General features: G+C 30.9%; 4 protein-coding genes across 7 annotated transcripts; 2 read left to right on the top strand and 2 right to left on the bottom strand.

Annotated features, from left to right (window-relative positions):
* The first annotated feature begins 18,770 nt into the window (after nt 1–18,770).
* LOC113858661 (mitogen-activated protein kinase kinase kinase 17-like) lies at nt 18,771–20,960 on the top strand. The gene has a single exon (XM_027491384.1). It carries the CDS (start codon nt 18,888–18,890, stop codon nt 19,941–19,943), a length of 1,056 nt encoding a protein of 351 aa, XP_027347185.1. The 5' UTR covers nt 18,771–18,887; the 3' UTR covers nt 19,944–20,960.
* Nucleotides 20,961–29,497: 8,537 nt separating this feature from the next.
* On the bottom strand, nt 29,498–30,780 carry LOC113859118. Its single transcript, XM_027491935.1, has 3 exons — nt 30,174–30,780; nt 29,881–30,066; nt 29,498–29,803 (listed from the first exon to the last, which is right to left on the bottom strand). The coding sequence occupies exons 1-3, from the start codon at nt 30,669–30,671 to the stop codon at nt 29,519–29,521; spliced, it is 969 nt and encodes a 322-aa protein (XP_027347736.1). The 5' UTR covers nt 30,672–30,780; the 3' UTR covers nt 29,498–29,518.
* Nucleotides 30,781–38,265: 7,485 nt separating this feature from the next.
* On the top strand, nt 38,266–45,839 carry LOC113858183 (PI-PLC X domain-containing protein At5g67130-like). The gene is made up of 9 exons (XM_027490694.1): nt 38,266–38,316; nt 38,401–38,472; nt 38,550–38,672; nt 38,772–38,909; nt 42,661–42,759; nt 42,862–43,165; nt 44,291–44,514; nt 44,794–44,880; nt 45,645–45,839. The coding sequence occupies exons 1-9, from the start codon at nt 38,266–38,268 to the stop codon at nt 45,837–45,839; spliced, it is 1,293 nt and encodes a 430-aa protein (XP_027346495.1).
* A 12,329-nt stretch (nt 45,840–58,168) lies between these two features.
* Nucleotides 58,169–68,139, bottom strand: LOC113857421 (nicotinate phosphoribosyltransferase 2-like). 4 transcript variants are annotated; one of them, XM_027489282.1, is made up of 16 exons: nt 67,657–68,000; nt 67,169–67,316; nt 66,823–66,942; nt 66,592–66,726; nt 66,437–66,498; nt 65,316–65,391; nt 64,583–64,684; nt 63,243–63,350; nt 62,333–62,391; nt 61,593–61,767; nt 60,131–60,265; nt 59,946–60,044; nt 59,266–59,374; nt 58,725–58,837; nt 58,520–58,639; nt 58,292–58,417 (listed from the first exon to the last, which is right to left on the bottom strand). In XM_027489282.1, exons 1-15 carry the CDS (start codon nt 67,809–67,811, stop codon nt 58,562–58,564), a joined length of 1,674 nt encoding a protein of 557 aa, XP_027345083.1. In that variant the 5' UTR covers nt 67,812–68,000; the 3' UTR covers nt 58,292–58,417; nt 58,520–58,561. The 4 variants fall into 4 exon arrangements, with proteins under 4 accessions (XP_027345085.1, XP_027345082.1, XP_027345083.1 ...); XM_027489281.1 differs by having other exon boundaries at nt 58,170–58,639; nt 61,593–61,824; nt 67,657–68,139; XM_027489284.1 differs by having other exon boundaries at nt 58,169–58,825; nt 67,657–68,001.
* Between the last annotated feature and the right edge of the window lie 3,950 nt (nt 68,140–72,089).

Here is a 72,089-nt window from a genome sequence, read left to right as displayed (position 1 = left end):
TATCTAATATTTAAATAACCGTGTCTAAATCTTTGATGCAGTATTTGTGTTTCTTATATAAATTTATGTCTCTGATGTACTAATTCAAATTTATGTTAGCTAACTTGTCTTCATCCAAGATTTTATAGAAGTTAAATTATAGTTATCCACTATTTAGCATTTTCTGTATGGGTGACTTGATTCAATCCATTCTTAAGTATTGTTTAGTTATCGCCCCTTATTAATTAAAAAATATATTGCTAATAATATTTTATTTAATGTATAATATTTAAATAGTTCAAGAATTAAAAGAAGATATATCAATAAAAATTAAATTAATAAATTTAATAATTATTTCTAATAAAATATTAAATTTCTTAGCATATATAATTTTTTCTCTAAATAAATAAATAATAACCGGAGTAGTACTTTCTAAATCAACCTCCTTAAAATTTTTATTTTTATTTTTTACACATCACCCCTAAAACCTGAAAGTATAAATTTTGGGGACGGGCAGAGAAATTTAGACAATTGTAATAGTTAATTAAAAGGTTATTAATTATTATTAACTTGAACTAAGATTAAAGAGGGTTGAATGATTAAAATATAAATTGAGATAAGTTACTTGAAAAGGTTTGGCTATATTTTTAAATTATTTAATTTTGTCTTGATATAAAATATTATCTCATAAGATAAATTTTTTTAAACTTTTATAAAATTCTTTTAATCATATCTACCAATCAAAGTGAGACCAATATAAATGTTATAAATATAGCTTTATTTTATCGTGATTTTAATTTGCTTCTTGATTATTTTTTAACTTTTGTTCATGCTAAATAGTACTGTAGCATATAAATAGCAATGCTACCTCAATGTTTGTTGACGTGACAATGTTATCCACATGTCACATTTGATAGAGATTTAATTAATCAGTATAAAGATTTTTTACATGAAATAAAAAGTTTAATTATTAGAGAAAAATTAAGAGAATATAATAAGCTTTGTGATGTTTAATTATGGAGTTCAAGGAAAATAAAGAGACAATCTTGATTCAAGAGAATAAAAATTAGAAATAAATAAATAAAATTATAATTTTACATGTTCAAGTTCAAATAAATGAAGACACAAAATAAGAGTGTTATATAAAGAATTAACTTGATCAAATTATTAATTTTATTTTTTATATTTTAATTTTCTTTTGTAAATCTATTTTAAGATTTGAGAATGTTTTGTGAGAATTTTTCGTTAATTAGAATATTTTTAACTTAAATATTAGGTTAAATGTTATATTACAGAAATTTCATAAATTATATTAGAATAAAATTTTGATTGTTTTTATAGTTTAGTTCTTAAGTTAATAATTAAATTTATAATAATGATTTATGGCAGATAGCGATTAGATTTAAGTTTCTACTTTTATTTTTATTTTTTTTTACCGATTTTCAAGATGTGTTTTCGTGTTTGTAACACATTACCACTTAATGGCGATATGTACCATTTAAATAGTAAAAAACAATTAAGAAAAAGAAAAGTAATAATAAAATTATTGAAGGATTAAAATTGTATAAAATTATATTAAAAGTAAACAAAAGTATATTTTATAATTTTGATAAATTTAATATTATAATTAGATTATCATAATTTTTATAATGAATGAATTTAACTTGTTCCACTTTTGTGGTGAGATAAAACAAAGTCAACCTATCTCAACTATCTTTTCAGTGAGTAGTCTCATTAAATATAAAAGAAATTATTTTTAAAAATTTAAAAATTAAAAACAAATGTCTCATACAATTTTATCATTATCATTTATTATTGATATTATCAATTAAATAATAAGTATTAAATAATTAATAAGTAACAAATTCAACATTAAAATAATTAAAAAATTATAAATGAAACCTAACTCGCTGCAAGTTAATTAAATATAACTCAAATATCGAATGAATTAGAACATAATATTTAAAGATCCCTGTGCATTTCGTTTTACAATCTAACTTGCTTGATTGGGTTATGGTCAAAACTTATTTTAACAGCTATAATTACAACGGAAAGTTAAGTTTGCTTTAATTCAAAAGATTTTTTTTCTAAAAAAATAAAATATAGATAAAATATTATAAATACTGTTAATATTAATTTTCAATTAAAATTGAAGTTTCATTTCAATGTGTACAAATTTCTAATATTAGTGTGCCAAACTTTAATGTTAATTTTTACTATTAAAAAAATCATTAAAATAAGACTCTACTTTAATCACTACGCTAGAAATTGATTTTTAAAGCACCTACTTAGATAGCGGTTAGTAATAACCGCTTTGTATAAAATACTAAGAGAGTGGTTCTGCTTCAATCTCTCTAATATATACTTCTTAGAGCGGTTCAAATGGAACCACTCTCTTATATGGAATAATCGCTCTCTAATATGGACTTCTGAGAGCGGTTCCAAATGAACCGCTCTCAGAAGTCCATATTAGAGAGTGATTATTTCATAATTGTTCTCAGATGTTGTATTTTTAAAACCCTAATCTGGTTATCCCTATCGCCTCGCCAAGTCTGTACTTCAAAATTCTCTTTGTTCAATGTTCTTTGAGAAATTTTTGCAGAGGAACAAACACACTTGACATCGTAATAAAAAATTGAAGGTATATTCATAATCGTTTCTTTGTTTTGTGGCCATGTTTAGACATTCGCACTCTCATTCTCTCTGTTCATTGATACGTACCTCTGTTTTTGACGTTGAACAGTGACAACATCTCCTCCATTTCTGGTCTTAGCTGAACTACAACAAATTTGCACTCCTTTCTTAATACGTACCTCTGTTTATAATTTGTATGAACTGAATATTGTTAACATGTTGACCATTGCTGTCGCGTGAACAAAAAGCATGAAATTACTTTTTATTTTGTAAAAGTTGATATGGGCAGGTTTAATCTTAGTTTGTTAACCTCTGAAATGTTGTTTGAATGATTTTTTTGGATTTGTTGAACATGATATTGGGACAATGGTTAGTTATAATGGAAGAGCATGTTGTTGTGTTTGTTAACCTATGATATTAGGATTTTTAAAATTTTTATATTCTTGTTTGTTTTGCCCCCAAAATGTATATTTCCTCTGTGTATGAATGAATTTGATGTATTGTAGAATGTGATGAATGCATGATTATTGTTAGTGATTAAACTTTGTAGGTTATGACTTCAAATGTAAAATTGAGTGAAACCATAGTCTCCTATTTGAGATTGAAAATAATGTTTAATAAATCATTATTTTCAATCTCAAATTGTCCAAGTTGGACAGCTTATAAACAAACTTATTCGTTAATTTGTTAGCATTTACTTCTCATAATGTTGTATTTAATACTTAACAAAATTTGAGCTTGAAGCATTTCTCATTGTCTCTTGATACATGCTTGATTAAGGTAAATCATCTCATATATTTCAAGTTGTGTACTAGGAGACTAATGCGAAATGCTGCCCAAATTTTGTCAAGTAAAAAATACAACATTTAAGTAGCATTTGTTAATTAAGGTTAGAAAAAAAATTGTTCTTACATAGGATAGGGCCCTACCATGTGAGAGTTAATAAGACATTCACATTTATAATGATTGTAACTGTAGTTAGAGCAAATATGGATCGAAGTTGGATGGTAAATGATCGTTTAAGTGAAGAATACGAAGACGGGGTCAAAGAGTTTATTAGATTTGCGATTAAGAATGCAACTAATGTCAACCTTATTCCCTGTCCTTGTTGGTGTTGTTTGAATATGTTACAAGTAAATGCAGAAGAATTAGAAGAAAATCTAATGTGCAATGGGATAGATGAAAAACATGCTTGTTGGACAAAGCACGGTGAGATATAAGGTAGAAGTACATCAACTAACATGGAATCAAGTGTCAATTACTCAGAGACATTTAGAACAAATTCCAAATATTGTTGAAGAAGATCTTAGAGATTGTCCAAAGATGTTTGAGAGGCTGAAAGATGATGCAGAAACACCATTGTGTAATGGATGTACAAGGTTCACAATATTGAGTTCTATTTTAAAGCTTTATAACTTAAAAGCCTCGAATGGATGGACTGATAAGAGCTTCACAGAGCTACTAAGTTTATTACATGAGATGCTGCCGGAGGATAATGTGCTACCGAAGAGAACATATGAGGCTAAACAAGTACTTGCTTCTATTGGATTGACCCATGAAAAGATACAAGTTTGTCCTAATGACTGCATTTTGTTCTGAAATGAGTATGCATTACTAAGGAAATGTCCAAAGTGTAATGTATCATGATACCTAACGAAAGACACAACACCTGCGAAGGTTGTGTGGTATTTTTCACTAATATCGAAGTTAAGACATCTTTTTCGCAGTGCAGAAAATACAAAGCAGATGACTTGGCATGTTGAAGGCCGAATTAGAGATGGAAAGCTTAGGCATCCAGCAGATTCTCCGCAGTGAAAAAAATTTGACGATGACCATGAAGAGTTTGCAACTGAAACAAGGAATATACGTTTTGCATTAGTAACCGATTGAATGAATCCACATGGCATGCAAAGTAGCACCCATAGTACATGGCCCGTGATCTTAATAATGTATAACCTACCTCAATGGCTTTGCATGAAGCGAAAATATATGATGCTTTCTTTGTTAATCTCTAGTTCTAAACAACATGGAAATGACATTGATGTGTACTTGTCTCCTTTAATTGAAGATTTAAAGTTATTGTGGGATAATGGCATAGAAGTATATGACGGATTTAGAGATGAAAATTTCACGGTGAAGGCAATGTTGTATGGAACAATTAATGACTTTTTTGCATATAAATTTTTTTTTATTACAGCATCAAAGGTCAATGTGCATATCCAATATGTCAAGAAAAAACAGATTATGTAAAGACTAGACCATTGTCACAAAAATGTTTTCATGGGGCATCGTAGGTGGTTGTCCAAAAATCATCCTTTCAGAAAAATGAAAAAAGTTTTTAATGTAAGTTATGAAAAATGACGATGTCCTTATTTGAAGAGTGGAGAAGAAATATTTGATGAGGTTAAACATATAAGAACAACATTTGATAAACCTTTTGCCAAACAAATTCCAACAGCAGGTTGGAAGAAGATGTCAATTTTCTTTCAGTTACCGTACTGGAAATCTTTATACATAAGACACTTTGTTGATATTATGCATGTTAAAAAAATATTTGTGAAAATGTGATTGGTAAATTATTAAACATTGTGAGAATAAAGAAAGATGGCATCAATGCAAGACTTGACTTGGTGAAGTTGGGAATACGATCTGATTTGTCTCCAGTGAAGAAGGAAAATCAGACCTTTTTACCGCCAACATCATGTACCCTGTCTAGATATGAGAAACGTGCTTTATGTGAGACTTTTTATTCAGTTAAGGTTATAGAAGGGTATTCATCAAACATTAAAAGTCTTGTATCACTTAAGGACCTAAAGTTAAAAGGATTGAAGTCTCATGATTGCCATATATTAATAGAGAATTTAATTCCTGTTGCTATACGGTCTATTCTACCGAAGAAGGTTTGCATGGAAATCACGAAGTTGTGTTTCTTTTTCAAGGCAATATGTAGCAAAGTGATTGATCCTAGGAGATTACAATGTTTGCAAAATCAAATAGCTGAAACTTTATGTGAGCTAAAAATGTATTTTTTACCATCATTCTTTGATATCATGATTCATTTGACTATTCACTTAGAGGAAGAGACAAAATTGTGTGGCCCTGCATATATTCGATGGATGTATCCTGTTGAAAGATATATGAAGATTTTAAAAGGGTATGTTAAGAATAGAAGCAGACCAAAGGGTTTTATTGTTGAACGATATTTAGTGGAAGAAGCAGTGAAATTTTGCAATGAATACCTGTCAAATGTTAAATCATGTGGCATTTCAAAATCACGTCACACAGGAAGGACTTTAGGGGAAGGTAGCAGTGGTTGTTAACAAATAGAGGTTCCTAGACTGCAATGGGAACAAGTGCACTTGTATGTATTACAAAACACTCCTGAAATTGAACCATATATAAGCTTGCACAAAGAGACACTGAAGCGTAGAAATCCTTCTAGAGGTGAGAATTGGATAACAAAAGAACATAACCAGCGATTCATTGAATAGCTACAAGAATATGTTGGTGAACAGTTGAAATAGAAAAACAATTCGGTGTCAGAAATGATTCGATGGTTGTTAAAAGGTCCTTGTATTGATGCCTTTTCATACACTTCGTACTTAGTCAATGGTTTCACATTTTACACAAAACAGCATGACGACCAAAGCACAATGCAGAATAGTGGGGTCACTCTGGTTGCTGAATCATTGCATATCTCCAGTGCAAAGGATAAAAATCCAATATATGCAAACATGTCATACTTTGGAGTCATTGAACATATATGGGAGTTGGATTACACCAACTTTCGTGTAGCAATCTTTGGATGCAAGTGAGTAGACAACAACAATGGTATTCAAATTGACGATATAGGCTTTATAAGGGTTGATTTTGAAAAGGTTGGTTACCAAGATGATTCGTTTATCCTTGCATCACAGGCTCGACAGGTGTTCTACATCGTAGATCTTGTTGACAAGTCATGGTCAATTATCCTAATGTTTAATAAAATAAATGCTTTCACCGATGGAGAATTAACAAAAGAAGAAGTTAATGTGGAGGATGATCCTGTTGAACACATGTCAATTGCTGATACATTAACAGATGACGAGAATATTTATGCAATACATGATTATGAAGAGGGCATTTGGTTGAATTTGTCATTTCATTCAATAAAAGGTCATCAGAAACTTAGTAAGGCTCCTAAAAAAATAAAAAGGTGCATTTCATATTAAATTTGAATTGATTATAATTTGTTTTTATAATTTTACTTTATCCCTGAATGTAATTATTTAATGTTAACCTTTACCTTTTGTCTTACAAAGATGACTTCTTCAGATAACATGGACAGGAGTCCCCTTCATCACTCCACTGAGGCAAATAAGAAGAAGGGTAGAGGGATTACCAAACTTAAATCTATTAGCAAATCAAGAAAGTTAGGACAAAAGTTACAGGTAAATTGTCATCATCAATGAATTTTGCAATGATATTCAATGATCTTTTATGCTAATATTAGTAACACTAAAATGTCTTTATGATTTATATTGCATATAGGTTAGCTAGAATGGAAAAGGTCAACCGATAGACCCTAACAAATCAAAATTTGCACATTTTATTGGCTTTGTTACTAGGAATACAGTGTCAATCAGTTATTCTGATTGGACAAATGTCCCTACTAATGATAAAAAACACATTTGGGAGCAAGTTAAGGTATACAATCATAATCGTTTCAGTTATTTTATGTTGGTTTACCCAAGAGGGTTTATCTGATATGTTTTTTGTTTCCAATGTAGGAAACTTTTGAAGTGGATGCTGTTCACAAAGATTTTGTTCTTTTTTTAACTGGACGGGACCTTCGTGCATTCCGGACACGTTTGAGGAAACATATCTATGACAAAGATGGAAATTGTGTTCCCTATCCTCCGGAGAAGTATCAGAGATTCATCACAGTCACTGATCACTGGATGGACTTTGTCAACCAAAGCTGCACAAAAACTTTCAAGGTACCATGTCACACATTATTATATCAAATTACTGTCACCATCACAAATAGGTATTGATTTGGTACGTTTTTGAATGTCTTATTTTAGAAAGAAAGTGAGACTAATGCACAAAGGGCAAAAGTAATGTCGTACAGATACAGGAGGTCAGCTAAGGGATATGCTCAGTTGGAGCAAGAGTTGGTATGTAAATTTGTGACTTATGTAACAATGTGATGCTAATGTTTTGTCTTATGTTAAATCTATTAACGAGGGCATTTAACTATTAAATTTGTGTAGATTGCTACATCTGCGTCTAATTTGACCTCAGTACCTCGACATGTCCTTTGGAAAGCTGCTAGGGTAAATAAACAAGGTAGCATTGATGACGAAGGAGTTAAAAAAATGGTTAATGAATTTGTAAGTACTTAATACTAATGTGTTAGTATTGGACAAATATGTTAACTTTTATTTTGAATTCTCCTTCCTAATGGTTTTTTGTTATGTTTATTGTAGGAAACCCTTTCACACGTCACTCCAGATGCTGAGATTGAATCAACAGCCCGAAATAACATACTCTTTCAAGCACTTGGTGTAGGTTTTGGGGTGACCCAAAAATCTGCATTTGGGCCAGCTACATGTCCACATTCTTCATCTACCGAGTGGCAAAACATGAAGCATTGGATAGCGCATTTGACCAATGTAGTGACACAGTTGACAGGGGGTCAGGGACTATCGCATTCATGTCAGGTCAGATGTCATTCAACCCCACTCATTCTCCACCACCATGTATGTCACCCCCTTTCAATATTACTCCTCAAATGCAACTTATGGAGGATATTAGTCCCCAAACACCTGTAGATGCATCTTCTACCAGCCATAGAGGCAGTTGCACACCAATTGCATTTGTTGAGATTCCAAAGGTATTTAAACTATAGTAAATCATCATTTACCTTTTAATGTTTAATACTTTTGATTTAATTTTTGCATAATATAACAAACTTTCATTTGTAGGGTGATCATGACTGTATGCTATACTTGAACAAACCTTTTCGCCTGGTTGCAAAAGGTAGAGTATATCATACAGTGGTTGAGGACTCCTTACATAATATGGCTCTTCCTCCAGAGTATGGTAAGGTTTCTATAGAGGTAGTGCAACGACATGAGGAGGACTCTGCACTGTCTGTCCCAAATGAACAAGCAAACCTGTATTCCCTGAGAGATGTCATTGGTACTTATGTTGCTTGGCCATTGTCCCTAATCACTTTAAGACCCAAGGTATGTAAATATGTTTCTTTATAGTTCTTGTTGCTAAATAAAGACATTAAAATGTTTGTTCTTTTCAGTTTGCCCCTTCATCAGGTAAAGGGTTAGGGAAAGAGACAGGGTACTCAAAAGAGTCAATTGTTGGTTCATCCAATAAAGGTAGCACTGGTTGTGTGTCATTAGAGATTTTGAAGTTGGTAGAAGCCCAAGGTGCTGCATGCTTGGATATGATGAAGTTGTTTGTGAGAAGTGATCAAGCCATTGATACAGCTACAATTCAACTAACAAGTGAGCATTGGGGTAAAGAATTTTGTGACATTGTGGGGAAGGAAAACATCATAGAGGTCATACGTCGACATTGGTTGAGTGTCTCTAGCATTAACCTTTACATATGGTATATTAATTTTTAAATTATATAATTCATAGTCAATTTATAACTTTTATAACCTTTATTTAATAATGTTCAATTCTACTTTTGCAAAACAAGATATTTGTGTGAAGCTTATTTGTATGGGACAATGGCAAATAGATTCTTATTTATATCTCCGTATGAAATGGACGAAGCGTTCAATCTGAACCCACATCAACATATAGTTGAAATGTTGAAGCGTCATATGGGTGAAGATCACTTGATATTTGCACCTTATAATGTTGGGTAAGTCAATCTCAGTGAGACTCTGCTTTATGTTTTATAATTTAGCATATAACTTTTAAACTTAGTAATCTTAAAATGATATTTATACTCGTGGTAGGCAATATTAGGTCTTGATTACCATCAATACTGCTGACGAGACTATCTATTATATGGACCTTCTACGAAAGCAACTGAAGATGAGAACACACATGTAGAACCTATTTAATAAGTAAGTATTCATTTATGTCAACAAACTATGATTAATGTTAAGTGGTTCAAATGTATTTAATTTATTTGGTTCAGACTCTTAGTGCTCTTGTCACGTATTGAGCAGAGAGGGGAGTGCAGTGCTCTAGTACAAAGATGAGTCAAACAAAATGGGTCACTATACAGGTAAGACTATATCATATCTCATGTTTTTAATTTTCACCTAAATCGTAATTGCATTGTATATCATTCTTAGTTAATGCTGTTTTATTTGAGACTGATTGATTGTAATTTGTATATGTGAGTTGTAATTGAATAATACAATGTGCAATTGCTCTGAAATTCTAGTATATTACTTTGAATTGATTCTGAATACTATATAATTGACCAGGTGTGCTAAAAAAAGGTTTTATGCCAGTTTTATTAAAATATTTCTTAACTTTGGAGAGCGGTTCAACTTGAACCGCTCTAAGAAGTTCGCTTTAGAGAGCGGTTCAATTATAATCGCTCTCGTAAGTTTGAGATAAAAGAGCACTTAACCTGTCAACCGCTTTCTTTAGTCTAACTTGTAAGAGCGGTTTAGTCTTAACCGCTCTCCAAAGTACTATATTTTGTAGAGCGATTAAATAACCGCTCTAAAAAAATGAAGACATTGGATAGCACGTGATTTTAAAGCGCCACTAACCGCTCTCTTAATTCAAGCGGAACTGCTCTTACATCTTATTTTTGACGTAGTGAATTAAAAAAAAAACAACACCTCATAATATTGCACCTAAGTTTTATCATAAATAAAAATTTACATATTAAATGAAATGTAAGATCCCGATGAAAACCCACTTTTTAAGAGATGGTTAACTGAAATTGATGTAATTTATTTTGCCTTTTTCAAAAAATCTGAACAGAATCCCAAAATTACGTACAGAATGAGAAATTGAAAGGAATAAAGAACGTTGTTTGTTGGCTAATCAGTATATAGATGATTTGGCGATGAAACATGATATATGTATAACCACCCACTAAAATAACGAGAAAGAGAAAGCTCACTACTCTACTACTTATCATAACTAATTTATAAGATTTCATAAAACACGATCTGTAAAAGACATATACATGAACGAGCTTCCAACTCTGTCTCTCTAAGTTAGTGTAACGATGCATAAACCTGCTCTAGTTATCCAAGTGACGCCTTAACTACTTCACCTACAATAATATAACAAGGATGCCTGTTAGCATGTCCAAAGCCTAAGCAAAATAAAGAACTAAGCTAAAATTCTGCCATCAATTGGAGATCTCTCTAACTATCGCTTCCATTAGCATCATCCATTAATTGCATTACTCAAACTCTCCATTATTTGATTTGAAAGGATGAGCTTTATGCGCTAATCTAACGCTGTCTTCAGCCATGAAATTGATGAAACAGTAGAAAATACGGCGAATGGAATATGTGATGTTTGCATTTTTGTTGGAAATTTTTTTCATTTTTATTTTTCTATTAAATGAGACTAATGTTTTTACTTTAAACCAAACATGAAGATTGCGACCGAAAGCGTTTAATTTTGATTTATTAATTTTAATATATTATGATAACATTAAATTTATATTTTTAATAAAAATATTATTTATTAATTTTTATTGTATCTCCTTAAACATACATTAAACCTTAACTTTTAAATTACATAGCTTAATTAATAATATAAAATATAATAATTAAAATTCATGATACATTTAAAAATATATAAAAAAATTTAAACCGGTTAAAGTAATATATTAGTTTTAGTTAATTTTATACTTTTTTTTTTCTTTACTTGACCCAAACCAATCTGACCTCGTATAAGTTGAGTTGGGTTATCGAGTTAGTAACTCATATATATTATATAATTGATAAATTAAAGATGCTTGGTGTCTTTGTGAATAGGCTAGGTCAAGAAGTCCTTAAACAAATTTTATTATGATTTAGTTCACATTATCAACTATTTTTTATTAAGTGATAGCTGAATAAGAGATATTCATCTTATCACTGTCATGTCATTGCTATTTTTTATATTTTATTATTTTAAATTTTTTTATAAATTTTTTAAAAAAAATATTTATATTATTTTAAAAATTTAATAATTAATTCAAAGCATATTTTCTCAGTCTCCCTTTTCATTGTCAATTCCTCTCTTTAGGTTGTAAAAACTTAACTTCACTTTTATCTTCATTCATTACTCCTCGATTCCATTTTCACCTCTACCGACATGTGATTGATACGTAGTAATCACAAATCAATCAACATTAGCAATATACTTAATTCTGGTAGGTTGTTGTCATCCATTCCATACCTCATCACTTAAATTTTCACAATGGCATATGCTATAGTTTGTAGGAGCATAAGCCACTATTCCACCAAGCTCCCTTTTACTTTTTCTTGGTGTTTCAATCACCACCTTCTTTCTTCTCATTCCTCAATCCATAATTGTAAACCTCTCTCTCAACATGCATGGTGGTGGTTGACTTCTATCTTATATGCATGGAGCTGTGTTTTGGGAAGCAAAAGCTTCTAACCATCAAAGGTATTTTATACTCTTTTCAATTCTTCTATTTCCCCAACATTAATGAAAATAAGGGTCTTTCTCATTATTCAATTTTTTTTTTTTAATTCTCCAAGATATGATTCTAATTTTGTGCTTTGGACAAGTCAATTGAGAAAGGAAAAAAAAGCAAAAAGAAAGAGAAAAAGTACTGCAATGCAAGTGAACAACTTTTAAGATTCTATTGCTGCAATCAATGATGTAGTCATCAAGTTTGAAGTAGTCGGAGGGAGTGGTAAAGGTTTGATCAACCAAGGTGCGGATTTTAACAAGGATGATGACTAATCTAGGGTGTTGTAGAGAGAGGATAAGTATTGGTATTTTTCTAGTTCTTTGTTTTAGAAGAGTATAATTTTTTTAGCATTGTTATACTTGTTGCACAAACTTGACTCTAGTATTGACTTGCTTACAGACTTCACAGAGAGATATACAAGGGTGGAGAAGTAAAATTTAAAGGGAGAGAAAGAAGAAAGAAAGGAGGAGGTAATAAAAAATAAAAACATTTGGGTTAATTATTAATTTTTTGAATAGAGACTTTTTTGCAATATTATTTTTAAAACGTAAAATATTAAAATAATAATAACAAAATAGAGACTAAATATACTTTCTTTATCCAATTTATTACTTAACCGAACATAATTGATGATAAGAATTAAATGGTTATATTTTAAAAATATAATGATTAAATTTTAATAATTTTTTTAAGAACTTATCATATTACAAAGAGTGCTACTTTTATAGAAATAAAAAAATATATAATTAAGTCTTAACGTTAAATATAACATTTTTTAATCACACTAATATTTTATCAAAATGCATCAAGCAAAAATAAATACACGAGTCATATTTTTTAATTTATTATATTTGTTCTGCTAAAAGCTTAATTTTTAACTGTCTATTATATTTTACATTATTAATTTTCTCTTATCCATAACAAATATGTAAAATATATAAAAATTAAATAAAAATAGATTATAATTGAAAAATAATAATTAATACTATAAATTTCAATCTAAATAGATAAATAAATAAGAAATTTTTTCTAAAAAGTAATCAAATAAAAATAAATATTAATCACTATTTTAAAATTATTAATTAAAAAATAGAAATAGAACATTTCATTATATTTTTGTCTGGAAACAGAACATTTCATTAAAAAAATGTTATTAATATGCCTTTTAATTAAATAAAAAATTGTTCAAAATCCTGATACTGATTAATAAAAAAACTCAATAAAAAAAAAAGTGAGGCATAAATTAACCCCATATAATATAAGCAACTTGGATGGAATAAAATGTATCCTGCATTTGCACGAATTCGAGGAATTAACAAACATAAATGCGTACAACCAATTACAGGTGACTTCGGAAAATGTGGTTGAGGTTTGGTACTCGGAATCGGAATTGCTTACAACATATGCTGCTTCTGAAAAATCTTCTTGAACCTCACCAATCTATACTTTTTCTGTCATCTGTCAACTTAGATGGAAAACCCCCAAAAGCCAAATCCAATAATGCATGTACGTTCCAGATTGGGTTGTGGAGATTCCCAGCTTGAAAGTGCGCTTCCAACAGAATCCGGATTTGTTCAATAATAGCTCATAGCGTTTTAAAATTAATATTAATAAATATTTTTTTCAATTCTTAATATATTCTGACATATTTTTAATAAAAAAATTTACTTTCAAATTCAAGAAACTTTGGCATCTGAATTACTGTAACTCGTGAGGCAGTGACTTTTGTCACCACTTGCCGGGATACCTCTGTTTCAAGCGACCTACGCCGCAAATATCATCACCTTCCGAGGCACGACTAACTGGACATTCTATATGCTTTTAATTTTGTGCTGTCAAAGTATTCATTGTTTCCCGATATCTTGTAACAAGCATCACAATTTGACTTTTTATATTATTTAATTTTAATCTTTCTAAGTTAAATTTAACTCTATCAAATAATATTCTTTATTAAAAATATTTATTGTCTTAGTTTTATTAATTAAGTAGTTTAAAACATTAATTAACAAATTGAAAATAATATTTTTTTATTAAAAAGTTGCATTATATTTCTGTTAAAAATTATAACAGGACATACTGTTTATTTTATTTTTATAAAATTTTAGTTATATTCCATAACTAAAGTATCTTAAGGCATATAATTTCCTTTATTAACATTAAAGATATAAAGAGAATAAATAGTTATTTTGGTTTTTAATTTTATAATACTTTTAATTTAATTAATACTATAATTTAATTTCTAACTTTCACAAGCGTCATCCTTAACCTAATAAAAAAATATTTCAGTTAAGTCTCTACATAATTAAAGATAATCTACCTGTGGTATAACTAAAATTATATTTCAATGTTAGATAAGATAAAGAATATCTTTTTCCTAAAATGTTTGCGTGGTTCCAATATTGAATTATAAGATCATATTAATAATAAACAAAAATAAAATAATGAAATTTCATAATCATACAACACTAGATAGAAGATATAATTTATTAAATTAATCAATTGATCAATTTGAGTTTTAAGTTTCTTTTTCTTTTTCAGTAAATGCATGTTTTGTTTTGTTTTTAAACACTTGAATAGTTTGAAATAACTTCAACTAACTTTTGATTACCCTTATTTGTTATTATACATATAAGAATGACACACAGTATAATAAAAGTAAAATTTGTATGATACATATAAAAATCAAATTAAAATTAAGTGAAACTTACAAGATCCAAAACACACGTTACCAAAAAAAATGTGTAACCATCCTGTTAATAGTTATTAGTCACATTAATAAAGGGATAATGACATTATAACAGATTCAGATGTTCGAAATTATTTTAAAAACTTTTATACGTACAGAAGATAAATGATTAAAAAAAAAAAACAACAATCGAATGAAGATCAAATTCATATTTTAGTTGCTACTTGTTGGTGATTCCTTTTTGCCCTGTTAATTACCCATGATAGTTTCTATTGCTTATTAACTTAATTATTTGCATTGTTCAACACCTGAAATTCTTCGAAGTGTCTAGTAGATTGTGTCGGTATCCTCGTGAGGGTTGATTATTTTGCAAGTAATAATAATATATGATCCAAGTCTACCCATTGCTTATTATTTTCTTCTTTTTAGGGTACCCAGTACACCAAATGCCCGTTTCAGTCCTCCGCAAAAGGAAAGCATTGATTTCAAATCAAAGGCCGCTGTTGGTTTCACACAAAACACTTCTTCCAAATATACGCGTCTGACACCAAATTCCATTTTTCAAATCTTTCGCTTTGTTTAATTTTAAAATAAAATTTAAAGAAACAAACAATAAAAAATGAAAGAATAAACGAGAGAAATATAGTATAAAAAATGGAAAAAATTAATTTATTTGAATGAGTTAAAAACATCTCTCTACATATTTAAATAAAGAATTCAATTTTATAAAATAGTAATAATTTTAAAATATTAAAAGAAAAAAAAAACCCCACCTCTCCCTTCCCTTTTTCCCTGCCATCTCTTCCCAATTTTATACTATTAGGATGCATTCATGATACTTTCCTTTCAATTTTTACATCAAGAGTGTACACTTTTATTAGAACTTATATTTTTTATTTTTAACGTATCATTAATGTAAATTTTAATAAAAAAATCATTTAGTAATTTCTTTACTAGTCTGTTAATAACATTGATTAGCAAGATCCTTTAATCAAATATTATCTCTAATTTTATTTATCAATTCAAAAAATGAGAAATTACATGGATCAAAGAATCTAAATATTTTGTTAGAATTATTTGATAAACTTCTTAATTTATGCTTGAGTGTTTTTTTACCTTTAAAATATATAAATAGTATAAACACTTTATTTATTGTACATAAAAAAATTAATATATACAAAAAGATATAAATTAAAATTAATAAATATAATGTATTACCATTTTATATAAATAAATAAATAAAAACAAATTGACTCCTTGTTGTAGAAAGATAAATAAGAATAAAAATAATACTAGTCACCAAATCAAAGATAAAGTAGTACTTCTTTATTTTTAATTTAAGTTTATATTAATATGTTAAAAAATATTTTAAGAACCTTGCTACGAAAACTATTGAAGTGAGTTGAAAAACTATATATAAAAATATCATAAGTAATTGTTACAAATTAAAATAAAATATTTAAAAATTTGCTATCAACACCCTATTCAAAAAACCTAACAACTTAGATTCTTTTAGTACAATAATCTTTCTTTTAGCATTTTGAATAGCTCAACTTTTGGTTGCCCATGCCAATTTCTTCACAAAAATCTTATCAATTTTGATATCAAAATTTATTTATTTTTTCTTATGATTTTGGTAAAGTTAGATACCATAGGTTAAGATAAAATAACCCTCCTCAACTTATCTCCATTCTCGGTAATTTTAATTTTGGTAATTTGGTAGTACTTTAAATTGCTTAATCCAAACAAACACGTTTTAATACATCACCTAACGCCCACGAAATAGATAGATGCACGTATTACGAGTGTCGGCTGCTAATTATGCAAATGCAGCCTCTATATTTTAAGGATTTAATTAGATAGGAAGCATGAACCCATTTTATTTTTTTTAAGATTTGAAACATGGACTATTATTTAGTTAGGAAACTTGTTATTTATATTTTTAAAAATAATTTTACAGCTTCTAATTTAGTTTTATTTATTTTAAGACCAGTGAATATATGTGATAAAGGATTATTATTAATTATCTGATTTGATTTAGAAGATATGGGACACAGACAGGAAACCATTTATCTTTTCAATCCATGGTCTGTGTGTTTCAATAGATTTTCAGATATATAGACTCAATGAGTTGTACCCGTATAATGTTTCGTTTAATGATGTTGTACCTCTACTCTTATCTATGGGAATTTTTTAATCACTTTTATAAAAATTATGCAAAATTTGTTAAATATATTAAATTTATCAATAAGTTATATAATTTTCTTAAATATATTAAATTTTATTTAATTATTTATCTAATGTTAATGTAAAAATAATTATGATTAATCATCATAATTAATTTCATGATAGAGAAACAAAGTGTAATATATCCGCGAGTAAAGTATTTGTATTTAATTAAAAACTTTATATATATATAATGTTACACAGGTGAATAATTTTGTTATTTCATTAAAATTGTAAAGTGTGTTTGTTAACACAAGTTTATAATTTATTTTTTAGTCAATAAATGGGTAGAGTTATTTAGTAAATTTTTTTTTTATAAATTTTAAATATTAGATGATAAAAAGTTATTTTAAGTAACATTTAACTTATTAAAAAATAATTATTATTTTTTTTTAAAAAATCTTTAATCTTTCGGGTAATTTACACTCACATATAATAATTCTAACTCTTTTTAGTTTTTAGCATATTTCACCTAATTGTATTACAATATTTATAAAAAAAAATTATTTCAATTAACTAATAATAAATTAAAAACTTTCAATTAGTTTTACCAAATATAACTTTATTAAAATACTCAATTTAATGTCGAAAATGCAGTACTCATGTTTTCTTTAATTGTAATATTAATTTCACTTGAGGGGAGATCTGTACATGAAATTATATCAAAGTATTTATATTTGAAAAGAAAATTATACATATTTATCCTAAGAATTTATTCAAATGAGACTAAAATATAAATTGTTTTATATTACTTTATATGAAATAGTGAGTGATTATACATATTTATATTACTTTATATGAAATTGTTTAATTGGGCGTATGCAATTTTCTCCCCACTTTATGGTGGCATATTATTCACCGAAAGGGAGGAAAATAAAGAGGATGCGAAAAACCTTCCATCAGGCATATTCCAATAAATGATACGAATATTCAAATAGATAGCAATCTGTTAAGTTTGAGCAACAAGCAAATTCTAAAAAGGATAAGAATGAGTTACGCATATCTGAATTGGGAAACAGTGAATATTGTGCAGAATGTGCTGATAATTTGTGACCTAAAAACAAAATGATGATCAATGCAAAACATGCCTGAAATAATAAAAATTATTATAAGGACATAATGCAAGTGCGTGTAAAAGTTTAACTAGGACCAAAACTATTATATACGCTGAGATACTGCGATATGAACGGGGATGATGCGTAAAACGACATAATTACCCAAATCATACATAGCACACCAAACCAATTCCTTATAAATTGTTAATTTAGCTAATAATTTTATTACACTGGCATATTCACAGGTCACTATCGAAGCAGCGTGATATCTGTCATAAAGATCTTTCGGAAACGTTCATCTCATCAACCACGTTCAGAAGTGTGGTACGCTAGTTCAGCCAAATTAGGAAAACACTGCGTCGCGTGAAAATATCCTCGCCTATCACGTGCTTCAATCAACCACGGAATATTTAGTTTAGTTACCACTTTTTTCTTTATTTCTTTTAAAAATCTTAATTTCCCTAGACGGCTTAAGGCTTAGCTCATTGCATATCAACTAGAATTCCGCGTATATAAAGGGGAGGCTTCTTATTACTTGGAGGGCACAGTTCGTTGTTATTGTTGTTTTCTACTTGCGTTATCTTTTCTTCCTTCTCCACAAGGCAAACCAACGCGCAAAAGCAGAGATACAAGAAACACCCCAATTACCATTCATTGTTCGCATGGATTGGGTTCGAGGAGACGCCGTTGGTCGAGGAAGCTTCGCCACCGTTAATTTAGCAATTCCCAAGACCAACTCCAACTCCTCTCAGTTTCCCTCTCTAACAGCCGTTAAGTCCTCTGAAGCTCTCACCTCCTCTTCGCTCAAAAACGAAAAACACGTGCTCGATCGCTTAGGCTCATGCCCAAGAATCATTCGATGCTTTGGAGATGACTATAGTTTTGAGAATGGTGTTGAGTACTACAACTTGTTCCTTGAATACGCCGCCGCCGGCAGCCTCGCCGACCAGCTTAAAATTCACGGTGGCCGGGTTCCGGAGCCAAACGTTCGGCGTTACGCGAGGTCCATCGTGGAGGGTCTTATTCATGTTCACCAAAAGGGGTTCGTTCACTGCGACATAAAGCTTCAAAATATTCTCGTATTCGAAGATGGTGAAATCAAGATCGCTGATTTTGGACTCGCGAAGGAGGCAGGGGCGAAACAGGGGAAGAGTGATGAGAGGTTCGAATGCAGGGGAACGCCGCTGTTTATGTCGCCGGAGTCGGTAAACGACGGCGAGTATGAGTCGCCGGCGGATATATGGGCTTTAGGGTGTGTGGTGGTGGAGATGGTTACCGGGAAACCGGCGTGGAAGGTCGAAAAGGAATCGAGTATGTGGTCGCTGTTGCTTCGAATTGGGGTGGGAGAAGAGGTTCCCGGGATACCCGAGGAGTTATCTCAAGAGGGGAAGGATTTTCTAGAGAAGTGTTTTGTGAAGGATCCTAGAAAGCGATGGAGTGCAGAGATGCTTTTGAATCACCCTTTTGTTTCTGATGACACTGTTCCATTTAAGCATGTTTATGAGTCACCGAGGAGTCACTTTGAGTTCCCTGATTGGGTTTCGAGTGTCGCGGCTTCAATTCCCAGTTCACCGGATTCTCAAGAGCCATGGACTTTTGATTCTTCTTCGTGTTTTAACAATAGTTTATATTCGCCGGTGGATCGGCTCCGGCAGCTTGTTACGGCTCGGAGGCCGGCGAGTGGGTCGGAATCTGATAGTTGGACTAGCGTTAGGTGAAGTGGCAGAGGAACTAGAAGATTGTGTTGTTCATCGCAATCGTTAGGTTCTGGTTCGATTTTGATAATTATTCATATTCATTGATTTAATTTTTTTTAGGCTGTAAATTGGGTACGATATAGGCACATTTGTGATTTGTGATCTGACTTGATGGAAGAGTTCTAACTGGCGCCTGTTTGGCGCGTTGTACAGAGGCTGATTTTATAATAGAGAAAAAATACAATATTTTTGCTTTTTATCAATTATTTCTGTTTAATTTCTTAATTATTTTTTGTTATCTTGGGAAATTTTTCTTTTACTACGAGGGGTGCATCAAATGGGGTAAGGCCGCGGTCGTAAAAGTGTTGACATGATGATTAAAGGCATGATTACTTGTTGCCACAAAGAAGATGGGGTAAATGGGGTCTTAAACTTTTGTGTCGGTTTGATCGGCGTCAAACAACCCAAGTGCACATTTTTGGCGCTAACGCTTTGACAATTTGTTATTGTCAATGGGTAAAAGTAAATCAATGAATTGTGTTCGTAGACACTTTTCTTTATTGTGGATTCCTTTGACTGGGATGGTTTTAAATCTCGAGTGTGAAATGAAAAGGTATGGGGAGCACCTGGGCCTTCACGGTGTCGCGTGCCAGCGAGAGGACAGCTCTTCGAGCATTTTGGAAACAGGGAATTAATAGTGCTTAGATATTAATGGTGAAAATGAAGATGATGAAAATAAAACACTGTTAAGAATTTGACATTCAAATTTGGGTTAAAAATATCCCGATCTACCCGCTGTGGGGAATTCCATCTAAGTTCTTATGAATGTAATTACGTATAAGAATAGGAAATTTAGAAAGAAAGGAATCAACCATTACCAACTTCACACAAAGCATTGTAGAATAAGGGCAACGTAGGAGTGAGATCAAAGCATTCTAGATTTTCTTCTTGTGGGAGAGGGCAGAGGTATCCAATCGGAGCAGTAAAATCAAAAGAAAATGGTCAAATAACGAACTCCCATGTTCATATGACTTGTGCAAAACGAGAAAAAAAAAGGGAAAAAGAAAAACACTCCGCGTAATGTTAGTTGTTTATGCGAAAAATTCTTCAGTTTGGCCAATAAAAAAATATTTCGGGAATGGTAGTGAAAAGTAAAAAGTCAAGAAGGATGATACTGTCAATTAACCAATAGGAGAGTATTTGAGGATAATAAACAATGGCCACGCATTTTCTTGGCACCAAATTTATTTTCCCGGGACAACTTGGGGTTGTTAGGATTTGGACCTATGCTCCAGATGTGTTGGCTCATGTGGCAAACATTTAAAATGCGTTGCAAATTTTTTATATTTTATTGGGTCGAAAGTGAAATGAAAACACAGAGTTGGTGGCTCGTGTTTTAGATGCGGATGGTCTTTTTGGAATTAAAAAAACCATGGTTTCACTTGGGAAAAAAAGTAACTTTTTTTCACTTCTACTTTCATAGCTTGGAACCCAAAATCATGTCCAAATATCGTTTAATTGTGATTTGTTAGATATTCTATTGTAAACTATGTTTACACTAGCCAAACTATGGTGTATATAATTCAGCAATTACAATCCATATTTGCAGAAAGAAAATCACGATTGAACGGCAAAAGCAGTAATGTGAACTTGTTCAGATGAATAAATCCGAGGTCGAAATATGGTAGCCCACAAAGCAAGAAGCAAAATAAACTATTCACACTGATCCAAATTGGACCAATGTTGAACCAGTCCATGTGAAAGATGGGCCATATAAGTCCGTGTACGATGGAATCAGTGGTGTTCCTCAATTTGTGACACTGTACAAAGTGTAGCACATGTAAGTTTTCCGTGGAATTTTAATCATTAACCAGGCTTTTTTATATATATATTTGTAATTATTTATATTAAATTAAATATTTTAAAAATTATTTTTTTTATTTTTAATAATCGCGACGTATTGATCAATATTAATAAAATAAAACTAAACTCACTGCGTTGACCAAAAAAATCAATCAACCAGTAGTTCATTTAGCTTAAAAATTAGTTTACCAAAGAACTGATAAAGAACCATTCATTTTTAATATTAACGTTTTTAATTTAGCCAAAAAATTAAAACCAAATACTAGTTCAATATCAAACTATATATGTAGGATATTCTATCTAATATTTTATTATTATTTTTTGTTGTACAGAAGTAAAAGAACACATATGGTTATCTTATACTAATTTAAAATTTTACATAACTTAGTTTTCATCGTTTCATATCAGTTTATTACTTATTAATATGTTATAATATTGTATAATAAAAAATATGTTTGATTTTTCAGACAAAACAATAGTAAGTTAATACCTTCTTTATTAAATGATTGATCTAACTAATTAAACATTATTGTTGATAACGTAAGTGTAAATAGTCTACTAATATGAATTCGTTAACGTTACTCAATGACACTGTATTCATCATCCATTTTATAATTATTATAAAATATTAATGCACGATAAAAAATTAATAATAATAAAATTTTATTAAAGAAGTTATTTAATATATTTTTATAATTTTGACACAATACATATTTTTTTATAATTTTTTTTATTTGTATATATATTTGTTTGTTTTAAAACTACCATTTCATAAATAATTTAAAAATTTAGACTCCTTGCACACTATTTTCGGAAATTAGTTTTGCACCACAACACTTCTTCCTCGTTGATTTCATGAAACCTTCGTCTTCGATCGTGTGATGAGCCAATGGTACACCTCCATTTTCAATTACTATGAATCAATCAATCAACCATATCTAAAATATATATCTTTCACCAAATGTCATAAATCAGTTATTTCAAGCCATCCATGTTATATTCAAATTTTGGATCCTTACTCGTCGTTGCACACATGCACACAAACATTATGCTTTTAGTCACAAATTTTCAGTCACAATTCCAATTTTTATCTTGTTCGGATTATTATTATTATTATTATTATTATTATTATTATTATTATTGAAATTACACAAATTGTGGTATTGTTTTTGTTCAGTACCTGACTCCTAGGAACAGCCTGAGGTGGGTTATCGTGTATTGCGATGGTTATTCCAGTATTATGAGTTGAAGAGGGTTATAGAGAGAGTGTTTTTACAAAAAACAAAAAAAATATATATATTTCTAAGGGGTAAGTTAGAGAGTAATGTTCCTAGGATCTTTCTGCCCTTCCTTTTATATAGGCGTTCATTTCCTCAAATTTTGATATTTTATCATAACACTGTTATTAGTTATTGGGCTAATATCGTGTGGAAGAGAATTATTTAATGGGAATAAATTTTTTTTTACCAGGTTTTAGGTAGTTAAACTCTAATATTTTTTGGTTAGATGCATAAATTTTCTCCTCTACTAATTTTCCTATTCATTTGCTTGAAGATTATTATTAGAAAAGTGGATTGGCTAGAAGGTAAGGGGAGAGTGTTGACGATAGTAGCAACTCTATTGAAATGTACGGGTGGCCACCGCCGTGTGGGTGGAAATGGGTAGCATTCAACAGGGCACTTGTCCCGCTGAGTTCGCCGATGGCCCTAATTTCTTATGTCCTGGAAGGGCTGTGGAGAACGTGGATGCTTTGTCAGCCAGCGCAAGGCAAGGTCCCACTTGAGTGGCTTTGTTGCTCATGGTCCATCCATTCGTTGATGTGCTTTGGATGCAATCTGAGACGTCTAGCGGGTGTGGTGGTCGCATTATATGATGGCCGAGGTGGATAATTTTATTGAATTTGTTCGAGAGTCTGAGACTAAATCGAATTCATAGGACTATTACTTTGATTATGCGGATAGTTTGTTGATGATGACTTCATCTAAGGAGGTGGGATTGACTCAAGTTCGGTTCGAGGCTGAAGTAGCTAACCCTTGCCCTCAGTTATATAACGCTACTTCAATCGAGGTCGTATAATAGCTACTTGATAAAAGGACTAATGTAAGTTGAGCAAATGAGAGTTATAAGGACAACTACTTGATAGAAGTGCCTGGGTCAAGTGGTCAAGTTTGTGAGGTTGGTGAGAGTCCTGGTCACTTCCTCTATGTGTACGATTACCTCTTCACCGAGACAGGAGTTCACATGTCATTTTCAGATTTTCAAACCTAAGCTCTTTCATATTTACCTTGTGTCTACTCATCTTCATTCAACATACCAGGGTTTTTGCGGTGTTTTAAGCTATTGTGTTTGGAGTTTGGCATAACTCCTACAGTTACTTTGTTTCTCCACCTTTTTCAACTCTTGCAAAAGATTTTTTTATTTTTACTTTTTAAGTTGGCTATAAGGTTGTGCCACTGCTCGGTGCACTCCTTGCTCGCTCTGCTACATCTGCGGTATAACATGGTGTGTAATGTATAATAATTACTATTTTGTCTTTAACTTATAAGACTTGGATAGAATGTGATTTTTTTTTTAACACATATACGTGCAATTGTTGAACCTACTTTATGGATGTTGTTATCATTCTCAAGAACTGAGAGATTTGCTACTAAGTATACATCTCAAGTGACACGTGGTCATCATGTACTTGATAAACAACCATATTTAAAAATATATGTTATGTATGTTCTTGTTATTAACAAATGCTCATGAGATTATATTTCAATTGCACATTAAACAATTATAACAGAGAGAAATATTAATTAAATAATATGGTCATACCGAGTACTAACATAATCATAGAAGTGGACTTATACTTATTCATTTACTCGTGAATCAATTATTAATAATATGAGATGCAACATGTGAATTATTACGTCTATTTAACTTCTTCAAGGATAAGGTATACTGAGTGTGTATTAACTCAATAAGTTCATACTATTTTCAAGTAAATAATATTCAAAAAAGAAATAAAATAAAGTAAATACAAGCATATATCATACTAGAACAATTGTAACTCCCACAATTTAATAAAGTGCAAGTCTAACTGTAAAAAATAATTTATAAATAAGTGTTAACTAAATGTATATTCTAACTAATTGTAATTTTTATACGAGTACACTATACCAAACATAGTTGAGAAAAAAAAAACCTATATTAAAACTCAACAAAAATATTGGCTATAACGCCCCGAGTTTTGTAATCTATTTGATTTTAATATAAATTGTGGAGTTCTATTTGAATGTGCAATTGATGTATATAATGATGTGAAATATGTGTGTGTGTGATGTGAATGCTGACTATAGATTGAGATTAAATATGTTTAGACTAATTAAGAAATAGGCTAAGTATGTGCTGTAGAGGGGTTCTCGTTATAACGAGTGAATTCTTTCTGTAGCGAAAAGACCCTGGGCGAAAGGACTGCATCTGTTGCGTTTTCGCTATAGCGAGAAGGCCACAGAGACGGTGTAACTCTGGGTGTAGTCTCGCTGTAGCGAGATTATATAGAAAACGAGCTACTGAATCGTCTTATATTTTTGCTGTAGCGAGAGGTGCTGTAGCGAGAGGTGCCTCGCTAAAGCGAGAAATGTCATGTTGTAGCGAGAATATCGCGACTCATAGGGTATTTGAGGAGTTTAGGATTTGAAAAACTCATTCCCATCTCTCTCTTTAAACTTTCTTTCGATTCTCTCTACCATCATCCCTATTTTTCTGATTAGTTTGTCTCTAAAGTCATTTGGGAGTAAGATTAAAGGTTGGAATAATGTTTAGAGCGTTTAGAGGTAAGTTCTAAGAGCTAGAGTTTTGATTTTTCGTCCCTTTCTTTGTTTTCTTGAATTCTCATGGCGTTTTCCATATGTTCTTTGTGTTACAAAATTTGTTTATGTTGTTATTTGTTGAGTTGTGATTGAGATATAGCGTGGACAAGAGTGTGTTTTGATAGAAATTTTGTGTTAGACATGGGTAATGAATAATAGATGATGTGTGTGATGAAGTGATTTGATTGTGGTGAAATTTTGATAAAAATTGAATTGTTTGATAGTGCAATGAGTGCACATGTATGTAATTTGGATTGGAATATTGAAATGTATTATTTTATGTTTGTTTAATTCATGATTTGAATAACGTTAGAAATGTGTGTAATGTGTGAGGTGAGTCTCTGTGCTTATGTGTGATAGCGTAGAGTACTTATCCTTACATTTATTTTTTAGGTGACCAAAACGATCAGCATCAAAATTAGTGAAAGAGATGAATAAAACTGTTATAGGATTTAGAAAATTTATTTTTAGAAGATTGTGATATTAATTGGTCCTATAATAATGATTTGATTAAAAATTTGTAATTCATCCTTATTTTAAAAAACTTTATTGAAACTATGTGATGAAAACAATTTGAATGAATTCTCACTTATTACAAAATTTATTTATTTAAAAAATTAAATTAAGATATTACATTGACAACATAGTGTTAATAAATCTCTCTCGTTCCTTTATAATTTTTAATAAATTTCAAACAATAATTAAGATTATGTTAAAAAAGAAGCTAAAAAATAACACTTTTCTATAACTTAATATTATCTTTAAAACACATCTTATTCTTGATTGATAAAAAATAAAATAAAATCTATTTTATAGTTTTGTTATTAATCTCAATCATCTTATCTTTAAAAACTAACAACAAAATTTACTCTATTTTATAATTTTGTTAATATCAATCATTTTATCTTCAAAACACACTTGATTCTTGACTAACAAAAAAAATTAATTTATTTTATAGAATTTTTTTAATCTCAATTCTTAATGTGTTTAAACATCTAAAAATTTTAAAAAAATATTAAAGAATTGATCATAATATTTTAAAGTTATAAGAATGTAATAAATATTTTCTTTAAATAATTTTTTTTATATTTAAATACGTAAACCTAATTTTAAAGATTGAAGTTAATTATTTTTTTTTATCTTTTATCATACCTATAGAATGAATAAATTATTATATGTATTAACATTTTTAATATAATTTTTGTAGTATATTAATGTCTATATAATTTTTGACAAAATTTTTCTGTTTATAAGAAAGACAAATTTTACTATTATTGGAATATAAATTACATCGAATATAAGTTTGGTTGAAGATATAAGTTTAATATTTTATAATTTTATAATTTTTTATATTTAGTATTTTTTTTTATTCTTTTTAAACTAAGTCTATCAAACTTTTTATTTTTTGTAAAAATACACATTTATTTTTTATAATTAACATTTATTTTTAAATTAATTTTTATAATTAAATATTTACATTTTAATCCTTTCTTTTTAATATTTTTGATACATTTATAAATGGTAGGAATTAATTTAAAAATATCTACTCACGTAAAGATTAATTTGTAGAATTTTTTGTGTAAGAACTAAATTAAAAAAATATGTCACTATAAAGATAAAATTTATAATTTAACCATTTTAAAATTTTTTATGAGACAATTTTTTTTAAAAAAAAGCAATATTAATCAGGTGCAAACATTAAAAAGTGAATGAAAAAAAGTAAAGGACCAAACTTACTTGCTATTCTTTTAAGTATTATTAGTGTTGTCAGCCAATTAAATTTGAGCTTAGTTTTAATAAAATATTTATATTTAATATTTTTGTAAATTATTAAAATAAAACTTAAATTTTGATTGATAAATAACCTGAGAAACTATATACCTAAGTTTTGTGTAAAAATAAATAAATTTAAAGTTTGTCAAAAGCAAACTCCATGACCCAATTTTGAGATGGAATATATGGTATAGTCCAAAAGACAATAAGCAAACAAATTGTTCAGCTTGATCCAATTAGAAGCAAAGTTGAACCAGTCTATGTGAAAGATGGGCCATATAAGAAACGTATATAGGTTTTTTGGTGTTCCTGGATTCTTAAAAATTCAGTGGTAGTACATATATGCTTTTCATGTAATGTTGTCATCCCATATCTAGCGTTTCCTTTTAGATTGTGCTTTGGATTTGATTTAGTTGGCAAAGTCAGTAGTTAAAATTTAAGTTTTACTCATTTATTTAAACGAATTATATTTAAATTTTATTTTAATTAAAAATTTTAAACTTGATTTGTTAATTTGTTGATAATTTTTTTATTAATTTAACATTTAACGAATAACTTTATATTTAAAAAGTAAAATAATTTGATAATAAAATTTAATTTAATTTACATGAAGATAACTTAAATTAAAAATAAAAGAATATATATATATACGTATTATGTATGTATGTATATTAATGCTAAGCTTGTAAAACTATGTCAAATACCATCTTCAACGGCTTTTTATAAAAATATGACTATAATTACTTTTTATAAATTTAATACAGGTCAATGGGTGCGAGAAATTTTTTTAAAAAAATAATTGTTTTTATGGGAGGGGGATTTACAATAATAATTATGAAAAACTATAGAAGGTAAAAGGTCGAGAGGAAATGTGAATAATATATTGTTATGAAAGTATGATGGTGACAAAAAATATAATATGCAATGACTTATCACTACATTCATCATTTTTTTACTATAGATAGTGGTTTTGAATGGGATCTAGTGCAAGTCTTATACAAGATTTGAAAGGTTAATGCGTTAAGGAAGGTAATAGTATTTGTTTGGTATCTATTGCTTAATGTAGTTCCGATACGAAAGAACTTGACTAAACGTTGATTGATGATTCGCTCAGAAGTTTGTGGATTGTGTGATATTAAAGATAAAGACATTGCATTTTTTTTACATTTGTTTATATGAAACTGTGGTACACAGTGTTTGAATGGTTTGATATTAATTTATATTTACCTGAAAATTTGCATGAAACATTACTAAATATGTGTAAAATCTAATATAAAAAAAAGAAATGGAAGGGAGTTGTAATAGTATGATTTGCGATAGTATGAATAACTTTATTTCAATGGAATAATATTCCTTTCAATAACAGAATGTTATATATTATTGAAATATTTTTTTATCAAGTATCATGATTAGAAGTGGCTTACAACCTAATCTCGTTTGGAATATCAAATGTACATGTATTAATAATTTTTTTGAGAGTTGTATCATGTTAAAGTATTTTTTATACTCTAAATTTATCTTTAATAAAATATTAATGTTTAAAAAAAAATTTGATAAACACTTTTTAAAATCAAATAAAAATGATAACTTTTATGTTATCAGAAACTTTTGTCTTTTATTATTTCAGTTATAAAAAAGAACCATATACAGAATCTTCAACTATTACCGGTGTGAAACCCTTCCCGCTGACATAAAGTTTACATGTGAACCTTAAGTAACGTGTGAACCGTACATAAGCATTCTTTAAACCATAAATAACATCAAACTCTTTCTATACAGAGCGTAATACATATTATATCGATGATTTGATCCAACATTTAACTCTCTTTTCAGGGTCGGGGGCTTACAATTATTTTGTTGCTTGTTCCAACCACAGAAAGTGCCTACTAGAAAAAGGGAAAGAGAAACTGAGAGAGTAAGCAAAAAACAAAAAATAAAATGAATTTAACTTCAGCTTGGAACTGGGACATAGCAATAGATGTTGGAATTGACCCACCGACTACATCCAAACTACCCTTTCGGCTATTTCGTAGAAATTTCGTGTAACGTACCCATACCCTTCGAATTTAAATTATTGCTTGATTTATTATCACGTTGCTGACATTACTGGTAAGTGCACTTGTTCACAAGCGAAATGGCCTTGCCCATCTTCTTCGGATCCATAACCACGGAGCACTCTATCTTCTTGTTGAACTTGGGCTTAACCAATTTCCCCAAAACATAAGCTTTTGACCGCACCATCACGCTCAATGACAATGGCACCGCATCAACTGGCGCGCCATTCACGCTGTTCAAATTGGCTCCCCCTCCGTACAGTGGGATATTACTCCCTTTCACCATCACTCTAATAGATCTCTGGCTTTTTCTAGATTGATAGAACTTTGGCATCTGCAAATCAAATCCCATATCATAATCCAAAATATCAGTATAATCATAGTTATTTATGACCATATATTATAACTTACATTTCCAGTGGCGAGGGTAAGCTGATAATAGTTGAGATCTAGGGGAGTTGAGGTCACGTGGACCCCGAAAAATGTAGCGGTGTTACGAAATGTCAATTTCACAGAGGAATTCATGGACACCAAGCTTGTGGCAACTCCTGACGTATCCGCACCCGCTTGAATCACAAATTGATCAAACGTTATACTCTGCCAAAGGGTTTAACATTAAAAATAAAAAATTAGAATCAACTAAATAAAATCGAAAATATTGGTTTTTTCACAAGGTTTGATATTAGAATGAACGAAGTGGGAACCTTAAGTGTAATGGCGGGTTTCTGGGGGCGGCTTGCGGCCCACAGAATGAGAGAGAAAAAAGAGAAGAGAACAACAAAGCCCATAACAAATGCTAGGAAGTAGCAGCGACGAGGGAAGGCATGTTGCGCGGCGTCGTGGGCATCGAGAAGGCCTTCCTCCTCGATGGCGTGGAACTGATCCTTCCAGGGCCTCCACGGGCCTTTTCGGTTGGAGGCATTGCTCTTGCGCGAGCCCGAGAAGCGGGTGGAGGCAGATTCGCGGGAATGCGGGCCCAAGGAGGAGTTGGAGTGGGAATGGGGAGGGGAGCCCAATGGGCTATGTAGTGGGCTGGAGTGGAATGAGTTGGTGGTCTTCTCGCCGTCGTTGGAGGAGTCCCGTGATGGGCTTTGGACGTAGTAGACGGCCCGCCGGGGAGACCTCGTAGGCGACGATTGGCTGAGGCTGCTAACCTCGGAGTCGGTCTTGGCGAGCATTGACATGTTGTCGCTGGGTTTCATTTGAGAGAGAGAGTGTGGAGCGAAGTGTAATGAGGAAGAGGTGTTGGTGTGATGTTAGCTTAGAGGGGTGAATGCAGAATCTTCATAGCGTACTTGTTGGGGCAGATAGGGCCATCTTGTTATTCTTTACTGTCTTCGAAGCTTTTGCTCGTGGCACGTAATTAATAGTATACTACTGGAAGCTGGACTTTGTCAGATGCCATGGATTGCCACTTTCAATATATCTATACATAATATAGCATATAAAATTAATATCATATATATGTCAGTCATTTCTAATTTTATTTTTATCTTTCATTTCTTACATAATTGTGTTGTCAATTAATTCATCTAAATATCTTAGCTTTTGAAATTTAAAATTAATTTAATTTTATCTATAAATATTTAATAATTTAATCTCATGTGAATGACAAGATACTTTAAATCAACTCATTCAAATAATTATCGATTCATAGAAAATTAAATAGAGATTTGATTAATTATTAAATTTTTATTTTAAATTTTCAATTTACATTAATTAGTAAACTCACAGTAATATATAATTAAAATTAATATTTTATTGACTCTTATATTGTGAAAATATATTATTCATCATTAAAATAGTTTTTATTATATTTTATTTTTCCTTAAAATATATAATGTTATAGTTTAATACTTTTTTGCTATATAACTTCACTTCATTAATTATTTTCAATTTTTATATTATTTTTTCTTTTTTGATATCAGTTAGGATATTCACAAACTAAACTAATCTAAAAAAAATTAAGATATATTTAATTGTGCATTTGATAAATGCTAAGATCTGTTCTCATAGGCATCCCTATTTTGAGCATTATTCAAAAATTCAGAGATCTCTATGGTGAATTGCTTTAGACACTACATCTATTTTCATAAAAAGATTTGTGTCAGGAAGTTTGTAATACCTTAAATTTAATTTTAAATAAATAATACTTTTGTAAATTCAGAATAATAAAAGTTTCATTAAACATTTCGAAATAAGAAAAGAGTTACAAGTTTATATCAAATAATTGCTACAAGACTATTTTAAATACAACAATTTCAAATTAACATTCTAAGTCCTATAGCAGTTCCATCCAACTTTTCACTGAGTTTGGTGTTGATCGTCTTGATTACCTGAAAAATGAATGTAAGGGTGAGTACTCTACACTACCAAACACACAAACAAGTATAGAGTCTCACCTTACACATAATTTACATTATTTCTAATACACTTCACACAATATAATCACATGCAACATTACCACTCAATTCATTTCTAATTCAACTCCGATGCGCTTACGGCACCAAACAGTTTACACACACGAAATTATCAAACAATAATCTCGTGCACTCACTGCACGTTAGCCACGCTCATTGTGGCACTGTGATCACAAATGTTTTTACTATGGATAGTTGTCGGTTACACCTGCCTCACGGATACCACGTGGGCAGTCACGGGTCGCTCAGCAAAGATAGTAGTCAGAGGTCTAGTCAGGAAGAAAGTGTGTGGCCCGTGGTGCTCCCGCTCCCACAGTCGATGTCATCACCACTCCCTCTTCGCCAAAGTATTTCTACCTTTTTCATCTTCTACACCCCTAGTGTATCACTGAATCATTCACAGCACGTTACACCGGCGTTAATCATGCCTCATTCACACACATTGCAATATTCATTCTCAGTATACGGCATAAAGCCCACAATCATGCATAATACACATCACTAGGCCCTTATTCGTTCTACAATACACGGTACAAAGCCTATATTCATTCATATTACATGGCCCTTGGCCCACACTTGTTCACAATTATTCATTCAAATATACAGCACAAGTGCCTATACTCATTCACAATACTCGGCATATATGCCCTCATTTTATTACACGACACTTAGTATATAATCCACATTATTCAATCATCAATCAATGATACAATCACACACATTTCAATCAAGGGTATATTAACCCAGTCACAACTAACTCACATTACATTCAAACACAATAATTTTCATTAACACACTCATTCTTACTTTCTATCTGAATCACATTACAAAAACATAGAAACTAAATAGAATTTCACACAAATGAGATAGAATAGAGTTCTGCCTTACCTTGGATTGAAGACCCACACTTGAATTCAACTACGGAAGTGCTCCCCACACGGATTTTGGCGTAAATACATGGAAAAACTCCATGAGAATCCAAAGAAACCGAGAAACAGAGAAAGGGGATGAAAAACAAAAACTCTAACCATTAAAACTCACCTCCAAGTGTTCCCAACACGAATCTAACATTCAATCAAGCTCCCAAACGACTTTGGGGGTAATTTAATCAGTGGGATAGGGTTTTCGATCGAGAGAATCGAAGAAATTTTGAAAGGAATGTGAGAAATAACCTTTCTCAAATCCTAACCCCTTTTAAATTCTCTATGGTCGCGATACTCTCGCTACAGCGATGTCTCGCTGCAGCGACTCCCCCTGTTGCTACTGCAAAAATCTAAGATGAAATTGCATCCTGGTTTTTGCAGAATTTTGCTATAGCAAGACACTTTCGCTACAACAACAAGGTGACAGTTTCACGCATTCCTTCTAGGGCCCTCTCGCTACAGCAAGAGCACCCTACACCAGGCACTCAGCCTATTTTCCAAATCTAGCCACATACACACGTACACATATATATACATCCCTATTCATACATATCATCGTTTAATCAGTCATCAAGCACTTAAGTGCAAATTTCAATATTCATTCACATTTACACATACATATATATACATATATATCAATAATCAATATTACAAAATTTGGGGCATTACAAGGTTTATCAGAAGGTTCACTTGCCTTAGATTTAGGAGGGTTCACTTGCCTTAGACTTAGGGTCTTGCTAACATCTGGTCCTATTAACCCTTAAAAAATCTTGAATAGAGCTATCTTTACTAAAATCTCTTTACAACCCATGCATTATCCTAAAAATGTCTTTCTCCTCATGGTTGTTATTATTATGACCCTTACCTTTAGTACTAGACGAATCTAAAACATCATCTTGGGGTTTATTATCCTTGTCCCTTCCTTTCTTATTAGGTCTGTGCTTATTTTTAGTTTTAACATATTTTTTAGGATGGTTATCTAAGCCTGCTTCATTACTATTCATCTCATAGGTCTTAGGAATAGCTAAATTAGGTTGATTTAGGTTTGATTCACACTTTCTATTCTGGTTGAGTGCAATCTCATAAGGAATATAATCTAGATCCACATTTAGCTTATTATTAAGGTCACTTAAAACATCAAATCTTGAACCTGAGAGAGGCATTTTATTTTTACTGATACAATGATTTATATTTCTTATTATCTTTGATTGGCTTATCTTTTTCCTCACTGGCCTTTTAACGAACGTCTAGGGGCCAAATTTGCCTGGTTTCATTGATTGCTTATTCTCCTGGTCACATTGAACCCTCTCGACATGATGATTATAGGGGAAATTAGTCACTCCATCCTTATCCATTCCTGTTTCACTAGAATTGATAGGTGTGTTAGTAAGAGACAGGCTAGGAATAAGAGTTTTAGGGCAAGATTCCTGCTTATGGCTATATTTACTATAATTAAAGCAAATAAGGTGGAGTCCTTTATATTCAATCTTAAACTCATGACCTAGAACTTTAAAAGTAGGAATAAGCGTTTTTCTAAGATCCAACTCTACACAAATCCCAGCAAATCTACCTTTAGACAGCAGATCTTAGGCAAGTTCCTACTTGTCACAAAAATTTCTCATTATATAACTCTAGGGGTAGATCAGAGATGCACACCAAGGCAACAATCTTCCGAAGATTATTTATTTGAGGCCTAAATAAAGGCCTCACCTCTAAAATAGGAGGTAATGATCAAGAATCAACTAGGATGTCTCAAATAAAACAAATTTATAATCATCAATATGGTCAAACTTAACCAAGAAAAAATTGTTATTTAAATCTAATATTTTCAAGGGGCCATTTTTTTCTTCAAATATTTCCTAATTTTTGATTCAAATAGTTAAAACTAACAGATTTACCTGACTATTAGGGTACCTTTCCATGGAGAGTACCAAGCTTCGTAATCGTCTAAAGCAATTCTTAGATCTGGACAATGATTTTGGTTATTGTTGTTAATTATATCAGAGTGATCTTCATCAGAAAACATATTGAAGTCTTCTATAACAGATTTAATAATTTTGTCATTTCCTAAAATAAGATCTAAATCTTTAGATTCAATGACTTTATCTTTGTACGACTTAGACACAAAAATAGGGTTAGAAAACACCTAGGGTTGATGACGATCTAAAGAGTCATCCTCTGGCATTGTTATCTCTAGGACTTCAATGGATGAATCGGCCTCCACTTTCACCTTTTTCTTGCTTCGATTCATGAGATCTTCCTCTTTAGGTGTGTGTTTCTCCGCCTCAAGGCGCTCCATTGCAGACTGCCCTTATTTGAGAAAATACCCTTTGGATAGGCTTAGAGTCCATTGAAGAAGCAGCGTTGCTACACATGCAAGAAACTCTAAAGAGAAGGAAACCCTAATAGAGACTTAAAATAATGTCTCTCTCGTACAAGACTGTCTTGTGTATTTTTAGATTTTTTTTAAAATACTATATTTTGATATATATTATTTGTAAATACTATATATATATATATATATATATATATATATAATAATCTTTAAAGTGCAACTATTCTTTATTTTTGTATATTTTTTTGTCTCATGTCCATGATTGAAAAAATTATATTAGAGTAAAACCTTAGAAAGAGATAATTTAAGTATATGATTACATGTGTTTTAATACTTGTATACTTAGATAGTATAGAAGAAGTTTTATCAGCTTGATGACATGAATATAAAATATGCCTTTTTAATCTCAAACATTATTTGTTTATTTATTAATTTTAAATATATTATTTTATTTTTTTATAATAATTAAGAAAATAATAGTGAACGCTATTTTAAAATTTAAAATGATAAATAAATAAAAATTCATTAGACATAAAAAAAGGAAAAGAAACCAAAGTAGTAGCAAGATACGTGAAGTTCATAGACGTATGTAGTTTTGTCTTTTCTCTTATCACAAGGCAGAAGGGACGATGATTTTTGTGTTTTTCTCAAGGCCAAGGCCTGAACAAGTTCAAAGTTTGGGTCGTCCGTTTCAAACTTTTATTTATTTAATTTTAAAAAATAAAAGAATCATAAAATAAACAATTAGATATTTAACAAAAAAAAAAGATATGCTCCCAAAAACATATTATTTATTATTTATTAAAAATATTTATAATATTAAGCTCTTTAAACGTTAGAGATATTAAAGAATTTTTTTATTTTAATTTATCATTAATAAAACGACTCATTTAATATTATTTGAGAGTCTTATTTGACATCATAAATTTTGTAATAGCCAATTTGACATCAAATAATTTTTAAAAATTACTAAATTAATACTTGTACATTTTAAAAGTAATTTATAATAATTTATTTATTAAGAAACAATTTAAGATTAATAAGAAATATTTAAGATTAGAATTTAGTTATATTAGCAAAAATTATTGACATTTGCAATAATTACTTTAAAAATTATATTAACAATATATGCTAATTAATAGAAAACATAAAAGATCGTATTGATAATACATTAAAATTAAGCTCTTAATATTATTATCAATATAATTTTAAATAATAATGATGTAAAACAATAGCTATTAATTATTTTATATCCTCATGAATCGTATGATTACAAAAATCTAGTCTTATAAAAAAATGTGTTTACCTAATTGTACTTGAATTTTTGAACTAAGATACGTGATGATTAATACTCATGGATGCATAACGGCTTACAATTAAATTTCGCTTAAGCTAAAACTTGTTTTTCATATTTTTCAATAAGAAGTTTCATCGTATAATAAAATTGAAGGAGAGAGGTTCTTTCGCATCGAATGGGCACACATGGGCTATGTGACGGATTCAACATATGCAAGAAAAAAATTGATATAAGAACAACTACAAACATATGATAAAATATGTGTAAAATAAAATAATGTAAACATATGCTATTTTTTTTACATTTTAAAAAGTTTCTTTAATTGGATGAATGTGTGCTTCTAGATAAGGACTTTTCTGCTCCATATGAACAACATTTATATTTATATTTAAGAGGAGAATATAAGAAAGGTTTGAACTGGCAACCCATATCAAACGAAGAAAATTATTGCCACTGGTGAAATTTTAAGAGATAACATAAAAAGCATTGTTAAATATATTTTTAAGGCTTTTGTTAGAATTGAATTTAAACACATAAATAATTATTTCTTATTAAAAAAACATATTTATTATATTATATGAAATAAAAAGTGTAATAAATATTTTTTTCAATAAAAAATGATCATTTTCAAGTGTTTAAATTTTAAAGTTGAAGTTGATGTTTTTTTTTTTTTTAATCTTTTGATTATATTATCAAAGGAGCAACGAAGAAAGTTAGAAATGAAAATTTATTTCATATAAAGAAAGTAGGTTATATATATTACTAATTAAGTATGCTAATTTCATGATAAAGAACTACTCAAGTTAAATTTAATCTTAAGTTAAATGCCATAAATACAATTTTACCAAAAGTTAAATTTTCGTACTACTAGTCACATATAAATCATACATCAGGAACTACATGGCACCGATATTATCCACATTATCCCAATCTATTCCTCTATGACTGCGTAGAGCAATACTTCATTTTACTGATCGTGATCCAGGCTATTTGATCAGGTTTCATTACAAGAACTAAAACTGTGTTATTTATGCAACACTTTTTTTAATAAATTAAAGAGATAAGAAGAGAAAAGAGATGAAAAATAATTAGACGTGTGATATGATAAAGAGAGATAAAAAATATTATTTTAAATTTTCTTTTAGAAAAATTTATTATAAGAATAATATATCAAAACGAATTAATTCTGAAAGTCTTCTTCTGGAATATTAACTGTACATGGCTGCTCATATATACCTCAAGAACCAAGGGTCTATCACTGATGGCAGACAATATTCTTTTATCCTTTACTAGTGTATAAAAATGTATTTAATTTTAATTTAACTAAAATACATTTTTTTATCGTTAGATTTTTTTTCTGTTAATTAATTATTGACATTTGACAAAGTCTAATTTTATCACGCTATCATTAAATAAAACAAATCTAACAGATGAATTTAAAACCATGATTTCAATAAAATTAAAGAAAAAATGTTTTTGTTAGGACATCAAACAAATAAATAGATAATTTTATAGTAATAAAAAATACACTTAAGATATATATTTTATTTGAAAGATTAATCAACGATGAAACTGGGTCTAATTGTCTAAACTGTAAGCTGAAAGTGTCCAAAAGTTTGAACAAAGAACAAGACATGCTATCCAATATCCACGGTTCCCTACTTTTCCTCCTTCAACAAATCCATTTCTTTTCTCTGGGGCCATTGTATAAATTAATCAAAATATAACAGGTTGTAAGAGGAGCCAGCGACTTAATACATATATACTCTGTTTCATCGTTGTCTCAGAAGCGCCAAGAAAGAAGTGTGAAGCTACAATAAAATGAAGGCACGCTGGCTAGCCATTGCTATCTTCATCTCATTTACAAATACCGTTAATTAATATTATCTTTCTAGCTAGTAATTTATTACGAGGAATGGAAACTGATACGTGCATGACTCTTTTCGTGTCATTCAGAAGCAGAGCCAATTTGTGGGGGTGCTTGTTCTTGTAGCGCTTTGCCTCGTTAATTGCTCGTCAAGCCTCAAGGTGTGTGGTTAAATATCTTTCTAATAAGTTTATTAAAACCATATCACATATAAGAGCATTTCTCATCTGATTAACAGCTTGGAGAAACTTGTGGGTCTGAGAACCAATGCGACAGAGGTCTTCGTTGTGAAACATGCGCTGCAAATGGGAATACCCGGCCCAGATGCAGTAGGATCCAGCCCACGAGCCCGACTTCCAAGGTTGGTAACAGTTCTAATTTGTTGGTGTTTAATTACATTGAATAGATGCAAATTATAGTAAACTTTGACTGTGTTATGTTGTTGGTGTGGGGTTGTTAGGTGAAGGGTTTGGCGTTCAATCGGTATTCGTGGTTGACGACTCATAACTCGTACGCTCAATCTGGCGTTAAATCGGAGACGGGATCTTTTATTGTAGCCGCCACAAACCAAGAAGACACGGTTTCCCAACAACTCAATGTAAGACTTTGCTTCTCCCTTCCTTCTTCGTGGGATGGTTCGGTCCAGTTAAGTCTCTTGTTATTGTTATAAATTATAACACTTTTATGCTCACAATACATGACTTTGACACGGCATTGATCACCGTTCTTTTTAATCGTTTAAAATTATGATCATTTTCCATTTCCGACTTTTTATTACTTTATCTTTTTCATAGGTTATATTTCGTTAGTTAAGGTTATTTATTTTTAGGCTTTTAGATAACATGATAAAGATAATTTTAGGCAATCAAAGTTTAAATCAAATGAAAAGACGCATGGCAAAGTAAATGAGATTACCAATAATCACTTCCTCTTTTAAGTTTTAGGAGATATTGGTTTCAATAGTTATAACTCATTTCCATTTTGATTCTTGTAAAAAAAAATTCTTGATTACAAGTCTCAACAATTTAATACTCTTAAGATTTTGGGATTAGATCCTCTTATGTAAGTAAGAAACATGGTAATGTCATGTTATCATAGACAAAGATGCAAAATAAATTAGTAAATTCTACATAAATATAATGATTAGTGTTAATTACTATAATAATAATTTTGTGCATTTCTCTCTTCATTGTCATATTCTATATACTAGATAAGAGTTCGAATTTAAGGTTTCTATCTATCATCAGCCAAAAATAGCTTAACGAATGAAATTATACGAATCACATATTCATGAGGATTTTTATTTTTTATTTTTTGTAAATGAAAGTTGTACGATAGTATAAGTAAAAATAATTATAAAATATAAAAATTTGATATTCAAATGATAAGAACAAAAAAACAATTAAGTAAAATATAGAGACGAAAACAAAAACTGAAATCAAAACCCAAAATTAGTAGAGACCCTAAGAACTAAAATTTACTTTGAACTTAAGTTTAGAATGAAAATTGAGGGTAACAGAGATTTTTTTTAGAGAGGTAGTTGAACTACTTGAGAGGGAAAAAATCTGAATAAAATTGAATTAGTGTAACCATGCTTATCCTTTTGTATCTTGTGACTTTGGTGATTGATAACTGTATTTTAATATATAAAAGAGATGTGTTTTAGACTTTTCCTAATTAATAGGCTCATATTTAAAGAAGGATTCAAAAACTCAACTTGAGAGAGAAGGATTCAGAGAGTTGACCGTAAATAATTTTGTCCATTTAGAATATTCAGAAGATGGATTAGGTATTAACTTCCAAAATCAAACTTACTAATAACATATTTTAGGGATCATGTTCTCAATTTTGTTATTTTTCTGCATTTTTTAAGCAAAAGCAGCTATTACTAACGTTAAAGCTATTTTTATTTTTATTTTTTAATGTAATGGTTTATACTTTTATCAACGGTTGCAACAATTGTTATTCAATTTGAGTTTAATTTTTCCAACAAAAATATTTTCCTTTAATTTTGATGCACGGTATATATAACTATTTAGAGAAATGCTTAAAGGTACGTAGAGCCCCTGTACGAAAGGCATACGAACCTATCCATCAGTATTTTATGTACCTTTCAGTGTAAGTTGTTTTGTGATTGATTATCCCTTTTGTAACTTATCAATTTCATGCAAAAAAACTGCCATAGAAAATAGTAAGATTTATTATATTACCATGCAACAATGTGTTGTCACGTTATATTGGGAATTTTACAACTCTTGTTATTATTGAAAGATTAACACCGTTTTTATTTAAAAGTTTTATAACGTTTTTTTAGAATTTATTTTTATAATTTTTCTTTATTACATTACTCATTTTATCACATATTTTTAGATTTTTTTATTGTTTTTTTTATTATTATAAAAGACATTGAGAACAAGTATTGTTAAAAGAGTTTCTTTATTTAAATCTCTAAAACTTGACATGAAGACATTCTATAAAAAAAAATAAAAAGACACCTAAAAGTTAGATATCCAAAAAACATTACCATTGTTAAAATAACACTACTCTTATTAGTTATATGCTGAAGCCACTCATTCTCACTCTTATTCAGCTCTAGATTTGGATAAGGTTTGCACCCCATAAGTCATGTGTCCTCCAGCAGGGATAATGCGTATTTATTGAGAAAAAAATATGTCACACTTAGAACATGATGTTTCTAAGCCATGAACATGTTGCAGCTTTCTAAGTTTAAACTGAGATTGCAGATAGGATTTGACTTGAGCATTGATAATATTATTTGGAGCCTGCAATTACTATATAATCCCCATACACCAACGGGGAAACAAGTAATGAGCATTGGCCTTTTAACAAAAGTGAAACTCACTCTTTGACTATAGAAAAGCATGATTCATGACTTCATTCAACAACGCAAAGGCAAAATTTGAAATTATTTCTTGAAAGCCGGTCCTAACTCTTAACCCGTGGATGGATTTATTAAGTTTAGATGTTAAATTCTCCCTTTTAATTAGACAACATTGTGGGAAACTCCTTGATGATAACAGGTCAAATGTTGAAATACAATGCAATAATAATATCAGAGTAAGCGGGGTAATTTCTTTAGGGACAAAACTTAGGTGCAATATCATGCAATTTGTGCTGTTTTTCAATTGGAGTTGAAATTTCAAATTGGTAATATGTATTGACCTTTAACGCTGATGTGTAACCTTCAATGTATTATGCATATTAGTGAGGTGAAATTCCTGATTGAAAATCAACACTGGTAGGCTGAGAAAACGAAGGAACTATACTTATAGGTAGAGGATGGGAAGGAACCTTGTGGAGTTGATAGAGAATTGGAAGTAGCAGAAGTTGGAGCCTGACATGAAGTTATCAAGTAAAGTTAAGGTTCTTAGTTGGGACTATGAAATGAAAAATTATTTTTATGAAATATTAGAACTTGGTGGGATGTGAATAAAGTTTTCTTGGTAAGGTCATAAAAGCAATCACCTCAACAACCTCTAGGCTTTGATGACGAAATGGAATAACTAGCTAGTTTATTGGCGGAATGAAATCAAATCCTTTAGAAATAATTAACCATGATCTTTGAGCAAGAAAAACATGACATCTTCTGCTATATTTAATCAATGGCTTGATATCCCCGCTCGTGCATTACAAACAGTCTTGTATTAGTCAAATTGCTTTGAGTTTGGGAAATAGAGTTGTGACTCAAGATACACGATGTTGTGAAGATTTCTTGTGCAATTGAAAAATAAAAAAATCACAACATTGTTAGTTTGTATCCGACAATTTAGAAGTCAAATTTTCAAGAATGAATTCAAGCTAATTATTTTTCTTGAAAAAAGCTACAAGCTTGGCACATATCCAAGAATTGTAGTTACCACTGGTGAGATGTTTAGACTGGAGGAAACAAAGATAAAATGGGAACGTTAGAATGATATGAAAAGAACAAATTAGAAAATAAGGTCATCCATGGAGGGAAGAGGAAGATTCTCCATAGTAACATGAAGCGATAGACGAATTAAAAACCATATGAATAATCCTAAAATTAATATGTTGTGGTTGAAGTAGAAACATGAGAATAATGACTCATACCATATTGAAAATGACAGTTTAGTGAGTAATTCATTAACAATTATAGTAGTTCTTTGTTCATTTCAGTCACATCACAAAGTTTAATGTAATAAATCAAGTAAAAAAATAATGGGTAGGTATATCTAAATATCTAATTCTATATATTATTAAGCTTCTTTGATTCAGTTTCTGGATAAATATGAATGTACTATGTTATCTTTATGAGAATTTGAAACATCTTTTTTTTTTATTCCCCATTTTCTTTACATCATACACAGAATGGTATTCGAGGCCTTATGTTAGATATGTATGATTTCGAAAACGACATCTGGTTATGTCACTCCTTCGAAGGCAAATGTTTCAATGCCACTTCATTTGTAAGTTCATTAATTTGTAACTTATAAGTTACCTTAATTTGTGATCAATTATATAAGCCCAGATTTTCTCTCACACACATTCATTCACACCCCATATGCCAGCAACCTGCTATAAACGTGCTTGAAAACATTCAATCATTTCTGGAAGCAAATCCATCAGAAATTGTAACCATCTTCATTGAAGACTATGTGACATCTCCCCAAGGGCTTACCAAGGTGTTTAATGCTTCTGGGTTAAGCAAGTATTGGTTCCCATTGTCCAGAATGCCTAAAAATGGTGAAGATTGGCCAACCGTGGATGACATGGTTCAGAAGAATCAACGCTTGGTCGTTTTCACCTCCAAATCATCTAAAGAAGCTTCCGAAGGCATTGCTTACCAGTGGACATACGTGGTAGAAAACCAATGTAAGTTTTGTACCTTTTTATTAATAATAAATAATCATATTAACACGAAAGACAAAGTTTTTATTTCAGCTTCTTTTTAATTATATTTATTTTTTTATTAATAATCATTTTCAAATACGTACTAATTTAAGTAATATTATGGAGGTCAATCCCAATTATATGTATTATGGTTTTCTTGCTTACTTATTAAAGTAAAACTTTTATCATTTAACATCTCCCTCAAGTTTTATGTAAGACTTTTATTATTTAACATTCTAAATCTCTTTTTTAGTCCTTTTATTTTTCATTTGATTTGACCTTATTAATTTTCTAATTTTGGTTTTTTTTCCCTTTCTTCAAATAAAGTTTTTCTTATTTTTTTAAAACGAACCCTGATCAAGCTCTATATTATACTCATTTTATAACAATACTTTTATTGTATAGTGTAAAAGAATATTATAATTAAATTTTACTAAAAAATATATATTAATAACTGTAAATTTAAGAAATAAGACTTTTAAAAGTAAACTATAATTAAATTAAAAAAAAGATAATTTTTAAAAATATAAAGATATTATATATATATATATATAGAAAATTTAAAAATTTATATAAGATAATTAGTAAAAGTTAAGTAACACCTTTAATTTTCAAAATTTATAAAAATAATTAATAAATATGTAAAAAAATAACATTATTGTAGCAAAAGAAAGTGTAGTTGCACATAATTTTTAGTTAATTTTAATATTAAAATGTACTTTTATTTATAATATAAAGATTTATTATATTTTAAAATTGTTTTATTTTATTAAAGCTTTATCATTTTAATACATAATATTCAAATTATAAAGTTAAATTAAAATAATTTTATTAATATATATATATATATATATATATATATATATTAAAAAAATAAAACACATGTGAACTAGTATCGTATTAAAATTTAAGTGTAAATTTGATTTAAGAGTGTAAGAGAGGATAAACTTAAATTTAAATAACCTATTTATCTAAAAAAATTTAGTAAATTAAGACTTGTAAGACCACTACTGATAAGACTAATATTTATATACTCTTTAACATATTACTAATCCATCGTTTGAGACTTCTTTTTATGATTATGTTTGGATTTAAATTAAATTTCAGATGGAGACGCGGGAATGAAAGGTGGTTCTTGTCCAAATCGTGCCGAATCGCCAGCTATGAATACGAAATCGAGGTCCCTTGTTCTGATGAACTATTTTCACACTGATCCTAATGCAACTTCGGTTTGTGCTGACAATTCGGCTCCGTTAGTTAGCATGATGAAGACTTGCCATGATGCTGCTGGCAACCGATGGCCAAATTTCATTGCTGTTGATTTTTACCAGGTATTTACTTGCCCTACATTTGAGTCATTTGACCAAAATACTTTCTTTAAGAAAATAAATTTGAATCTTACCTGGTATTTCAAAATACTGCATATGCAATGATAGGAGAAAAGAGATATAAATTACTACAGTTTATGGGATAACTATGGACCTAAGTATTTCAAAAATATGACACCTTAATGTTTTTGTTTAGTTTGTTTTGAAAAGAGATGAACCCGATAGAACAAATATACTTGTAATCTTGTGTACAGTTGTTAATAATTATGCTTTCTGTTGAAGAGGAGTGATGGCGGAGGAGCCCCAGAAGCTGTTGATGAAGCCAATGGTCATTTGACTTGTGGATGTGACAACATTGCGTATTGCAAGGTTACCAACTTGCTTCTTTCTATATATTTTTTAGGCAAAAGCTATCTGAAACTTGAAAGCACCTATTAAATAGTAAAAAAAATTTAAAAATATTAATGCAATTTTTTATAATTTTTAATGCAATTTAACTGTTATATATTTTTAATAAAAATATATTTTTGCTTCTTTAACCAGTATCTTTGGACACTGGTCAGTAAGATCCTTTTTTTTTTATCAACTCTTAAAAACTTAAAATAACTAGTAACTTAAATTTAATTTTTTGATTGTTTTGTTAAAAACATAAACTGTTAATTCGTTTTTTTGTTGTTGTAATTTTAAATGTCAATAAACTTTTATTGCAATGCTTTTAAGATTAAAAAGTACCAGCATATTCTGAATTTATAAATACTAAATTATAAAGTAAAATAGATATAAAAAGATTCGTATCCAATGTATTTTAGCTTATATATTTAGTTTTATAAATAGAAATATATGTGCTCTTTGTCATTTATAATTTTTTATTAGTTTTGATCTTTATAAATTTTAAAAGCATATTTATGATCAATTAATTCATCATCTAATGATGACAAATTATTATTAAATAATGACAGTATTTTTAAAAAAATTTAAAAATATATATAGACAAACAATTAAAGAATCAAATTATTCGACATGCTGTATCTTCTATGATGAATTATGCCTACACAGGACGTTGTCTATAAATTCATTCAAAAACTTAATGTGGTTACGGCGAATCGTTACTATTTGTCTATAAATATGTGCAGGCAAATGCTACATATGGAACATGCGACGTGCCTCCCATTTCTCCACCGCCACCTGCGGCTGATGCCACCACTGCCACCACCGTGGAGGGAGGAAACCAGCCATCGCAAGGGAAAGCTTACGTGGACACTCCGGCCAAGCTGCTGCAATCGCTTGGAATGATTTTGGGAATGACCACTTTCTTGACTTGGTTCTAGAATCTTAAAATACTACGTATTTTGCATTAGAAAATGCTTTGTAATTTTACAATTTTGTTAATTATATAGAATCTTAGTTATATAGTGTGAAGATGTGCATGTAACTCGTTGTGATTTTGTTTGCGATTAGATCGTTTTGGGTCCTAATAAATATCAGGAATTAGCGTCCGATTTTGCATTAGAGGATTATACGAATTGAAGAATTTCTTTGCTAATACGTTTTTTTTTTTTTTTTTTTTTTTTATCTACGAGACTGTTTTGCATAGCAATGGGAGAGGTGAATATATACTCTTTGGGATAATTACTGATCTCTTTTGAGTTTAGTATTAATTATACTTACATTCTTCTTAATTGTAAAATTATACTCGCAGTACTTATTTTATACTAATTGTATTTAAAAAATTATGGATATCTCTCATGAGGTGAAGCTAGCTTGGAATGAGAGGTGTAGTTACACTTGTTGCTGGTGTGATTCTTTGGAAGTCATACTTCTCATGAATGGAGATAATGCTTGTTTCCATAAAGATGATGCAATCATTAGGGAGATTCAGGATTTGTTACGCAGAGACTGGAACGTTTCCATTGCTCATACTTTAAGAGAAGACAACTTTTTTCAGATGATTTTGAAGTTGGGTTCCATGAAGTGTGAAAAAGAGTAATTGGGTTTAAGCTGAGTGACTTATTTATTTGCAATCCCTTAAGACAAGTAATAACAATGGAAATGGATGGTTGATATTGATCATTACTAGTAACAAAAGGTGTCTTAGGCTACAACCAGGCTTTTTTGTTGCAATGAGGGTTTTTACACTGCCTGGAGACCATGACTCATCATTAAAATGCAAATAGATAAGTTTATTAATATACTGAGGATGCTTACTGACGGTATTTAAAAGAGAAGGCAAAAATAAGGAAAGGAAGGCTTAGAGACAAAGATAATGGAATGATTCTCAATCATTGATTAAAGAAAAATATAGATATATATACAACTTATACATCCTAATTGTGAAAAAGATAACAAAATATAATAATGAAAAAGAAAAATAGAGGTATATATACAACTTATACATTCTAGAAGCTGGTAACAAATTACAGTAGTGAAAGAAAATAAAATTGAGAAAAAACAAAATTTGTATAGCTGTATAATGGATAGGAATGGATTGTACAGTTAGTTTTGTGATCAATTGTGCTCTTCTTCTTCTTCTAGCCTCCCACAAGCTGAAGGTTCAAAGATATCATAAAGTTCAAGCTTGAAAGATTTGATTGAAACAGCTTTGGAGGGAGAGCTTTAGTGAACATATTTGCGAGCTGATGTGATTAGAAAACCGAGAGAAGGTTTATTAGTCTAAAAAGCAGTTTTTCCCAAACTAAGTGGTAGTCAATTTCCAAGTGTTTAGTCCTTTCATGGAACATTGGATTTCCAGCAATGTAAAAGACACTTTGATTGTCGCAGTGTAATGTAGCACGCCTAGCAAAAGGAACCCATAAATCTCTAAATAAATAAGATAGCCATTGGAGCTCACAAATGGCTAATGCAAAGGCTCTATATTCAGCTTCAAGAAAATCTAGAGACAGTGAATTGTTTCTTTGTTTTCTATGAAACCAAGGAGCTTCCAATGAAGAAATAATAGTTGGTGACAAAGCGAGGGTGTTGACGCACATGACCTAGTCAGCATCATTGAAACCAAACAGTTGAAAGGAAGAAATTCTGCTAAAGAATAGACCTTTTCTAGGACAGTTCTTTAGATAACAAATAACCCTCAATGCGGCTTGAAAATGTGATTGAAAGGGGCAACCATGAATTGACTAAGTTGTTGGGTTGCGAAAACAATGTTCGGACGGGTATTGGTGAGATATATCATACGACTAACCAAAAGTCTGTATGATAAGGGATCTGTAAAAGGGGTACTGGAATCATGATGAACACGTAGTGAGTTGTCCATTGGTGTGGAACATGGTTTGGAACTTAGAAGTCCTGCATCTTTAATTAAGTCCAAACAATATTTTCTCTGGCACAATGAAATACCAGATGATGAATGAGCAACCTCAATCTCTAGGAAATATTTCAGTTTGCCTAGGTCCTTGATATGAAAATTGGAACTCAAGGGGTGTTTGATCTTATCAATTTCAGTAATGGAGTTCCCAGCCAAAATAATATCATCAACATAGATAATCAAAGCAGTGAAAGTGGAACTTGTTGCCTTAGTGAAAAAGTTGTGATCGCATAAGCTTGCTTGTATCCATAAGATAGTAACTGATTGGACAGTTTTTCAAACCATTTGCGGCTAGCCTATTTTAAACCATGTAGTGACCTTTTTAATTTGCAGCACTGAGAAAGATGATATCCATTGAGTCCCTAAAGAATAGTCATATATACGTCCTTTGTGAGGTTGCTATAAAAGAAGGCATTATTGACATCAAGTTGCTCAGATGCCAGTTGTTAATAGGAGTTACTGCCAGGACAATATGAATTGTGGTCATCTTGACAACTGGATAGAAAATTTTCAGATAATCAATGCTTTTGATCTGGGAGTAGCCTTTGGCCACTAATCGCGCCTTGTAATACTTAATCGAACCATCAGGACCATGCTTGATTTGTACACCCATTTGTAATCGATTGGCCTCACATTGGGAGGCGTTTGGGCTATATCCCAAGTTTGACTCCAAACTAGATCTTGAATCTCAACTTTAATGGCCTCTTACTAGCAAGGTTGTTTTGTGGCTTTGTGGTAAGTGGTTGATTCTTGCATAGAAGATAGACTCATCAGAAAGTGAGAATGGGATGAAGAAATACAAGAATAATCAACAAAAGCTTGAACAGGATAAGAAATCTTTAGAAAAGATTGGTTGAACTGTGTTAAAGCAGAGATTGAAGAGCTAGGGTAAGTGTTGCACTTATGGTCAGCAAGGTAGGTGGGACGGTGATAAGGACGATTGGAGTGGTGGGTGGGTTGTGTCATGACCTAATTACTATTCTGAGAACAACCATATACAGTAAATGAAGGAGTTAACGTGCATAATGTTGCTACCATACACACAATTTATATTTAAAATTAAGCATTCAAGTGATACATAAAATAAATCTCAACTATTGTTATTGAGTTCTATTGTCAGAGGATCCCTCCTTGATTTCAATTCATGGCATACCATAATGATTTCAAGAAAAGGTTATATTCATATAACATCTTCTCGTCTAAATCAAAACCAATTGTGCCGATCCTATAATGGGTCCAATCATAGTAAGTATGAATAATCAACTCTCTCTCAATGTTAGGAAAATGGGGATTTCAAAACATATCATCCTCACCCATATATAATTTATGGCACCTATGAATCTCATCACTTCTAATGAAAATCCCTTCAGAATTAAATTCTCACTTCTCAATCAAGTTTTCAGCGTAATAAATAATGACTTAAATCCATACTAATGGTTAACTATGTTAGAAGGAATAAAGTATACAAAAAGTACAACTATACAAAGGTGTAATTGTAATACGGAAGTGCATGCATATAATTGTAAAAGAGTAATAGTTTAAACATATCCATCCAAACCAAATTCTCCAAAAAGTTTAAATCAAAAGTAAACTCTTGACGTATAATATCTCAAAATAAGCAAAATGAATCCCTCCTATGAGCAATATCTAATCCATGACTACACATAATTATATATAATACTCTAATGGGAGATAATCTTCACTAGAATCACACTCCATCCCATCAGAGGAAGGCAGATCATTCCCCGCTTGGGGTCGAGGTGAAGGTGGCAGATCATCATTGCTATCTATTCATCCCATGGTAAGGGGTGGTGAACAAGATGCAGATTGTGGTGGTAGTGGTGACAGACATCTCATAGAAGGTCCCACTTCATCTAGTGACGGAGGAAGAGCTCTCGTAGGGTGTCAAGGTATGGGTCAGATAGAGGATTCCACAACAACTATGTCCTTCCACTCAGGTTCGTGGATAGGATTCGGTTCGAGAATAAATGGGGGTTCAGGATTCAGTTCAGGAATAGATAGGGGTTTAGTATCTATAGAGGCCTTTCCTTTGTTGAGATTCCCATGAGGGTTAAGAGGTGGTGTCTGGTCTGGAGATACTATGGGAGCAATAGGAGTAAAGAAAGATAAATGTGATATCGTCTCTCCTAACAAAATAAAAATTCCATTCAAAAGATTGTTGTTCCACTAGGGCTTCTAGCCCTCTTTAGTTATGGGTCCCACACTTATGGTAACTAGGCCTCGGAAGATGCGTCAGTGAGTTTGAGATTCGTATAATCACATCTCCTTCTCGCTGTTCAGTACCCAGATCTTTACTTGGTCGGTGTACATATGAAATGCATACGCGTAAAACAAAACAAAAGAACCAAGAGGAAGAGACAAACCAGAGGATGAGTCCCACACAATTATAATAATCCATATTATAAATATAAAAAATGAATTAAAACAAGTTAAACAAAACCTTCAATCCATTTACATATCACTCAAAATCCTATTAAATTATACTACGTAGTCCTATCAATCCAAACAATGATAAGGGATGCAATGAATGTCACTTGTAAGTCTATAATTTCTCAAAGTTTCATCATTTCTCCAATCAAGGTGGTCGGTGGACTCCATTTCCTACTAGTTAGCACATTTTGTTCTCAACTTATTGACTGATCCATATTATTAAAGTAGTATTCAAGAATGGGCTGTCACGATTTTGGTAATGGGTGCCTACATCAGGATTAGTAAAGGTTCCTCGGCGATGTGGCCCAGCTACAGTAAGCTACTACACGCTATTGGGCCATTCCCTTCCATCACTACTCCTAAGGTTCTTTCATGAAGCTGGACACAAGCATTCTGCACTTGTGTCGGACTGTTACCTGACTCTCCTTCATTGTTTACTTGAATAATGCAGGTGAATGGTTGTGCAAATACGTCATTGTCGTTTCAAGGGTACACACGCGCCACTTAATATTAATAATCGCACCCAAACAAAAGTAACGTGTGTGTGTGTATATATATATATATATATATATATATATTATCATACACCACTTAATATTAACTATCAAACTCAAACAATAACAACAACAATGTATATACATATTGCTTCGTCAAACCACTCTCACCATTTAATATTAACAATCAGACCCAAACAAAAATAATGTATATACTTATCACTTCATCAAATTATATACCACTTAATATGAATGATCAAACTCAAACAATAGCAACATATATACATATTGCTTCCTCAAACCACACACACCATTTAATATTAACAATCAGACCCGAATAAAAATAATATCTATATGTCTATTTTATCTAATCAAAACGGTATGTGTTGGTTATGATAAAAGATGAACTCAAACAAAATAATTGCCACATGTTTATTGCTTATGCTTAAAACAACATATTGCATCTCAAATAGGAATCAGACCCCAAACTAAAATAGAATACATGCATATAATCTATTATAACAACAGTCCTCCTATTCTCAGCATAACAACACATAATTAGTATTTAATTAATTTTCTTTCATTGGTTTCGTCTTAGTTCCTATGGTTAGGGCATAGTTTTTTAGAATTGTTTCTACCTAAATAATATAGCATTTGGCGAGCCTATTTACTTCTAACGTTTCTGCTATCTAAGAAACCGTGAGGGTTGTAATTTGAGTAATCAATATCCAAATAGAATATAACAAATACAATAGTCAATAAGTATAGTTTGTCCTCAATCTATTAAAATAGACAATAAAATCTAAATCTTTAATTACAGAGAGGTCTCTATCATTGCTAGCATGCAATTATACATTCATATTCGATATATAACGCAAACCTAAAAAAAGATGAAGGGTTTAAAAATCTGCCACTAATCATGTGCATTCTGAAATTTAATGGTTGGGTAACTTACCACTCAATATATTTATATCTAGTACATATAGGGAGGTATAGTATTTTCATGTTCTGCGAAGGTCTCTACCTTTATTAATTTAGACAAAAAGATAGCAAGGAATGAGACACATTATCCACATCTAAATGAAATACCTCAACGCCTCAATGGGTAAATATGATTCGTAGAAGATGTTGCCAAAAACAAGTGGTAGTGGCTATAACTATGTTGTTGCATAACAATCATCATGAAACTTACAATTTAGAATTGTATATATATAAAAAATAAAAATTAATCGACTAAACCAATTATAAGGGCATATTTCAGTGTTCACAAGAATAAGAAATCATTTAATTTAATAGTAAGAGATACTGGCAATGAGTTACACTAAAATTTGAATATACCTAAAAGAACGACCATATATCTAGAGTGATAAACCAAAAAAAAAAAAACCTACAAGAAACCTACGTTTTATATCTAATAGAGTGTATTTATTATAGAGAGAAACACTACACACTACTCCCTTAATTCAAAATACTGCAAGCAAGTCGACCCATTTATCATGCAACCCAATATCAAATTCATCATCTTTTAGTTCAAAAAAGGTGTAGGCAATTTTAGCATTAAGATGAGAAGAAAAGAATTTAAAAAAGTGCACCACTCATCACGACTTAACCGCGTAAACGTAATCATGTATATTCAACTTCTTTTGCACAACAAAGTTTTTCCTTTTTTTTTTATTACATGAGAATAGTTAAACTATTTGGTCGTGCAAAGTAACAATTAGACTCTCAGCTACAGGGGCGCATTCTCACCAATTATTTAATCACTATATTTGGCGTTAATGACCTAAGGGACCTTATTACAAAGAATAAGTTTTGAGAAAATCATTATCATCAAGGGAAATCACATATTTTCACATTCACGTAACATCGGTCATTAAATTTAGTTGAGAAAAATCATGCAAAGAATAAGTATGGACATGAAATAAGAAGATGATGACATGCACTACAAGCCTCATCATGATTGCTCACCATGCAAGGATTTTAAACTATCTTTCACTCATCAGATCATTCAAAACACAGAGAAGTTGAAGGAATGGCATACATGCAACTGATCAATTTTTATTTAGGAGAACTGAAAGTCAAAATGCACACAAAAATATCACTTCACACACAAATAATCGAAAGACACTAGGACTTCCTCTAAACTTAGCCTAGTCGTGAGAAAGAAGAAAAAAGCAAAGTGTAAAGATTCTTCTTCTTGAAGTAGGATTCTAGGCGAACAACTTGCAATCTGCTAGCTTGGATGTCTAAAGGTAGAGAGTAGAGACGAGTATAGTGATTACGCGAGTGTAGTTTGAAGAATGGTGTTTTAGTCTCTTTGTCTTCTCAGTACCTCTCTCAAATAGTATTCTTTTTTTCAAAAAATGAAACAAGGAGAGTTGAGTTCCCTTTATACGTACATTAGCTTGCAAGGAAACCAATAAACTAACCTTCATCAATTTCTCTTCCCTCATTAAGTGTCAACTCCTTGGTTACGAGTCTTTAAGGGAAATAGCCACCTAATCAGGCCATTAAATTCAGCTACACACTCTCTTTCCACTATAAGATTGCTACATGACATTTCACCTTCCTCTACTAAACCCTTAAGCTCTTTGCGCCTTACCAATGTTACTCACACTGTGCATAGAACCATAATTATTAGAATATTACTAAGTATATTAAATGTGAGGATGTGACTTAAGGAGAAAGAAGAGTTAAAAAAAATGGGAATTAAATGTAGGGTTCGTGAAACAAAGTGCATAATTTGAATGGTAAATGTGAGTGGGAAATTTATTGAAGTATTTAAGTATAGGTGGCTGACTATAGATTAGATTTGTGGAGAACAATTCACGTCCCCTACCCTCTAGAACCTCTTCATGATTTAATACATTGAATAAATGTAATTTAAAGATGGCGATTTACTAGGATAAAAATGGAGCATGCAAAGGAAACTAATTTAGAAAAGGTGCATAGGATGAGGAAGAGGTCACTCCCAATGTAATTCATAAAGGCAAGGACCATGTAGAATTAATACGGCTAGTTTATAGGGTGTCATTTTCGTGAGGCATTTAAAAGGCACCAATCATGTATAATTAAAACAAAGAAGGGAGATTGGATCCTTGCCCTTTTGGATTCCCACACAATTTTAATGTAAAGAGGAGGGAATAACTCCCAAGAACATAGGTCGGAATAGATGGACAATAATTATGCTTTTATTAATGTCATTTAAAGAGGTTGTTTCGTGGGGTGTTGGAGAGAGATAGAAAATAAAGTCTTTCGACTCTTTTTGTATTAGGTTCCTAAAAAGAGTAATCTTGGGTCAATTATCATGATAAGAGGAAAGAGGTAATTCAAAATGGAAAAGAGAAAGGTCATGCGTGTAGTTATAAGGGATTCATTATCCATAGAAGGAAAAGATGGAATTTAATATTTACACTTAGAATGCAACTAAGGCATTAAAAGTTTATGCTAGGTATCCTTATAATAGCATGCAGTAATTGAAATAAACATGGATAACAAAAACATTTCTAAATCAAGCATACCAAAATGAAATTAGGGATCAAGAAATAATCAAGGAAAAATAATAACAGGTGTTGAAATAATAGAATGACATCAATATAATATAATAAAAGAAAGAAGAAAAAGGAAAGGAGGGAAAAAAATCCCTCCCCCAAAATATACCAATAGACATTGATTAAGATTCAAAAATCGATCTAAGTTTTTTTAGGATGTTACAGGTTGGTGTTCTGGTTTTGACATTGAAGGTGATTAGGAAGACATAGAGGATGGACTGATCAGTGTAAATGGAGGGATGGGGAGGTTGCGAGAGGTAAGAGATGACTGAATGAGATCATATGGAGTGGGAAGAATATTTTTGAAAGGTTGTGATGAATTTGTGTTGGATTGAGAAGTAGAGGGGGTGGTGCGATAAAAAAAACTGAAGTTAGGGAGATTATTAGTTTATAGTGAGTTTTGGTTATCATTGATGAATCAAAGTAATTTTTGTAAAGGAAAAACCATTTCATTGAATAAAATATTTTGGGAGACAAAATTTTTCCTAGTATTTAAATTTGAAATCACATATCCTTTTGTTTCAATTTAAAAATCCCAAAAAAATATCACATCTAGCAAGAGTATCAAATTTTTTGTGAGAATGATGTGTTGAGGCATAGCACAAATAACCAAACCCTTTTAACATGAAAAAAAATCTAGTTTTTGTTTGTATAATAGTTTAATGAGAGTTTGATTTTTAATGATAGGGGATGGAAAGCGATTTATGAGGTAAACGTGTTTTAAGAGCTCTAGCAACATTAAAAATGTGTTGGTATTTGCTTTCCACCCGACTATTTTGTTAAAGCATATAGACACAACTTATTTGATGAAAAATTTCTTTACATGAAAAAAATCTTGTTGGAAAAATTCAAGGCCATCATCTAAGCAAATGCATTTAATGGTAATAGTTAAAAAATATTTGTGACCATGAATAGAAGATTGAGAAAAGAGACCGCAAATATCCATATGAATTAAATAAATTTTTTTGAAGTTTTATAAATAATTGGAGAATATGACAACTTTCTTTGTTTAGCTAAGTGACAAATATCACAATTTTCTTCAATATATTTTGAAATAAAAGGATAATTAAAATGAAAAACATTAAGATGATTGCTAGAACGGTAACCTAGTCTAAAATGCCAAAGGTTGAAGTTGGTAATTGGTGGAGTAAAAAAATTATTGATGAACGAGGCTCTAGGAAGGGTATGACTAACATCCTTATTGATCTCCAAGTGGTATAATCTATGCTTCAACTTAGTTAAACCAATCATCTTCAATGACTTCATTTCCTATATTTGACAATGAGAATTAGAAGAAGAAAAAAAAGTGTATTTGAGAGAAGATAAAAGTTTAAAAATTGAAAGAAGATTAAATTTGAAATTTGCCACATAAAGAACATCATGAATAATGAAGTGTGGAGATAATTAGATACTGCCTAAAATATGAGCAACAATCACAGAACCATCAGGTAAGTTGATGTGCACAGGTTTGATTTTGAGAAATTTAAAAATTTATTAAAAGAACAAGTGATGTGATTAGTTGCCCCTGAATCAATTATCTAAGAAACATTATTAGGTGTGTGAGTGACAGGAACAGTGGGAGCAGTGTGTGTGTTGGACAAAAAATATAATGTTATGGTGGTGCAAAAAGCAAAATGGATACCAAAACGTATATCAGTAGAGTCAGATGGACCGATTTTGGACACTTGAGAGAGGTTGGCATGTTTGGGCTGAGAAGATGCTACTGATCGATTACCATTAAGGTTGGATTTTTGTTGTTGAAGGAGGCCAGGGAGGCTTTGAAATTGGGTCCTAGTTAGAGTGACGCCCAACCTATTGGATGGGTTGTCCTAAGTGACCAAAAAGTGTGTCTCCTTGCGCAATGTTGTTGACAGTAGCAGAGGAAGAGGGGTTGTCATGATTGTGGAACCACAACCGCCCTGGATATCATGGGTGGCCAGGAGGGTAGTTATGCTTAGCATAACAAATGTCTACTATTTGTCCATACAGCAATAATAGATGCATTTTTTGTTGGATCCAATTCGAGTATTCCCTCTTGGTGGTCCTCTAAGAGCTCCTCCTCCTCGTCCTTTACTGTACACGATTGTCCGACATTGAAGAATATTGGTGTTCTTGTTGAATAACCATGGAAAATACTCGGCTTATAGACGAAAAAGGGTCCATCAAAAGGATTTAGGAATGAATGATGGTGAAATGGTCCTCGAGGCCTTTCAGAAAATGGATTATAAAATCCTGTTGGTGGTAGAGTCTCACGGAACAGGTGCAAACAATGAAGGGGCAAAAATTGTCGAGCTCCTCCCATTGAGATTTCAAAGTTGTGTAATAGTCTCTAATGAGAGCCTTGCTTGAGATCATATATGTCCTCTTAGAGCTTTGCTATATGAAGTAAATCACTCTGAGAAAACTGGTCTCAGAGCTCTGTCCAGATATCCATGGCACAGTCAAGAAAGATGACGCTTTGCGCAATGGATGATGACAACGAGTTCAGCAGCCAAGACATTATGAGAGTGTTACAACACTCCTAAGAAGGATAAACAGGATCATCGACAGCTAGTATAGGTATGGTGCTAGTCAAGAAACCCATCTTATTCTTAAAGATTAAAGCCATCCGGATTGAACGGGACCAGGAATGATAATTGCTGTCATTTAAGGCTAGAGTGATAGAGACAGAATATGAGTTTTCACTGGGATAGATATGGTATAGACTGGAGGGGTCAAGACATGGATCAAGTTGTGGCTGGACAATATCAATGTCACTAGTACTAGAAGCGTTAGACATTTTGACAGGGGTTGAGGAATTAGCAAAACTCCAAAGTGGAGCTCTGATACCATAAAAGAAAAGGTAAAAATAAAGAAAGGAAAGCTCAAAGACAAAGATAATAAACCGATTCTCAATCATTAATTGAAGAAAAATAAAAGTATATATACAACCTATACAGCCTAATCATAAAAAAAATAACAGAATAGAATAACGAAAAGTTACACCTCAACACATTCTAAAAGCCGGTAACAAATTACAACAGTGAAAAAAAAAACAAAATAGAAAAAAAACAAATTTGTGTAGCTGTACAATAGATAGGAATAAATTGTACAATTAGTCTTGTGATCAATTGTTCTCCTCTTCTTCTTTTAGTATCCACCTCTTGAAAATAGAATATGAATATACTATTAAGTTAGGAAAAAATTAGATATCACTGTTTTGTTTGATTTTGCTTCCAGTGTGTGGAAGAATCGTGTAAGCAGACAACGCTAATTATCAACCTATAGTTTGCTAGTGATTCTGCGAAAGGTACACTATATGCCCAAATTATCCTCCTGTAAAAGGCGTCAACAATTTTTGCTATATCTGGGATGTACTCTATGCCGAATCGAAAAGGTACTTCAGAAAATTATCAGAGGATAACTTTTCTTGGTTATTTTTTTTTAAATCAAGAGAATTAATTCATTGAAAGTAATTAATTAATCAAATAAGTAATTAATGAAGAGCTGTAGAATCTCGAGAATACAGTTCCATTTATAACTTAGGGTTGTATGCAGTCCAACCAATTATCCTGACACCTTTAAGGGAATCAACTACAAATTCTATTATAAGTTGTGACGGTGTACAAAGTTGGTGACTAGCACTCCTTAAGCTTCAATAAAGTATTCAGCTTTACTACTTTTACTCTACGATTAGCGACATGCTGTTATAAGCATTTTACACAATTGTTTTCTAACCCATAACTTTATTGCCCATAAAGTTTATGGCAATTTTAGCTATATTTCAGACTGTCTTCGCTTAAACAACAGCTTACCAATTTCGGTAATGTTGGATTGGAGCTTAATAGATTTTGATTTTTTAGACCATATGTCAAAAAATTCTTTATTGATTTTTATGAACTACTTTAATGTATACATGATTCATTAGTTGTTTAAGTACTTAAATTCAGTACAAAATGCCTTCAACTACTACGCCTTCAAGAAAGCATTCATATTGATACATCTGTTGAATACACGTACGAAGTTCAGCTCTATAATCATAAGATTGGACAGCAATGTGATCGAGGGCAAGGGTGGATTATTCGCGCATAGACTTGAAAGAATAATGGTTCCTCTTAACAAAAATATACAGAATCAAATGAAAACAGTCAAAACATATTGAATACATCTATACTGTATGAAAGAAATTTCTATTGAAATCTTTCTTGCCATACCCATTGGGTTCTCAAGGCATGCCATTTTATTTTCCTTATTATTTACTGCAGCTCCCCAACTGGTGCCTCGTTGAGCCACAGGAAATGAATGAAGTCATATAATTTTGCACTAACACTAACCTGTTTCCAATTCAAAGAAAAAAATTCAAAATCACTCAAGATGAAAACAATAGCATAATTTAGAGCAAGGTATGGCCTTAGTGACCTTATATGGAGTTGGGTTAAGTCTCCTCATGTGATCAGGTCGCATTTGCTCAAGTTGCTTAATGCATCGCTCTCTAATATCTCTTAGCGGTGGTAAAGTTTCTGTCTTTTTATCTTCAAAAAAGAATATGCAAATCAATAAAGAAAAGTATAAAGTAACAGTCATAAGTTGCATCTACAGAATGAGTCACTGATAAATGCCTGTACGCCACTTTATGTACTGTAACCTTGTCAGATTGCAACCTTGACTATCTGATGACATCCATTTCATGCAGGAAATAAAAAAATACATTTTGCAGACATAATTTACAGATAAGATGATATCTTCATTTTCTCAGACTAAAGGGATAGTGTGGCAGGTTCAAAAGCTAAAACAAAATTCTAGTAATTGGGCAAGTGAATCACCAGATAGTACTTAAAAATGATGCAGCAGTTTCCTCTTCCTTAAGCAAACAAAACGAAGGTTTTTTATGCTATCAAATATCAATAAGCTACAACTGATCTCCATGATTGTTATTATTCTCTTAAAGGTTAGTTCTCACCTGAACTCCCAGGCCAATAACACCTCAGAAGCTCCTCAACATGCTGTGGCACCACGTATGCCCTCTTGGATTCTTGGAATGGATGGCGACACAGTATTCTTTCTCCCACCTATGAATAAAAGATGATAAAATAATTTTTATGGCTAAATTTGTAAACAACAGATAACCAACTCATTTGGAGGATAGACTGACAAGACATGAAGCTGGAAACTTGACATTAACAGCAACAAGATGAGAATGATGAGAGGCTGTGCGCCTATTATTTGAATATGGCCTAATTTTCAGAACAGAAATATTGGGGTTCTATCAATAGTTGCATCTACATTAACCAGTGCAAATAGGATTTTTCTTCATCCAGCCCACCCTTGAGGAAACCCATATGGATGTGTTTAAGGCACCTCATCAGGGTGCCCGAGAATAATTACTTCAATGTAGCGTTAAAATGAATAAAATAAATGATTGCATGCTTTCACCAAAGGATGGCAGTTTTTCCTTATTAGTATTCGTATAACTCCAAGGTGAACAGAAGTCTCATTGGCTTGAATTCCCTACTTGGCATGCTAGTGAAAACTTATTTAATAGCAATTACTGACATCCCCAACCCCAACTGAGGGAGGGATGCAAACATTGACAAAAAAGAAGGTAGCTAGACAGAGTCAGACAAAAACGTCAAATAATACCTTTGGAGAGGGCTCATTTTCTCCAGTCATTATGTCTACCAAGGGATAACCTTCTTTCCCATACAGCCTATAGGATCGCTTCTTACATGGAATAGAGACCTAATAGAGAATGGAAAAGAGAAAATAAAATAGTTAAATACCAATCAGACAATTGCACTGTCATGTCCAGTTTAGAATGCTCAAACCTTTGACACATCTTCAGAAAGTTTAATGCGAGGTTGATTATTTATCTCAACCAGCTTGAAAACAACCCCCAGAGCAGCTTGAGCATAACACGTAACTAGATTTGTACCAATTCCAAAGGCATCAACCTCATGACCCTGTAGAGAAAATGCAATCCAATCAAAACTTATGACAAGAAACTATAACCTTAGTAAATTTTACCTTTTTGTCAAGATCAATATTTAATATATTTCAACCTCACATGCATGTGTGCACACACAAAATAAGACAAATAAATCTATGCACGTGCAGATAGGACTCCAACATGGTATGAATATTTACTATGAGAACAAGAAAAGAATTTCAAAGAAAAATCTATAAATATTTTCTATTCAATAAGTTAGCAGTAACATATTTAGATTGGTCACTGACACCTTTTAAGCCACTAGGCCTCCCTAGGAAAATAATCGTAGACTTTGAACTTGAGCTTGGGGCTAAAGCTCCATGCTGATTAAACTCGCCTTCACTCCTTGGATGCCCATGGAGCTAAGCCTCATGCACCTCAGCTTCCTTCTTAAATTAAAATTATGTTTTTTCTTAAAATTTTCATAGAAATTTAATTATAAATACTCAATATCTGTTATAGCTACCCACACCCCTTCAATAAACAACATCAAGCTCCCTTGGTTAAATAACTTAGGGTTGTTTAAATTATCCTGAGCTTATAGATCTTTTGGCAATATAAAATATCTTTGGAAATTGAAATTGCGACTTCAGCCAGTAAAATTATGTTAGGATTTCCATCCATTTTTCACACCAAAACTACTTAAATGATTAATATTATCACAATCATGGTAGGAAACCATACTACATGTATAGAAAATTACATATCCACTACCCAGAAGCAATACAATGATAAAATGTACATTTATCCCACAAAACTGTAATTTGGAAACTCAATACACACCAAATATAAAGCAGATTTCAGTAGTATACATATCTGTGAATTAAAACAAGCATCCAGTTAGTTGGCATACCTAAATTTTAGCCAATTTCATAAAATTTAAAATATGAAATTTTTAATAACAACATAATTACCCACTTTTCTATCAATCTTATTCTGTTCTAATTAAATGAGGAAAAATATTACCATAGCTATCCAACCATTTTACTTTACTACATTTTAAGATCCAAATTTATATAGTGGGAAAGATCATTAAACACCAAACCTAATTTTTGATATAATCTGTTATTATAAGTGAAAATGTGTAAGAAATCAACAATTAAGATATCTATCAAGAATAACCAACATACATGTATAATAATTTAAATATAAGAATTTTCATGGGGTACTGAAATACACAATTACAGAATGTGCACACACATAAGCAAAGCAACACACATAGTCACTGCTCAATTGTTCGGTAGATTATGAATCAATGGGCAAAAATTTACAAACTAGCTACAGTTTGCAACACTAATTACCTGTTTGTTTAAAGCATCTAGTGTTTCCTCATTAAGGTCATTACTAGCAGTGATTGACAACTTCCCAAAGTCAGGCACTCCAAATTCCTTTTCAATAGAGCGAAAGAACTTCCTGACCTCACAAGATAAATATGCAAGGTCACCAGAGTCCAATCTAATGCCAACTGCTCTGTATCTGCACATGACATCATGCAAGCTCAACAATGAATGGAAATTGCATGATTCTTTGAGGCTGTGTCAAAGCCAAAAGGCATAATAGTAGAGTTGTAAACACATACCCTAACATTGTTCGCCAAAAATCAAAACAGACAAAAGAAGTTACCAAAAAACCAAAAGCACAAATAACCTAATAGGGACAAAGGATTCTCAACAAGAAAATACTTGCAACAATAAACAGGCAGACAGCATGAGAACATTTTAGCTTAATAATTGAGGAAGAAGTTCCTAATCAACATCATTAATTCATTATGGAGGCTGCCACTACGTCCATGCCACTAGGCACTAGCATTTACTATTGCTAGTAATTCCTCACAAAACATCTGTCTACATACTACTACTACTACTACTACTAACACAACATACTGTTTTTAATTCATTTGCAAAAGAAAAGAAAAACGAAAAACTTCATACCCCAATCAACTAAAAATCAACTGGGAACATTAACTACCAATAAAAGACCCATACTTGTGTAAAACTTATAATCAAGTGATAATAATAACAGAAAATACTTCCTGACATACCCTAAATCACCGAGAGCTAATGCAACTGCACAGAAGTTAGGTATTCCACTTCTTATAACCTGTCGACAAATGCAAATGTAATTAATGAATGCAATTGAAGAAATAACAGAACATAAGTAAAAAGTAAGGAATGAACCCATGTAAAGGTTAGCAACTTCACTACTCATTATCAAACAAACAAAAACCACTTGACAGATGACATAATAACTGAAAATAACAGTTTGTGAAATTGAAAATTTGATATAGCATATAATGATTGGCAGGCAGAAGGGGGAGAGCAATGAGTGTTGCAGTATTCAAGTGTATGAGAGGTATCACATCCCTTATGAACCTTAAGTATGATTTATCACACAAACCCAGTTTCAGTATAATGTCTTTGTATCTCTGCTGTACAAGAACTACCCATTCAATTGAGTTATACTTAATTTATTTGAAAATTGAAGGCATTGACTAGTGATCAGTGTTGAGCACAACATTGCCCACCCATCACCTCATCTAGTTAAGGACATTACTAATCTAAATCATAAGGCAATTCACATGTAATTCTTACACCCAAGAAGATGATCAAGTGGTATGTGTGCTTATGCATCTAGCTGCCACTTAATCCTATGCATATCCTTAGAGCAAAGGCAAATAAATAGTGGGGTAACTCCCGTTCCTTTAACACAGATTTATAATATCACAAACTATTTTCACTCATCTTCCCAGTTATGTAAATCCCCTATCATTTTTTTTTTGTTGGGGGAGGAAGCATATCACATCTTTGTCAGGCAACCATAATTTGTTCACAAAAGACCTAAATGTGGGATAAGCAGCATTTGCCCACAATCATTAAACATGATGGTTAAAATGATGTTTAGATTATACATCAAAGATGGCTTTTTAAGACAGAAAGAAAGAAAACACTTACATCATATGTATCTACAAGGGCAAGAAATCCATCTGGAAATGCCAATGCATACGATGTGAATGCTGCCAACTCACTTTGATTGGTCTCAACAAAAACACCATTTGACAACTGCAGAGGGGAACACATTACAATGTTCACTGATGAATCAATCTTTAATATTATAATAGTGTAAAAGATAAACATGACAGAATGACAGTTATTATTCTCATTAAATGATTTTTCAATTTTTTTCAGAAAGTGAGGAAAAGATTAGCACACGGCATAAGCATGATCTAAAATACCTTTACTGTTGTCTAATTTTTCCAGACTGGATATTCAATTACATTTTCATACAAAAAAATATAAATAAAAATAAGAAAAAATATTCATTCCTATGTAGAACATTTAGTGAAGGATCAAAAACACTTCATAATTCATGTATGTCAATCTCATCAAATCATATCATGTGTAACACAATTAACCCAAAAACTTAACTCGTTAGTATAAGGCCTGAGTGTCAGAGAATGCTTTCAGCTTTCTATTAACAATAATGGCTTTGACAGTTTGACACACCCACTATCAGGAAAAATGTTTTAGGCTTTAAGCAAGAAAAAAACATGAGGTCCATTCAAAACTTAGTGCCAAAATTTAATTATAATTAGAAGAGTGGGTCAGGAAGCATTGAACTTTTGACCAATTACTTGATGGGGCTACCCTACTTCTACAAAGACCAACTAGTCCAGAAGCTTAAGCTCCTAAGCAAAAGCACAGGTATGGTTTTTATTGAAAATCCCAAACAGTTACTATTCTATTACTAATATGTCCTTTCAACCTATCAGGGCATTGCATTAATACGCATACAAAGTTGTTTGCTTGCTGTGCATGTTTTTCTTGTTGACCCAGCCCAAATGTTCTATATGTGACCAAACACCACTTGGGTAAGTGATTAAAGAAACAACCTCAATAGCAAAAAGATTGAGCACAAAATTTTGCAAAGCTTTCTTTAAGAATAGATAATAGATTATCCTTGTCTTTGGTCTTGTTTATCTACAATAGAAATAGATAATAGATTACCACGCATGCATGCCACCTGCTTGAAGTTTTCTTTTATATTTCCTTACACTCTAACGTAAGTCTTCTTTACTCATAATAAAAAGAACAAAACTGAGGCTTCCAATGATCATGACATGGCAACGCAAATCACAATATTTTTTCCAAATGAGTTATTGCACAAGGATGACAGTTTATCAAACCCCCACACCCCACTACAGATACAAAACACACCAAAAAACAAACAAATGATAGTTAAGAACCACAACAGAAAAACAACACTAAGGATGTGAATGTTTGTATCCTGGCACCTGAATTTTGCTAAGCCATATTTGAACCAGACTAACAAAATCATCACAGGTACTTGAACCATCTTTTCTGCGAAGTGACTTGTCTGTAATCTCGTCAAGGCTCTGCACATCATAAGACAGGCAAGATACACACAAAAAAAAGGGTGAGCAAAAGAAATATAGCATAAAGTGTCTCACAAGCTTCAAGTCACATAAAGCATAAATACTAACAACAGAAAATACATATAAAGGAAGCTAGAAATTCGAAGTCAGCTTTGGGACTGAAACTCCCATTTTACAAAATAGGGGATCTGTAGATCACAGGAATCCTGGAAACAATCTCTCCACTTATGGGGGTATGGCTACACATATCTAAACTTATATAGTAATCAATGAGGGATATAAATGTGGATGAATTGCACTGGTTTTAGTTTTTATGACTTAACCATATTCTTGCAGAACTGCAGTGCCTCATTACTTATCATGATAAATAGTGATAAATAAGTTATCATTGAACTTTTTCTTCCAGGACAAATTTCCAATTATACTTGTCATAAATAGTGACTAGAAACAATTAATTCAGTTTTGGGTCTTTAAACATTTTAAAAGGATAGGTTCAAACCAAAATTGTGTCCTTTCACCCATATAAGGAAGATGTATTAAAATTTAAAAATAACAAGGTTTCTTATCGAAAATTCTTTTCATGAAAACATTAACCAAACATGAAACAAATTTTAGTGAGTAAGTTACACACCATGTATGAGCTAACGAAGGCATGGGAGTGAGTACCGCGGAGAGGTATCCCAAATAACTTTCCTGCTGCAACATTGCTATTGTCACACATGAAAAAGGCATGTTATGAAAGAGTTACACAAAAGGGTCGCTGAACCAAAATACAACAGCCAACTCCCTCCACCCTAAAAAAAGAGCAATTTTGCCCTGATCTTTCAAATTGAGCCCCAAAATCTGTAAGTGTAGAATTACAGTGTGAAATCTAAGAGTATGACTTCCAAGTGGGTGAAACCAGATATTACCATATTGTGCAAATAAAGTTTGGGTTTATCAAAGAGAATTGCATGCAAATATGTTACCAAATGTAAGGAATCGGTACAAGGGAACTTAATTAGGCATCTCTCAATAATGTGATTTTTTGTTTGACAATTTTATCCGGTTGTATTTAATTTTAAGTACTTCATTAGTAGAATTACAATTGCAATGACAAAAGGTCAACAATAAAATGATAAATAATTCCAAGTTCTGTCATACAATTCATCAAATAGAGATACAGTCCAATGGGTTGTTCAATGTTTTATGCCATCCAAACCAAGGAATTTCATCATGATAAATAGCTAACTACTATAACAAAGAAATCCTGATATAAGAGAAGAATGTTTTTATAAGTTGACAATTAATGTTGAATTTCAATACTTTTTGGGTTATTGCTTGCAACTTGATGGCATTACTCATGTGATAGAAATGGGATTAGGTAAGAGATGTCACTTCAACTGATTTAACTCTATTGTACCACACACTTTTGAGCTGTGATCAGATTTACCATATTCATTAGAACGATGCTAAAAAAAGTGTAGCATGTGGGAGACATTTTTCTCACATTCAATTACAATGTACAAACTAACAGACCATGTCACCAGAACTAGCCCGGCCATCAAAATCAACAGTAAATAGAGTATCTTTGTTGTTATACATTATGAAAATATCCCAAATTAGAAGCATATTTAATCAACACTATGATAACACTCTAGAAGAGATTAGCATTGCAAAGATTGTAGTCCACAAAACCTCAAGTATGACATCTGCTAGACACACACATGATAATATATATTTCCTTATCCAGATTATACAGCACCCAAATACCTTGTTGCATCAAATCCACCAATATAGCAGTACTTTGATGCTCCTACTCCACCATCAGGCCCCTAAATTGAAAATAAGAATTTCTTTTAATGAATATTGAAGGTCAGTTCTCCCAAAATTTACTAATCAAAGGGTAATTTAAAGAACTTTGTAACCTGAGCCCTTCGTAATCCAAATTCAAGTAGTGTTTTGGACTTTCCAGCAACATTACGATGCCTTGCAGCATTAGTAGAAACTAATGATGCATAATTAATTAGATTCACAAAAGGTGTTTCCAGCAATTGAACAACCTGAACAATATAAAAGTAAATTTATTCTAAGAAATATGTCATCTTTGAAAGAAATCATTATTAAAAGAGGGTAATTAATGGTGGCCAAGTACTCACTGCAATTGGACCTTCAACTCTCATCAGGGGAATCTTAGGAAAAACGACTGATCCCTCAGGGATAGCATATACCTCAACATCAGAGCAGTCAATACTTCTAAGATAGTCAAAGAATCCATCCTAGATTTAATTCATTATAATTAATAAGTCAGAACATTTTAAAGGGAGAATCTACATTAAAATGCTAGCAGCATTAAACTTTTCACAGAATCACAGCACACTCAATCACCAGCCATATTATTTCAGGTTTTCACTTGGTTTTCATCTTTGCATTTAAATCAGCCTAACTCCCACCATAACGAAATGAGGATGCTATAGCTATGGTAAGCACCGTGATTTGGTTTACCTCACAAGAAGTAGATAAACTTTCCTTAACAAAATTGATCTCTTCCTCAGTGAGCCTGAAATTTGCAATGAACCTTATGCATTCTTCCAAACCAGCGAAGACAGTATACTCCCCACCAAAGGGATTCTTCCGAAAATACAAATCGAACCTGAAATCAAAGAACAACCGAATCTTCTCACAATCACACTTCAACATGCCCTTGACCATTTAAAGAACAACTAACTCTAATCGGAGAAACAAGCATAGTATAACCAGTAATTAAAACATCAACAAATAACCGTTGTGCAGCCATATGTGAACCAAAGTGAAGAACAAAACACTAACCCTAAGAGAATCAAACGAGGCAAAGATACCGAAAGAGCTCAATACGGCGAAAATACAAAACATCAATTACTCTCAGTTTCAGTAGCACTTCCTCAGCAACCAAAGGAAAACGAAAAAACACAAAATATAAATGGAAAACAAAACGAAAAACGACAATTACTGACACAGCACGTTCTTGATGCTTGCCAGCTTTCCAGTAAGCATAAGCCATGGTGAATTGGTAGAGATCGTTGAGCAGAGGCGTGACCATGGGGTTGGTAGGTCCATCTATGGCGCCATTCGAAGGCTCCTTGCTGGGTCCGTTCACCTTCGCCTCCATTCGCTAGGGTTCACACAGTGTGTCACTGAGAGTGTTCTTGTGTGGTCTTAGTTTTTTCTGTGTATGGTTTCAAGTTTGTGTTGCGCTGGCTCTTCCTGGCGCGCGCTCTATTTATATATGTGTAGTTGGTTCTGATGCAAGCGTGAGCGTCACGCACAATTAGAGTAACTGCGCCAAAGAGAGAGAAAGAAGTTGTGGTGCTATTTTCGTAGAAGATACTCCCAAAGACCGTTTGAACTTTGAATTGAACTATGAATAAAGAGATAATATTAATAAGACACAGAACCAGGTTGGTTGGTTGGTTGGTTGGTTCGTTGGATGTTTCTTCGACTTGGTTTCTAGGCAAAGGACGGTGTCTTTTGGAATAGCATAAAGGGTTAAAAACGTTGGAATATATATTGACTATCCAGAAAGGAAGAAAATCCACTTTACCACCATTTATTGGGCTTTCTAAATTTTTATTAAACATAAATTTTACTTTTCAGTCATTCTATATGGTATGTTTTAATTAATATTTATCTGTATTTAGTAAAAATATATTATACAATAAAATAAAATAAATTGGTAATACATTAATTTAAAAATTAAATTTTTGTTTACTATTAATAGAAAAATAAACTTGTATACTGTAAACCAATTAAAATACACCGTGAATATTTTTTATATTAATTATTATAAAAATTATTTATTTTTATATGACAATTTATGATTAAATTTTAATATAATTTTTTTATAAAGTTTACTTATTTAAATTAAAATTTTAATAAATTTAAATTTATATAAAATGTCATAAAAATTTTATGAGAATTTTAAATTTAACTATTACTAATGTAATATTTATGAAAAAATCATTAAATAAAATTAATCCAACCCTTATCTTTATCATTGAATATTAGAGTGTTGAAATTTGTAAACGTAATCATAATTTTAATATGAGTATTTTAAAATTCTTTCATTATGTACATCTGGAAATCTTTTTAATTATTAAATATTTTTTATATTTTAAAATAATAAATACATACTTTTATTTAACATTTATTTTATAAAATATTTAAAAAATATTTAAAATATATATATATATAAGATATGACAGTTTTTCTAATATTGATGTTTGAACTCTGTAGCTGCCGGTAAGAATTCTCGAACATATTATATTGTTATGCAATGGGAGTAAGAAAAATTTTATTAATGAGTACACATAAAAATATCAGCACGGTGCAAGAACATATGACAAGTAATAATATTGAAATAGTTAAGAGATATGAATAGAAAATCAAAATAAAGAAACTTCCTACTAAAATCAAAATTATAATTACAAGGAGAAAGTTAATTAAAATTAATAAATTTTATTGAATTTAAAATATTCAGTTATATATATATATATATATATATATATATATATATATATAGTTAATATCATTGAATATGTAGATAAACTTTTAAATGATTTTTTACCTTAACCATTTATTTTGAGTTGTAATATATTTTATGTTTTAATTATTAACAAACGTTACAAACTATTTCTTTTTCCTTTTGTCTACAATAATGTTTTGAATTATTTTATAAACTTTTGTACTGAACTTCAATGTTCAAATCCTGACACTGACTTAAGACAAACTAAAACACAGCTAGATGATGGAACGTAAAAATGACCGATAAAAAAGAGACTTCCTAAATTTAAATAATATAATATGTCACATGCATATGATATTCTTATAAAATTAAAATATAATAGAAATGCAAGCTCTATCTATCTAGAAGTTGTTCGAAATATTAAAAAAGTTATTAATTAACATAAAAAAATATAAAACTTGAAAAAGTTCATGTTAAGGAGCATATTTTCGAGTCTTCCAAGATGAAATGAAGACAAAGTAAATCAAAATATTCAGGATAAAGACTAATTTAGATTAGTTCTAATTAAGAAACAACATACATAATAGAAGATTATAGCAACGGTTTATATGTTAAGAAGTATTCACTAGCGAGTTGGGAAAAAGATTTTTAGTTGATGTTATAAGATTAAAGGAATTTTGATGTTTCATGGGAATTCTAATAAAAAATAAAGTTTCTGAAGCACTTGTCATGATATTTTTGAATAAGATAAAGTTATTAACTAACAGGCTCTAATTAGAATATCATTAAAGAGATAATTGAGTTAGTGTGAATACAATGTTTGGTAAAAAGAGAGGAGCCCATGCACATCTACATAAATAATAATAATAATAATAATAATAATAATAATAAATTATATAACTTTAACATGATTTAACATCTTTTATATGTTTATAAACATTTATGTAATTTTTTTTATTTTGTAATTTACATTAGATAAAATTATTAATTATCTCACTATAATTTTTGACAAAACTAAATGCAAACTCTTGTCTAATACATAACTATGTACCTAAACTCTTAGTATATAAAAAAGGACTACTACATCTTGTTTTAATGAATAAACACGAAATAAACTCATATTTATAATATTTTTATCTATTTTTTTTCCATGTTTGACGATGTGAGATTTGAATGAATAACTCACTTTAATCTAACATAAATAAGTTAATAAATATAAAATATGACAAATTTTATCTCATCAAAATACATTATATTGATTATAAAAGTTTGATGTGAAGAGAATAAATCATACTCACAAAAACTTGAAGATTTAAAATTCGTATAAGGGTTATTGTATGTCTTGTACTACTTTTATGTGAAGAGAGAATAAATCCTACTTACAAAAACTTGAAAATTTAAAGTTGATATAAGGTTGTTTTATGTCTTGTGCTACTAAAAAAATATCTAAGATTGACCTATGCCTTGTAACAATGATAAAATACAATATTTTTTTTTTTTAAGATTCACTAACGATTATAGAATGTTCATTAAGGATTAACAAAATTATTACACCTTTAAACTAGGTCAACCTAGATGAATGACTTCTCTTTGAGTGAAATGCCAAAATATATATATATAAAAAAAAAGAATTATTAATTTAATCTTTGTTTAACTTCCTTCTTTATATTAATTATTAGTGTTTTATGTAAGTGTTTTTATGAAAAAGAAATCACAGCCTTAATTATAGTAGTGCAATTTCACTAATTATGAAGACTTTTCAAGGTATTTGTAAATTTTATTTCGTTTAGTTTTGATTACGTCTTATTTCTGTTCAAAGACTTAACTACTCTTTAAATTGTTTAAATATAATAAATATAATAATTTATTATTAAATAAATTTATTACTTAAAAAGTGTAATCATGTATAAATATTTTAAATTTTTAATAGCATATGATTTCTGTTTATTATAATTATAAATAAATAAAATTATAACATAATATATTAATTTAATAATAACAGAATTAAGAATATAAAAAATATATTATTAAATAACTTTATTATTTAAATATATTTTGGTAGCTCTATTTTTAAATTATAATATATATATATATATATATATATATATATTTATACAGGCTTTATAAACAGCTTAGACCTGACTTATTTACTTAAACAGACCTTAAAAAAAGTTTAAGTCTGGTTTATTTATTAAAAAGTCAAATCAGGCATACAACATTCCGCAGTTATGTCACATTATGCATAATTGCTACAATGTCTTGTACATCATCTAGATCTAATCATTTGAGATATGCAATTAATTATTTAATTATTATACATTAACAAACACTTATTTAAGTGTCTAAGTATCTTTGCAAGTAAATTATCCTTTCATTTCCAACATCAAGTGCACTAAGTGTTGAAGCAACTTAATTACTAAATCACAATTGGCTTATCTTTCTTGAGCCCATTAAAGTTATACCAAATTAATAATAATCAAGATAGAAGTTATGTTATTCTTTAGGTGCTTGTGATATTATTATTCAATCAAAATTAAAATTCTATTTTAAATTTAGTTTACTTTTAATGTCAATTTTCAATGCATGAATCACCAACATAAAATTTTAATTTTTAGTATAGAACAAAACCACAAATACATAAGATATACACGTAAGTTTGTACATTACATTAACTTACCTTTTAGTGTGTCTCTTTTGAATTATTTCTTAATTACTGCTTCAACTTTTTATAATTTTTTTTCTTTAATATATAGTGGTTGAGTGTATATATATAATTCTTATACTTGATCTGAACCTTTCATTTAACTTACATATATCAGATGAGTTATAATTTATTATTTTACTGACCGTTAAATATAAGTTAAATAAAATGCTTAAATAAAGTATAAGAGATAATTGTGCATATTATCAAGAAGAGTTAAAAGA

Source organism: Abrus precatorius, unplaced genomic scaffold (genome assembly GCF_003935025.1).
Source record: "Abrus precatorius isolate BTA unplaced genomic scaffold, Abrus_2018 Scaffold2, whole genome shotgun sequence".
NCBI classification, from domain to species: Eukaryota; Viridiplantae; Streptophyta; class Magnoliopsida; order Fabales; family Fabaceae; genus Abrus; species Abrus precatorius.
This window is presented reverse-complemented; position numbering and strand designations above follow the sequence as displayed.

Coding starts and splice junctions, on each gene's coding strand:
- LOC113858661 (XM_027491384.1), top strand. CDS start 18,888: ATGGATTGGGTTCGAGGAGACGCCGTTGGTCGAGGAAGCTTCGCCACC.
- LOC113857421 (XM_027489281.1), bottom strand. CDS start 67,811: ATGGAGGCGAAGGTGAACGGACCCAGCAAGGAGCCTTCGAATGGCGCC. Junction 67,317..67,656: donor AAGCATCAAGAACGTGCTGT/GTCAGTAATTGT, acceptor CTTTGATTTCAG/GTTCGATTTGTATTTTCGGA. Junction 65,392..66,436: donor GGTGGATTTGATGCAACAAG/GTATTTGGGTGC, acceptor GTGTGACAATAG/CAATGTTGCAGCAGGAAAGT.
- LOC113859118 (XM_027491935.1), bottom strand. CDS start 30,671: ATGAAACCCAGCGACAACATGTCAATGCTCGCCAAGACCGACTCCGAG. Junction 30,067..30,173: donor AACCCGCCATTACACTTAAG/GTTCCCACTTCG, acceptor ACCCTTTGGCAG/AGTATAACGTTTGATCAATT. Junction 29,804..29,880: donor TTACCCTCGCCACTGGAAAT/GTAAGTTATAAT, acceptor TTTGATTTGCAG/ATGCCAAAGTTCTATCAATC.
- LOC113858183 (XM_027490694.1), top strand. CDS start 38,266: ATGAAGGCACGCTGGCTAGCCATTGCTATCTTCATCTCATTTACAAAT. Junction 38,673..38,771: donor CCACGAGCCCGACTTCCAAG/GTTGGTAACAGT, acceptor TGGGGTTGTTAG/GTGAAGGGTTTGGCGTTCAA. Junction 43,166..44,290: donor ATACGTGGTAGAAAACCAAT/GTAAGTTTTGTA, acceptor ATTAAATTTCAG/ATGGAGACGCGGGAATGAAA.